The 68,845-nt window shown below is 44.5% G+C and overlaps 1 protein-coding gene across 5 annotated transcripts; it reads left to right on the top strand.

The window, feature by feature from the left end:
* The first annotated feature begins 37,093 nt into the window (after window positions 1-37,093).
* NOCT (nocturnin) lies at window positions 37,094-60,627 on the top strand. 5 transcript variants are annotated; one of them, XM_060148721.1, is made up of 4 exons: window positions 53,684-53,765; window positions 54,836-55,056; window positions 57,361-57,633; window positions 58,643-60,627. In XM_060148721.1, exons 3-4 carry the CDS (start codon window positions 57,369-57,371, stop codon window positions 59,464-59,466), a joined length of 1,089 nt encoding a protein of 362 aa, XP_060004704.1. In that variant the 5' UTR covers window positions 53,684-53,765; window positions 54,836-55,056; window positions 57,361-57,368; the 3' UTR covers window positions 59,467-60,627. The 5 variants fall into 5 exon arrangements, with proteins under 5 accessions (XP_060004702.1, XP_060004706.1, XP_060004705.1 ...); XM_060148719.1 differs by lacking the exons at window positions 53,684-53,765; window positions 54,836-55,056 and adding an exon at window positions 37,094-37,283; XM_060148723.1 differs by lacking the exons at window positions 53,684-53,765; window positions 54,836-55,056 and adding an exon at window positions 45,006-45,372.
* Window positions 60,628-68,845: the final 8,218 nt, after the last annotated feature.

Consider the following 68,845-nt stretch of genomic DNA (forward strand, 5'->3'; position numbering starts at 1 on the left):
GGAATGATCTCTTGCAAAGACTTTTCCATAAGCCTACTGGAAATTAATTGAATAATAACATTAGAATGATATTGAAGAAAATGAAATAAAGAAATTACATTTTTTTAAATAATTTCATTTCCTAGCTGCATCACCTAGTTTTTTAATAAGTATTTGTTAGAATGGCAAGAGAAGTGGAAGAATCCTCATCTTTTAAAACCAGTATACACTGCTTTTTCAAAAGCAAATATTAACAGTAACAAAGATGTGATGCTGAGCTATGCATTATTTGAGAAAACAGAATTTGCTGAAGAGAATTGTAGAAAAAAATAACTGAGGGATCATTACTACTATTATATCAAGGAGACTTGCAATCATTTTGAAATTTTTAATGAATATATTTCTTCCAGAACTTTTTAGATGGGGGATAATTTTGTCTAAAAAAGTAAGGATATTTGCTTACAATGCAAAATCAGGTTTCAGCAGAAAAATAAAGCCTATTTTAAAGCAACATCAGCAACAACGAAAGCAAAAATTCCAAATACTTCTTCGGCAATTCTAATAAAAGGATGTACTTATTTCTTACATTTTTTTCTGTTATTTTCTTTCTCTAAAAAGGAAGACAATTAAGGAGACTCAGACACCTGAAGGAACTATTAGTGGGTTACAAAGAAATTACAATTAGAAGCAACAGTAAGAAGAAGAAAAAAGATTTCTGTTTTCTTTTTTTTTTTTTTTTTGGCTGTGCTGCACGGCTTGTGGGATCTTACTTCCCCAACCAGGGATCGAACCCATGCCCCCTGCAGTGGAAGTGCAGAGTCCTAACCACTGGACCACCAGGGAATTCTTATTACCTGTTTTTAAGATAGGTGCTTTTGGGTTTTGAATTGGTTCTTTTTCCTGTTTATTTATTTATTTATTTGGCTGTGCCGGTCTTAGTTGTGGCACACGAGATCTTCGTTGCCGCATGTGGGATCTTTGTTGAGGCGCGTGGGATCTAGTTCCCTGACCAGGGATTGAACCGGGGCCCCCTGCATTGGTAGCACGGAGTCTTAGCCACTGGACCACCAGAGAAGTCCCTGAACTGGTTCTTTAAAAACTAGGAAAAGGACATGCTTGTTGAAAAAATAATTTTTCATACAAATGTACACGTAGTCAAATGTGAACATCTCATCACCCCCTCATTCATTTTCATTCCCACTTCTCAGGACTTACCCTGCTTAATAATATTTGTATGAGTCCTTCTAGATCTTTCTCTGAGCAGGTACACAGTTTTTCATATGAATATAAATATATACTTATTTTATACATTGTCCTACCGCTTTTTTTTTTTTTTAATATGCCAAGTTCAGACAGCCGGCAAGACCTAGAACTGAGACGTGACTTCCGGTCTGTCTGACCCTAGAACATACTTTGTTTCCAACACACAATCGCCAAGAACACAGCACTAATTTAGGAAGACTGGTCTGGTAGTATTGTATAGCTATACGTATAGCTAAAAGATATCAGTTGAATTCTAGATTGAGTCAAGATATTCTTGGTTAGTCTTAGAGATATCCAACAACCAGGAAATAAATGGTGGTACGTCAACTAAATCAAGTGTGAAAAATTACAAAAACTGTGCTGCAACGTGGAAACATGATTGTGGTGAAATCTTAAACAGAAAAAAAAAAATGGTATCTGCTGGTGATTTTTAGCAAAACCAGAGAATTTTGCATCAAACCTATATTGACATCTTTACTTCCTATAACAAAACCACCACCTAGTTTTAATGGGAGTTTCTCCCTTTACAAAAAACATTAAGTCCTATCTCCCTGGGCAGAGATAATAAAAGCCTTCTAGAAACTCTAAAGTCACTAGACAACTATTGATTATTATTTTCCTGCAGACGATGGGAAATCGTTATGGGTTGAATTGTGTTCTTCAAAAAGATACGGACACCTAACCTGGGAATGTGACCTTATTTGGAAACAGGGCCTTTGCTGATGCTAATGTTAAATTTAAATTTAACTTGCCGATGCAGTCAAGTTACACTGAGGTCATTAGGATGGGCCTTAATCCAATATGACTGGTGTCCTCATAGAAGAGGGAAATTGGGACACAGAGAGAACGTTGCGTCAAGACAGACACAGAGGGAAAACTGTGATGATGTGGCATTATTCTGCCACAAGCCAAGGAACATCAGAGGTTCCCAGAAGCTACAAGAGGCAGGAAGGATTCTCCTCTAGAGGCTTCAGAGGAAGCATGGCCCTGCCAACACCCTGATCTTAGACTTCTGCCCTCTAGAACAGTGAGGATAAATTTCTGTCATCTACCTGATTTGTGGTACTTTGTTACGGCAGTCCTAGGAAACTAATATAGAAATCAGTAAAGATCGTTTAAAGGGGGGAGAGGAAGACTGACATTTACTGACAACCTATGACATTGCTCCAGGTTCCGAGCTGGATGCTTTACATATTGTATTTAATTCCAACAACGGTGGGAAGAAGGCATCTGACAAATAAGTTGAGGCTCAGAAGCTAAGTCAGTCATATGCTGAAGTTCCCTCAGCTGGAAAGGGCTGAGGCTAAGGTTCTGCTTCTAAAGCCCACAGTGCTCCCAGTGCACCGTTGCCAAGGACACAGCATTGGCCCGAGAAGACTGATTCAGCAGAATTGCATACATGGGTGTTAAACCATCAGTTACCATGCAACCTTTATCCAGGTGAACCAAACCTTCATGGGCTCCCTGGAAGATATGTCAACATCTCTTTTTTTTTTTTTTTTTTTTTATTTATTTATTTTGGTTGCGCTGGGTCTTAGTTGCAGCTCGCGGGCTCCTTAGTTGCAGCATGCATGTGGGATCTAGTCCCCTGACCCAGGGATCAAACCCCATGTCCCCTTCATTGGAAGGCAGATTTTTTTTTTTTTTAAACGTGAAGTTTTTTTTTAAGATTTAATTTTATTTATGTTTGGCTGCGTTGGTTCTTCGTTGCTGGGCAGGGGTTTTCTCTAGTTGTGTCGAGAGGGGACTATTCTTCATTGCGGTGAGCAGCTTCTTACTGTGGTGGCTTCTCTTGTTGTGGAGCATGGGCTCTAGGCGCACAGGCTTCAGTAGTTGTGGCACACAGGCTCAGTAGTTGTGGCTCATGGGCTTAGTTGCTCCATGGCATGTTAGATCTTCCCACACCAGGGATCGAACCCGTGTCCCCTGTATTGGCAGGCGGATTCTTAACCACTGAGCCACCAGGGAAGTCCCCAATATCTCTTGACTGCCAAACATAGCTGCTAATTGCACTGAAGCTTCATACTTTGCCAACTAGTAGTCAAATCCTTTTTTTAACAAAAAGTTAACTATAATGCTGAGATTGTGAATAAACAATTCTATCCGTTTACCATTAGACCTTCATATTGAATGGGAGAAGTAAAACATGGTATAGTGTACCAGGGAAAATGATTCTTTCTCCAGCAAATACTGATCACAGACAATATCCTAGTATCAAACTTAATTTTTGGTTTGAAATGTTTTGCTTCAACCGTCATATTCTCCCAGGTCTTCAATGACTGCTAGCTGCTAAATGATAAAGCTGGTTGCCAGGACATGAAAGCCCAGTACATTGTTAGTTTATAAAGTCAGTATGGTGTGTAGTTAAGAATTCAGACTCTGAGGACCTCCCTTGTGGTCCATCGGTAAAGACTCCGCACTTCCAATGCAGGGGGCCCGGGTTTGATCCCTGGTCGGGGAACTAGATCCCACATGCCACAACTAAAGATCCCGCACGCCATAACTAAGAGCCGGCACAGGCAAGTAAATAAATAAATTTTTTTTTTTAAAAAAAAGAAGAATTCAGGCTCTGGAACCACTGGATTTCAGGCCCCCACTCACCCCTTCAGCTGGCATCCTTGTGCAGGGCACAACATGTACAACCGCGCACAGCAGCCCTGCAGGTAGGTTTTCACCTACCCTGACGACGGGTGGTAGTGTTCTCACATCATACTAACCACCCCAGACATACGAGTAAAAAGGAAGCAAAACAATCTGTGAGTTCCAAACCATTCCGTATATTTGATACTCATGATATTGCTAATGAAATCATGAATCTTCCCCCAAAAAGGAAAGTAGAAACTGTAAGTATTGCTTAATCACCATAGCTTTCCTCAAGTGCGACCACTTTGGGAGAAAAGAAAGGACCACAGGAGGGGAGTATTGGGATTTAGTCAACTTAGCCCCTCATACACTCATCAGATTCCCCTCAGGGGGCAGTAGTCAGAACATGACACCCTGGATGTGGTTCCTCATGTGTGTCTCTGGGAGGAATAATTAGCAGCTGGTAGAGAAGAAGGCAATCTCTGGTGCCCCGTTAATTACAGAACTCCTGGCAATGCAGGAGAATGCCTCCTGCACAAAAAGGTCACAATCTGGTGTCACTAGTCAGATCTGTGCAAGACCTTTTTGCTGTTCATGGTTACTTCCCTGATAATCACTCCCTGAGGGTCGCTCTGGCTACAACCTAGAATATTTGAGCTCAGTAATTTGCAAGATTTACGGAAAACAATTTTTCAGAAACGAGCTCTCCATTTTCATTGGGCAAATTCCTCTTTCTCTGATAAGTACTGGGGCATATGGAGCAGGTAAATGTTTTAATGGACAGCATAAAAGTAACATTTTTTTCTTCTGAAGTTGATGCTTTGCACTTAGGGCTCCATTCCCATTTTTTAGCAGAGCAAGTGTTCAGCGCAAATTAAAGGGAGAGGGGAAAACTCCACTCTTTCAACCCTGCTCTCTCCACAGCTTAGCAATGAGTGCACCATTTCACAAGCTCATAACACCCCCCCTGCTCCCATCCTCAGGGAGAAAGCTGTTATTGAATTTCTCTACCCCAGCTGTTAGCCTCCTAACCTGTCTCTTGTGCTATATACACTGAACTCATTTTTTTCCTAAGATTTAACACAATACGATGAAAATGGCCAAAGGCGGTCTTTCTCGTCTCTGGGAAGAAAGATTAATGGTAGAAACAATCACCTAATGAAAAGTTGAGGAAAAAAATAAAGTGCAGGTAAATACCCATGTGAATGTGCAAAGCATCTGCTGGTTCTTTATTCTCATAACAATTGCCACCGTTACTAACTTTTTTTTCTTTTATGACATGAAAGAGCAATAAAGGGGTCTTGGAATCGGCCATCGAACCATTTGAAGTTAGAATCACAGCAACACAATTCATTTGTTTGTTTAGCCACCTCCATTTATTAAACACCCACCATGTTGCACACACCTAGTTTTTATCTCCAGGTGTGATCGACTACATTACTCTTCCACATGCATTAGGTGGCCTTCCTCTAATCTCCTTTAATACCTTCTCTATATCTCTAGCAATGCACTTATCACTTTATGCTGCAATTACCTGATAATATTTGTCCTCTGAGCTGACAGTGGACTGGGGTTAGCTGGTGGGGGTGCTGACACCTCCTATTCTTCCTTTGAAACTCAGCACCTAGACCAGGCAGTAAGTAATGAATGACAACATGTGTTCAATGAAATAATGAAATCTTACATGATGGCAAAATCAACTCTATTCTCCTAGGGCCTATTCTGAGAGTCAAAGGGAAAGGCTGGACATTTATGAGGAATTATGAAGTGAATGGAACAAGCCCTTTCTCTAAAAGTGCAATATCAGACGGCTCTTGAAAAGCTACTATTAGATTTTTTTTTAAGCACCAGAAGGAATTGTAGAGATCACTAGGCAGATTCCACTCCTCTCTCTGCCCTCCTCCACATGTAGAAAAATGGAGGTTATGAAACCTGCTTGAACTCAGGCAACTTGTTGGTGACTGAGGCATAAATAGAGTCCAGGGTATTGGATGCCCCCAGTCCATATGCCCTGAAAGTCAAAGCCGACCAACTGTGCAAGACAGACCCTTCCAGCACTAACTCCTGCTTTCACAAATGCCTTTTTTTTTTTTTGCAGTACGCGGGCCTCTCACTGTTGTGGCCACTCCGGACGCGCAGGCTCAGTAGCTGTGGCTCACGGGCCATGGCTCACGGGCCCAGCCGCTCCACGGCACGTGGGTTCTTCCTGGACCAGGGCACGAACTCGCGTCCCCTGCATCAGCAGGCGGACTCTCAACCGCTGCGCCACCAGGGAAGCCCGCAACTCTGCATTTTAAAATGCAAATCAGAGAAGAAACATCCTGTGAGTCTCCTCCTCCCCCTCCCACAGTTTGTAATTTATTTGACTCGTTCTCAGGATCTTTGCACTGCCCATCCCACCACTGCCAAGGCAAACGTCGCATCCCCAAGGAAGCCTTTCCTTACGATTCTCTCCCCCCCAGGCCAGATCAGATTCCCCTTTATATACCAGCGGGGTGCCCTGTATTTCCCCTTCATGGGACCCGTCACGGTCTGAAGTTACAGATCTGTGTGATTGCTTGATTAACATCTGTGAGACCGGTTCCTCCATTAAATGCAGAGGTCATACATGACATCTCTAGAGGGAAGAGGCATTCTAAAACACACCCTAACCCATCTTTTCTCCATCATACCAGCGCAGAAGGAGCATCAGTGTGATAGTCTCAAAACTATTTCTTGGGATCTACCCCACTTCCTGGTGTGGGTTCTTCAAACTCAATTCGAGGCCACTCCCCACCCCCTCACCCTCCGGGATGTGAGCCCCGTGTGCTCACACGTGAGACCTCTCAGCTCTCCTTGGACACCTCAACTGTCCTTAGACTTTCAGCAATGTGCTGCCGGGGCCTCTACGGATGGGCCTCAAAATGGCCTTTGTGTTATTGTGCGTGATACATGGGTCCCCATCACAGAGATTTTAAGCAAACCATTCTCTCCAGTTTTCCTCCCAGGCCCTGCTCCCTTAGGACTCAAGACTGGAGTCCTTCGGGGTTGGCGAAAAAAAAGAGAATCACCCCTCCCCTCTGAAACGGAAGAAAAAGCTCCGTGTGCTTTGACTCCTGTCTTGCAAAGCATTTGTCAGAGCCTCCTTGGTGGTTCATATAAATAAACCCCAATACGGCTACCACATGGGCCCTCCAGGGACCACAGGCCTGTGTGCATTTAAGTTGAACAGAACTAAGTCGAAAGCTTGGATCCCTGCTAAATTCAGAGAAAGCAGCAGGACATCAGTGCTGCGGGCGGACAGGAGCAGCCGGAGGAGGCTTTATCCCGGCTCAGAGCCGCCAAGGTGAAGCTCCGTTCAACACACATTCTCACTCGTTCAACCGCCGTACCGCGGCCGAGGGTTTCCGCGAAGAACCCCCGCACGGGCACTGACAATTCCAGCCAAAGACACTTCATGACTTGTGAATCTTGGCAGTCACGGAGTCATGAGGAATATGGCCACGTGACTTCGGGAGCAGAGGCAGGGGTAGGGGGAAGCCATCAGCTGAGGACTCCGGTGGGAGTTATGTGACTCTTGGCTCCGACACTTGCCACATCTGTGATCTTGGGCAAGCTTCTGAGCCTCTGTGAACCACGGCTCCCTCATCAGACACTGGGATAATCTCTATCTCTCAGGAATGTTATGAAAATTAAACAAAACCAGGTTGGTAAATCACCCAATGCCGTGCTTGGGACATAGCAGATGCTCAAAACGTATTCGTTCCCTTGCCTGTGACTTTTCTTTTTTTTTTTTATTTATGTATTTATTTTTGGCCACGCGGGGTCTTAGTTGTGGCACACGGGATCTTTTAGTTGCGGCGTGTGGGATCTTTAGTTGCGGCATGTGGGATCTAGCACCCCAACCAGGGATCGAACCCGGGCCCCCTGCATTGGGAACGTGGAGTCTTAACCACCAGACCACCAGGGAAGTCCCTCCTGTGACTTTTAATGTGTTCTGATTTTTACAATCATTCCTTCTCCAGTGGTTTTGGTTTTAAATTTTTCCATAAAAATACATATTTCATTAAGTACTAGTTAAAAATCCAGCTGTGCTCCTAGAGTTAATATTGCATCATTAAATCCAAGAAATTACACTCATTATTAATCAGCTATTTCCTGGATTTATTCCTTCTGACCGAAACCGCCCGCCCTGGCCAAGCACCACAGTAACCACTCGCAGTAGTTATCGTACAACAGGAGGTCCTGGTAAAGAATGTGGAACTAATAAGCTATCACCAACCGGAAGAATTCGGGAAAGGTCAAAAGGAGAGAGGAGATACCAGTCCATACGTCCTACCAGCCTCCCAGAATCCCCCTCGCTGGAATCCCTCTTTGCTGAGTGATGCGCGCACCACCAGGCAGGACCCTGAGTCAGAGTGATTGGCCAGAGACAACCCGGAAACTAATCCCATCACCATGAAGCCCGAGACTGCAAGCCAGGTGGCAGAGCAGTCCTCCTGGGTTCCCTCACCCTCCGGCTCTCCACCCGGGCGCCCCTTCCCAAAAATGTCTCTTGTTTTGTCAGTATGTGTGTCTCCGTGGACAATTCATTTCCGAGTGTTAGACAAGAGCCCACTTTCGGGCCCTGGAAGGGGTCCCCCTTCCTGCAACAGGGGGACACTATTTTCCTCTACTTAGTTTTTTCCTTTTTTTTTTTTTTCCTTTTTTGGCCACACCACATGGCATGTGGGATCTTAGTTCCCCGATCAGGGATGGAACCTGCGTCCCCTGCAGTGGAAGCGTGGAGTCTCAACCCCTGGACCGCCAGGGAAGTCCTATTTTCCCCTACTTTGAAAATGGCTTCCAATTCAACAAGCCTATCTTAGGTGAAAAGATGGGAAACTAGTATTTATTTACTATCTATTATGTGCCAAGGTGGCAATAAAGCTTCGCAGCTAATTGCTTGGGCTTCGGAACCACTTGCCTCGGTTTAAATCCAGACTCCACACCACAAGTAGCAGTGTAATCTTTGGGTGGGTAACATAAATTATGGGTGCCTGAGTTTTTTATTTATTTATTTATTTATTTATTTATTTATTTATTTATGGCTGTGTTGGGTCTTCGTTGCTGCACGCGGGCTTTCTCTAGTTGCAGCGAGCAGGGGCTACTCTTCGTTGCGGTGCAAGGCTTCTCATGGCGGTGGCCACCAGGGAAGCCCGGTGTCTGAGTTTTTAATCCACAAAGGGGTGGCGACTGCACCCACCTCACAGGGTGGTTGTAACAATTACATGAGTTACTTGCAACAAAGTGCAGCACATAATAAATGCTCAATAAATATTAGCCGTTATTACTTCCCCACATCATATACAGTATTGTGTATGAAGCACATAATTCATTGTCACAGCAGCCCTTCAAGGTCTATGTCTGACTAGCACACAGCACCCTAGTCCTCCTGCCGAAGGTTTTCTTAGCCCGAAGCTCTGACCTTTTCTCTACAGCCTGACACTTTCCAGGAGACTGCAACTGGTTCTCTCAAAGGCTTAAAACAATAAACAAGACATTAATTATGAGATGGATATCACCTATGTCCTAAAAGCACAGTTGATATAAAACCTGTTCCCCTATATTTGTCTAACTCTAGGTTAAACAAGTGAGTTTCAGGGCTACTTTTGTTCCAGATTAAATTATGGCCACATTCCTGGTGACTGAACCGTGCAACCACTTGGCAGCCAGAAGACAGAATTTCGGACCAAAAGCTACATAGCTGTTTCAATAAACAAAAGGGGAGGGCTACCCTGATGGCGCAGTGGTAAAGAATCTGCCTGCCAATGCAGGGGACATGGGTTCGAGCCCTGGTCCAGGAAGACCCCACAGGCCACCGAGCAACGAAGCCCGTGCACCACGACTACTGAGCCTGCGCTCTAGAGCCCGCGAGCCACAACTACTGAGCCCACACACCACAACTGCTGAAGTCCACGCGCCTAGAGCCCGTGCGCCGCAACGAGAAGCCACCACAATGAGAAGCCCACGCACCGCAACGAAGAGTAAGCAGCCCTGCTCGCCGCAACTAGAGAAAGCCAGCGCGCAGCAACGAAGACCCAACACAGCCAAAAAATTAATTACTTACTTTCTTTTAATGGGGGGAAAGGAACTTCTGTTTACTGAGTGCCAGTACATCGTGCCAAGCATTTTACATTTGCTATTTAATTCTCTCGGCAAAGCAGGTACCATCTCCCCCATTTTCTAGATGAGGAAATTAAAGCTTGGTCAGGTTAGGTAACTTCTCCAAACGTCAGACAGCCAGCACGTGACAGAGGCAGCATGACACAGATAGACACCTGGCTCCAACACCTTAGAAAGTCATCATCTCAATAAACACCTGGCATCTCTTCATGGCATCCTCTCAAACCCCTTGTTTAAATACTAGTTAAAGTTTATCAGGTGTTTACTGTGTACCAGGCTCTGTTCTAAGCACTTACGGGCAGTAATTGCTTCTCACACTCCAAGGAGGGTGGTACTATTAGGGGTTTTTTTGTTTTTATTTTTGTTTTTGTTTTTTCAGCCACGCCACCGCACAGCAGGCGGGATTTTAGTTCCCCGACCAGGGATTGAACCTGTGCTCCCTGCAGTGGAATCGTGGAGTCTTAACCACTGGACTGCCAAGGAAGTCCCGATACTATTTTTATCCCAGTTTACAGAGGAGGAAACGGGTCTTGAGGAGTTACTAGTCTGTTTCATGTCACACATCCTGGAGGTGGAGCCAGATAATTTCAGAGGATGTGATCTTAAACACTAGGCTAGGCTTTTTCCCATTAAAAGAGGTAGGAGCATGGAAAGTAAACCCAGTATTCTTTCTATGGCAACGTGCTAACCTAGGAAGAGCACCGGATCGGAGACACTTGATCTGGGTTCTAATCCTGACTCTTGCACTGTGCAATGTTAAGCAAATTAACCACTCTAGGACTTAGTTTCCTTATCTGTAAACAAGAAAGGTTGAACTTGAGCTTATTCCGGTGCTATGCTCGACAGCATATCAGTGTAAGTGACATGAGCAGATCAGCAGAGGAATTTCATTTGGCTGTAGAAACTCTTCCTCATCAGAGACCACTTCAGACTCTAAGGCACTTTATTAACATTCACCTGAGCTAGAAACCTGCTTTTTTGCCACCCTAGAGAATATAGTTAATATATCAATTTAGGATTAACATGCCATTCATGTGAAAGTGACAGTTCAGCATATATAACATGTAGATTTTTACTGTCTGGGATAGATGGATGGTTGGTTGGATAGATAGATAGATAGGGCACTGGAGCCAGGTAGACCTGTGTTGTTATGCTGCCTCTGACATTTACCGGTTGTCTGACCTTTGAAGGAGTCATGTAACCTGTCCAAGCTTTAATTTCCTCAACCAGAAAATGGGGGAAATGTTACCTACCTCGCCGAGAGAATTAGATAACAAATGTAAAATGCTTAGCACAACATACCGGCACTCAATAAATGTGAGTTCCTTTTCCCCTTTTGCTTATGAAAACTGATGAGATAATTTTTAAAAAAACAAACAACCCAATCAAAAAATGGGCAGAAGACCTAAACAGACATTCCACCAAAGAAGACATACAGATGGCCAAGAGGCACATGAAAAGCTGCTCAACATGACTAATTATTAGAGAAATGCAAATCAAAACTACAATGAGGTATCACCTCACACCAGTCAGAATGGGCATCATCAGAAAATCTACAAACAACAAATGCTGGAGAGGGTGTGGAGAAAAGGGAACCCTCTTGCACTGTTGGTGGGAATGTAAATTGATACAGCCACTATGGAGAACAGTATGGAGGTTCCTTAAAAAATAGAATTACCATATGACCCAACAATCCCACTACTGGGCATGTACTCAGAGAAAACTATAATTCAAAAAGAGTCATGTACCACAATGTTGTTTGCAGCACTATTTACAATAGCCAGGTCATGGAAACAACCTAAATGCCCATCGACAGATGAATGGATAAAGAAGATGTGGTACATATATACAATGGAATACTACTCGGCCATAAAAAGGAACAAAATTGGGTCATTTGTAGAGACATGGATGGATCTAGAGACTGTCATAAAGAGTGAAGTAAGTCAGAAAGAGAAAAACAAATATTGTATATTAACACATATATATGGAACCTAGAAAAATGGTACAGATGAAGCAGTTTTCAGGGCAGAAATAGAGACACAGAGGTAGAGAACAAACGTATGGACACCAAGGGGGGGAAGTAGGGCGGGGGCATGAATTGGGAGATTGGGATTGACATGTACACACTAATATGTATAAAATGGATAACTAATAAGAAAAAATTATGTGTTTAATTAAACTGATAAAAAAACCTGATGAGATAGAGATAGATATACATATACACACAATCCTTAACTTTAAAAATTCAAAGACTGATAGGAAAAGAAAAACAAAAGACAGAGTCTACAAAGAAACAATCCAAGAGCAAACTGAAAAGATGAATTTTGGGGGGCAACCATCTAAACTCAGATGTAGCCTCCAGTGGAGGCAGGGAACGGGAGAAGATGGGAAAGTCACAGCAAGGCTGTAAAATGCTGCTGGTCCCCGTAGAGTTGTTTTATAAACTCTTCCCCACTCCCTTCCTCCCAAGCTTTAGGGATCATAACAGTGAGCTCCAAACCCTGATATTTCTCCTCTAGGCTCCTCCCATGAGAATTCATGTTGTAATTCACTAATGTCCCTGTTGCCAATTTTAACCACTGAAAATCACGGAAATCGGCTAAGGAAATGTTTGTGCTGCTTCCCATACGGACTGACAAACAGCAGGCCCCTTTGACATATCTGGAGGTGTCATTGGAAACGCTTTCTAGTGAACTGACACAGTTCCTGGGGCACAGGAAAAGAACAAGGCTTCCCCACAGCTAAAGGCAAAGGCCAGGAAATGGAGCCAGAGAACTGCGCAAGCAGATTGCGTCTTTTTAATTGAACGTTTTTTGTGAGAGCATTGTAAATTTACAGGCAGTTGTAGGAAATAATACAGAGAGGGACCTCCCTGGTGGTCCAGTGGTGAAGACTCCGAGCTCCCAATGCAGGGGGCCTGGGTTCGATCCCTAGTCAAGGAACTAGATCCCGCAGGCCGCAACTAAGAGCCTGCATGCCACAACTAAAAGATCTCACATGCCTCAAGTAAAGATTTCACGTGCGGCAACTAAGACCTGGCACAGCCAAATAAATAAATTAATACATAAATACTAAAAACTAAAGAAGGAAGGGAGGGAGGAAGGAAGGAAGGAAGGAAGAGGGAAAGAAATAATAGAGAGCTCCTGTGTAGCCTTTACCCAGTTTCCCCCGGTGATAACAATTTGGAAAACTATACTACAGCATCACAACCAGGATATTGGCAACGATACAGTCATCAACACCAGAACAGCTCCACTGCCACAAGGATCCCTCCTGGTGGCTTTTTATAGCCACATCTACTTCCCTCCCTCCTTTGGTAACCATTCATCTATTCTCCTTTTCTATAAGATTGTCATTACAGAATGTTATATAAATGGAATTATACAGTATGTAACCTTTTGGGATCTAATTATCTAGCGATTCATCCAGTTGTTGTATCAATACCTCTCTCTTTTTATTGCTAAGTAGTACTCCATGGTATGGAGTACATAATCATTTACCTGTCAAAGGACATCTGGGTTGTTTCCAGATTTTGACTATTACTAAAGTAGCTGCTATAAACATTCATGTACAGGTTTTTGTACATGTCTTCATTTCTCTGGGATAAATGCCCAGAAGTGCAAATGCTGGGTTGTATGGTAGTTGCATGTTTAGTCTGGTAAGAAACTGTTTTCCAGAAAGGCTGTAACATTTTAAATTCCCACCAGCAATGTATAAGAGATCCAGTTTCTCCCCATCCTTGCCAACATTTAGTGTTGCCACTATTTTTTTTTTTTTTTAGCAACTCTGACAGGCATGTAATGATATCTCCTTGTGATTTTTTTTTTCCTTGTGATTTTTTTTAAAGCTACTATTTCTTTTTTTTTTAAGGAACATTTATTTATTTATTTATTTATTTATTGGCTGTGTTGGGTCTTCGTTGCTGAAAAGAACAAAATATGCCTTTCCATTTATTTAGGTCTGCTTTGATTTCTTTCATCAGTTTTGTGTAGTTTTCAGCATACAAGTCCTATACGTGTTTTGTTAGATATACAATTAGGTATTTCTCTTTTTTTGAGCAACTGTAAAGGGTACTGTATTTTTAATTTCAGTGTCTACATGTTCCTCGCTGGTATACAGAAATACAATTGAGTTTTGTATTTTTATCTTGTATCCTGTGACCTTGCTAAACTCACTTATCAGGTCTAGGAGTTTTTTTGTAGACTTCTTGGGATTTTCTAACTAGAAAATCACATTATCTGCCAATAGGGACACTCTTATTTCTTCCTTCGAATCTGTATTCCATTTATTTCCCTTTCTTGCCCTACTGCCCTGGCTGTAACTTCTAGAATTATAATTGAATTAGAGTGATGAAAGTGGCTATCTTTGCCTTGTACCTAATCTTAGGGGGTGTTATGGGCTGAAAATTCATATCTTGACATCCTACCCCCAGTACCTCAGAATATGACTATATTTGGAGATAAAGTCTTTAAAGAGGTTAATAAGTTAAAGTGAGGTCATCAGGGTGGGCCCTAATCCAATATGGCTGGCGTCTTTATAAAAAGAGATTAGGACACAGATTTATAGAAAAAAGACCATGTGCAGACACCAGAACAAGACAGCCATCTGCAAGCCAAGGAGAGAGGCTCCGAAGAAGTCACCCTGCTGACACCATGATTTTGCACTTCCAGCCTCCAGAATTGGAAGAAAATAAACTTTTGTTTAAGTTACCCAGTCTGTGATACTTTATTATGGCAGTCCTAGCAAACTAAAAGCTCGTAGTTTTTCACCATTAAATATAACATTGTCTATAGGTTTTTTTGTAGATGCTCTTTATTAAGCTGAGAAAGTTTTCCTCTGTTCCTATTTTTCTGAGAATTTTTATCATGAACAGGTGTTAACTTTTGCAATGCTCTTTTCTGCACCAGCTAATACGATCATGTGATTCTTCTTCTTTAGCCTTTGAACATGGTAAATAATTTGATTGATTTTCAAATATTGAACCAGCCTTGCATCTCTGGGATAAATTCCACCTAGTCATGGTGTATAAGTCTTGGTATATATTTCTGAATTCTATTTGCCAATATTTTGTGAAGGAATTTTTCATCAATATTCATGAGGGATATAGTCTGTAGTTTTCTTTTTTGTACTGCCTTTGTATGGTTCTGGTGTAAGGTAATACTAACTTCCTGAAAAGAATTGTGAAATGTTTCCTTCTCTTCTATTTTGTGAAAGAAATTGCATGGAAATGGTATTAACTATTCTTCAAATGTTTGATAGAATTCACCAGTGAAACTATCTGGACGTGAGGTTTTCTTTCTTGGGAATTCTTAAATTATAAATTCAACTTCCTTAATAGTTATAGGGGCAGTCATATTATCTATTTCGTATTGGGTAAGTTATGATTGCGTTTTTTGAGGAATGGTCCATTTCATCTAAGTTATCAATTTTATTTGGGTAGAACTATACCTATTTTTCTCTTTTTATCCTATTTATTTATGTATTCTTAAAATTTATTTATTTATTTATTTTTGGCTGCGTTGGGTCTTCGTTGCTGCGCGCGGGCTTTCTCTAGTTGCAGTGAGCAGGGGCTACTCTTCGTTGCGGTGCGCGGGCTTCTCATTGCGGTGGCTTCTCTTGTTGCAGAGCACGGGCTCTAGTTGCACGGGCTTCAGTAGTTTTGGCACATGGGCTTCAGTAGTTGTGGCTCACGGCCGCCTCTAGAGCAGTCTCAGTAGTTGTGGCGCACGGACTTAGTTGCTCCACGGCATGTGAGATCTTCCTGGACCAGGTCTTGAACCCGTGTCCATTGCATTGGCAGGCAGATTCTTAACCACTGCACCACAAGGGAAGTCCCAATCCTATTTATTTTTAAATTTGCTGCTCTATTTCACTTTTGTTCTAAAGTAGAAAATACCTTTATTGTTTTTCTTAGAGTAAAAAGAAAAAAATTCTCATAGAAAAAAGAAGTCACATAATAGAGAATAGTACCCAAAAGGAAGTAAATCTAACCAAATACTGCTAACACTCTTCTGAAGATCCTTTCAGACATCTATCTAGAATTGGCTATCCACACGCACGTGCGCACATACACACACACACACACACAAACATGCTTTTTTTAAACATGCAGTTTTATATAAATGAAATTATACTATGCATGCCATCAGTACCACCACCTCTTTTTTTTTTTTTTTTTTTTTTTTTTAGTAATCACCTCTTTCATTCAACAATATGTGATATAAATCTTTCTGTGTTGCACTTCCCTGGTGGTCCAATAGTTCAGACACTGTGCTTCCACTACAGGGGGCGAGGATTCAATCCCTGGTCAGGGAACTGAGATCCCACATGCTGTGCAATACTGCCAAAAAAAAAAATCTTTCTGTATCAGTGTAGATCTGTGCTGTCATTTATAATTGACCATATAATTGAACACAAGGCATTCCATTGTGTGAATGTATCATAATATTCTCAACCCAATCTGATACTGACAAATGATTAGGTTGTCTCTAGTGTTTCATTCGAATAAATAATACTGTGCTGAACATACTTATGCATAAAACTTAGCACATATGTGTGACTGACTCCTTAGAATTATTTCTGAAGAGAATTGCTGGTACGTTCATTTAAAATTGTGATACAGGGACTTCCCTTGTGGGCCAGTGGTTAAGACTCTGCGCTTCCACTGCAGGGGGCACAGGTTCGATCCCTGTTCAGGAAACTAAGATGCCGCACCCCACGTGCCACACACAGCCAAAAAAATAATAATAATACAGGAGCCAGACTACCTGAATTTGAATCCTAACCCTGCCATTTACCACCTAGGTATCTTGAACAAGCTAAGTTACATAGCTTCTACACCTGAATTTCCTTATACATGAAAAAATCAATAAAATTCTGATACATACGGTCAAACCACATCCTAAAAAAATACATTACCCCACCATCACTTTGCAAACACTGAGTATTATCTTTTTTTCCCCCTCTTTATCAATAAGATATGTGAGAAATAATCAGGGTATTTTTTTCGTAGTAGTTGGTATTGTTTGCTTTTCTCTAACTACTGGTGGAGTTGATACGTTTTATTTTGTTTTGTCATTTGTATTTCTTCTTTAGGAGCTGCCCAGAAGATGTAGGTTTTAAATAAATGGTTTTATTAGATACTCTGGAGGTTTAAGTGAAGTACCTGGAAAATAAGATCTAACTTCAATGCCTGTCCCAAATGCAAAAGCAGTGGAAATAGTTTCATGTTTTCTAATTTGGGATAATGGATATAGATGTATGTGTCTACATATATAGACACATACGTACAGATATAAGAATTTTTACTTCATTAGTTTATTTTGATTGATTGATTGATTGATTTGGCTGCGTCGGGTCTTAGTTGCAGCATGCGGGATCTTCATTGTGGCATGTGGGATCCTTTCTTGTGGCACACGGGCTTCTCTCTAGTTGTGGTGTGCGGGCTCAGTAGTTGCGGCACGTGGGCTTAGTTGCCGCGAGGCATATGGGGTCTTAATTCCCCAACCAGGGACTGAACCCTCGTCCCCTGCATTGGAAGTTGGATTCTTAACCACTGCGCCATCAGGGAAGTCCCCACTTCATCAGTTTATAACAAAAGGATTGACTCTCAATCTATTTTCCTTAAAAGGAAAAAAAAAAAGAGAGAATAAAGATTACATGACTAAAAAAAAAAAATAAAGAAAACATGGCTAACATCCCACTTCTGTTTTCTATACTCTAAAAAACATGGGTTCCTTAAAAGATTAAATCCATCCTTGTTTATTTTGAGATTTATAAAATAGAAAGTCATATCATGAATAAATTGGATAGAGAGTCAGTCAAGGGCACATTAGAGAAACATGAATAAATCATATCCTCATCCTAAAGACTTTGCTTACACCGCTGCAAATTTACTTCAGAAAAGAAAGTTACTTTAAGTTCATTTATGTATCAAACTATGTTTGAGAAAATAAAATAATCTATCAAGTTTTCTGGAATGACTGTGTTTTTTAATTCCCTTTATACTTTTCTAGTTCAAAAGCCTTAGAGAGCATCTTCCTACCACTTGCTGATTTTTTTCTTTTTTTTTTTTTTTTTTTGGTAATTTCATCCAGTATTTTGCTATTTCATTATTCGCTGTCACTTTCATTATCATGAAGTAACATTTCTTCAGTTCCTATTGGAGACTATATGACTTGGTGACACAAGTCCTGTGGCCGGATGATTGAGTCATCACCTAAGAAGCTAGGACTTTCCTTTAGCCCAGGGAACCTCAAAGTCTGGGAAAGGAGCTCAGAGAAAAACTCATCCCACCTTTGAGGCCCCCAAACCTAAGTTCTCCTGGGGTGCCTCAACTCTCTTCACACATACACAGGGCTTTTCCATAGTGCTGGGATGCAGAAAGAAAAGACGCCCATGGTTATGAGGAGTGGAATTGAAAGGGCACAGTTTCCCACTCCTGCTGTTTTGATGGAACCCATCTGTCTACAGCAAGAAGGTCATGGGGAGATAATAGAACCTCCTTCTCCACCCAGCAGCTATTTTATGTTTTATATTTTATGTTTTTAAATGTATTTTATATTTAAGAACATAAGTCAGATGTTGTTTTTGTTGCTTACCCTCCAATAGCTTTCCATTGTTCTTAGAATAAAATTGTAAACACAGAGCTACAGTAGAAACACAACATTGTAAAGCAACTATACTCCAATAAAAATTAATTAAAAAAAAACACAGAGAATTGCTCACCACCCAGTTCCACAAGGATTAAGTCCTAACCCACTGCAGTCACTGACCAACAGCCCACAAAGAGGAAATTCATGATAACATGATGAGTTACCCTGTACTTTGGACAAGCAGCCCCTTTAGATAGTTAGAGATATACCTTAGGAACAATTTTTTTAAATTATTTATTTATTTATTTATTTATTTATTGGCTGCATTGGGTCTTCAATGCTGCACGCAGGTTTTCTCTAGTTGGGGCATACAAATTTTGTCTCCATACAAATTTTAAGATTTTTTTGTTCTAGTTCTGTAAAAAAATGCCACTGGTAATTTGATAGGGATTGCACTGAATCTGTAAATTGCTTTCAGTAGTACAGTCATTTTCACAAATTGATTCTTCCAATTCAAGAACATGGTATATCTCTTCATCTGTGTGTGTCATCTTTGATTTCTTTCATCAGTGTCTTATAGTTTTCTCGGTACAGGTCTTTTACCTCCTTAGGTAGGTTTATTCCTAGGTATTTTATTCTTTTTGTTGCAATGGTAAATGGGATTGTTTCCTTAATTTCTCCTTCTGATCTTTTGTCATTAGTGTATAGGAATGCAAGAGATTTCTGTGCATTAATTTTGTATCCTGCAACTTTACCAAATTCATTGATTAGCTCGAATAGTTTTGGTGGCATCTTTAGGATTCTCTATGTATAGTATCGTGTCATCTGCAAATAATGACAGTTTTGCTTCTTCTTTTCCAATTTGTATTCCTTTTCTTTCTTTTTCTTCTCTGATTGCCGTGGCTAGGACTTCCAAAACTATGTTGAATAATAGTGGTGAGAGTGGACATCCTTGTCTGTTCCTGATCTTAGAGGAAATGCTTTCAGTTTTTCACCATTGAGAATGATGTTTGCTGTGGGTTTGTCGTATATGGCCTTTATTATGTTGAGGTAGGTTCCCTCTATGCCCACTTTCTGGAGAGTTTTTATCATAAACGGGCGTTGAATTTTGTCAAAAGCTTTTTCTGCATCTACTGAGATGATCATATGGTTTTTCTTCTTCAATTTGTTAATATGGTGTATCACATTGATTGATTTGCATATATTGAAGAATCCTTGCATCCCTGGGATAAACCCCAGTTGATCATGGTATATGATCCCTTTAATGTGTTGTTGGATTCTGTTTGCTAGTATTTTGTTGAGGATTTTTGCATCTGTATTCATCAGTGACATTGGTCTGTAATTTTCTTTCTTTATAGTATCTTTGTCTGGTTTTGGTATCAGGGTGATGGTGGCCTCATACAATGAGTTTGGGAGTGTTCCTTCCTCTGCAATTTTTTGGAAGAGTTTGAGAAGGATGGGTGTTAGCTCTTCTCTAAATGTTTGATAGAATTCACCTGTGAAGCCATCTGGTCCTGGACTCTTGTTTGCTGGAAGATTTTTAATCACAGTTTCAATTTCATTACTTGTGATTGGTCTGTTCATATTTTCTATTTCTTCCTGGTTCAGTCTTGGAAGGTTATACCTCTCTAAGAATTTGTCCATTTCTTCCAGGTTGTCCATTTTATTAGCATAGAGTTGCTTGTAGTAGTCTCTTAGGATGCTTTGTATTTCTGTGGTGTCTGTTGTAACTTCTCATTTTTCATTTCTAATTTTATTGATTTGAGTCCTCTCCCTCTTTTTCTTGATGAGTCTGGCTAAAGGTTTATCAGTTTTGTTTATCTTCTTAAAAAACCAGCTTTTAGTTTTATTGATCTTTGCTATTATTTTCTTAGTTTCTATTTCATTTATTTCTGCTCTGATCTTTATGATTTCTTTCCTTCTACTAACTTTGGGTTTTGTTTGTTCTTCTTTCTCTAGTTCCTTTAGGTGTAAGGTTAGATTGTTTATTTGAAACTCACAACTCTTTAAAATTTATTTTTGGCCGTGCCACATGGTTTGTGGGGTCTCAGTTCCCCAACCAGAGAGTGGAGCCGGGCCCTCAGTAGTCAAAGTGCGGAGTCCTAACCAGTGGACCACCAAGGAATTCCCAAAACTCACAACTCTTATGTTGTGCATTTTTCTTTAAGTAAACAACAACAACAAAAACAAATCTCTTGGGCGTCCCTGGTGGCGCAGCGGTTGAGGATCCGCCTGCCAATGCGGGGGACACCGGTTCGTGCCCTGGTCTGGGAAGATCCCACATGCCGTCCAGGAAGCTCCCACATGCCGCAGAGCGGCTGGGCCCGTGAGCCATGGCCGCTGAGCCTGCGCGTCCGGAGCCTGTGCTGCGCAACGGGAGAGGCCACAACAGTGAGAGGCCCGCGTACCGCAAAAAAAAACAAAAACAAAAACAGAAAAACCAATCTCTTTATATGACAGCTGTGATCTGACTCCTGTCACATTGGCTCCTTTTGTACCTGAACATCATCAAATGATTTTCCCACCTCAAGGCAATTACCCTGGCAGTTCCCTGCCCCCGCCCTTCCCACGGTGGGGTGCTCATCCTCATCCTTCAGTCTCAATTCAGATATTTCTACTCTCTATCACATCGTTTTATTTACTTCCTTCATAGCATTGATCACACTGTGTAACTACCCTATTTATTTTGCTGGCCTATTATCTGTCTTCTCTCTCAGCTAGAATGTAAGTTCCATAACGGTACCCTTGTCTGTCTCATTCGCTGTTGTATGCCTGTAAGTGGATAGGGTAGGGGGTCCTGGGAGAAAGAGCACAAGGTATGGTTTTCTTGACATAAGAGAAGCCATTTGTGGCCTAAGTCATTTTGCGATCTAAGCCTGGTGCGATGCTTGCCCTGGAACAGGTCTCAGTAATCAAAGATCTTTTAATAATGATCTTAAGGGAACAAAAGAACAAACTGTTATCAGGCAAGAGAAGTAAGGATAGCAAAGATACCAAATCAGTTGTAAAGACTCCCAGTTGTGTTTCAGTTGTAAAGATTAGCCTGAAGCACTTTCTTGAGCTGTTGTGCAGAATTCAACCCCCCCCCCTTCAAGCACTCAACCACCCGATCAACTAGAACTTAAGGGATGGTGATGGTGACCTTTTCTGACCCTTCTGACTTCAGTCAACTAAAGCTTGTACTCTGTTGACCTTTGCCCCAATTCTATGCTGAATTCTCCTCTGCTCAAGCCCCTTCATGTATATGCATGTATCCTTAGCTTAAAAATTCTCCAGTTTTGCTGTTCGGGGAAACTGCTTTGGGAGAGATCCACGGTGTTCTCCTTATTTGCTACAAATAATAAACCTTTCCTTCTCCTAATCTTTGGCTTGGTTGTATCTTTTGAATCAACACCCACGAAGAGGCAAACCCAGTTTTTTGGGTAACATGCCCAGCACCTACATCTATGCCTGGATTATGGAGGTGCTCGATATAAACGTTCATGGAATGGACAAGATTCCTCTAAAGAGGTAGTGGCCATGAAACTGAGCTCCCCAATATCCACCATCTTGTGGGAAAAAGAGCATCTTGCAATCCAAGAATTTATGGTTTAATGTTCACTCCTAAAGAGAAAGGCAAATACTCAATACTCAATGTGCTAAGAATTACACAGTTAAGGTATCTCTGTCCCACCCCCAGAATCAAAAAAAAAAAAAAAAAAAACTAGGATGATTTACCATTTGAAAACAGAACACATAATGGCTTGTACCCACATCTTTCAGGTGCTACGGAAAAGACCAGGTGTTTGCTAAATCTCCACCTGGAGTGTATCCTCGGGAATCCAGGATATAACTGGAATGCAGAGATGCTGAGAAATTTAAACTTCGTTTGAGCTGTACCCAGGGAGCTGTGGTTAAACCCAGTCTAGAAATAATGAGTATTAGGAGGAATTCACCTATGTTTCTCAAACACTGCATACTCTAGGGGAAAGAATGTTTATAACTAACCATCGTAATAAACATGACTGTTCCCCCAAAGCAGGAAAGCAATCCTTTTATAGCTAGAAGCCTAGGGCTCGTCCCCTCTCAGGCACCTCCTCTCCCTTCTGTTGGGCCAGCCCAGGCGATGCAGCTCTAGTTCCTCCCAGGGCCCTTAGGTAGGCTCCTTCCAAGGAAACTATTAGTAAGAGTTAGCTGGAAGGAATGTTACCCGAAAACTGGTTGTGCCTCTTGGTGGGTGTCGAGCCAATATAGAAAACCAAGCCACACATCGGGAGAAGGAAGCATTTATTATTATTTACAGCAAATAAGGAGAACACCGGGGGGGGGGGGGGATCTTCCCCAAAGCAGCATCACCCTGGACAGCAAAATTGAGGAAGTTTTTTTTTTTTGCGGTATGCGGGCCTCTCTGTTGTGGCCTCTCCCGTTGAAGCCCCAAACCCAGGAAGTTTTAAGCTAAGGGTCCACGCATATTCATGAGTTTGAGCAGAGGAGAATGCAGCATAGAATTGGGGCAAAGGTCAACAGAGTCCAAGGTTGAGTTGATTGAAGTCAGGAGGGTCAACATCCTCCTTCCACCCTCCGCCTGGGTGGGGACCTTAGTTCCTGCTGAACTCAGAGATCTATTATTATGTATAATCCCTCGAGGAGGAACTAGGACTCTGCTTTATCACTGCTCTAGTGTTTGGCTGCCTTTTCTCTGTTCCTTCATTCCTTTGTTCCCTTGAGATCACTGATTCCTGAGACCTTTTCAAGGGCAAGCATCGTGGCCGGGCTTAGATCACAAAATGGTTTAGGGCAAAAATGGATTCTCCTCTGTCAAGAAAGTCATGCCTGGTTCTCTTTCTCTGGGGACCCACCCCCCCCAAACCTATGTGCTTACAGGAGGGGCTGAAAGTGAGGCTGGTCTTCCGTTGTTTGAATGATTTAATGTCTTAAAGTGAGACTGTATTCATGTATTACTTATGATAAAAAGAGAAAACAATATTACTTTTAAAACAACACTTATCTTCTGTCAGGGAGGAGGAAATTTTCCTTTACGCTTTTAGGTTTTTCTGGCTGGTCTAAAAATTAACTTGGAATGACACACATTAACAGTAGAAAAATCAAACAAAAATTTTAATAACATGGGAGAGACCCAGGAAAACTGAGTCACTCGCCAAGATGGCTGAAGCCCTCACCTTAAATACCATTCTCAGTAAAGATCACAGAGGAGGGCTTCCATGGTGGTGCAGTGGTTGAAAGTCCGCCTGCCGATCCCACATGCCGCGGAGCGGCTGGGCCCGTGAGCCATGGTCACTGAGCCTGCGCGTCCGGAGCCTGTGCTCCGCAACGGGAGAGGCCCGCGTACCGCAAAAAAAAAAAAAAAAAAAAAAAGGCCACAGAGGACATTGAGGATGGGGAGAGTCAGTTACACGGGTTACAGGCAAAGGCACAGTAAACAAGGGTGAGGTTGTTATGCAGATTTAAGTCATTGCCTTCTCCATTCATGAGAGTTTCTAGAGATTTGGTCAACCTCCTCTCCCAGGTATAGTGAGGGAACCGCCCTTACAATTGGAGATTTCCCTTACAAATGTAAATCTTTCTTACAAAAGGGTAACTCCTACTTGATTTTCAGAGTTTTTCCCGGATTGGCTATTTCTTAGAAATCAACCAGCTTAAAACATTCCAAAGAGACACATTTTGGGGCAGCAAATTCTGTTCTGCTCCAGTCCCCCCTTTGAAACTTCCCAGGGAAGTTTCACCATCCAGAAGCTAGGTTGATACATGACTCCATGTCCTGTTTGAAGAAGTTAGTCCTGAGAATAGGTCAGTTCAGTGAAATGGCTGTGTCTCATTTCAGGAGGTGGTGATAGGGCTGGGCTCTCAAAGTTAGTACTGTACTCTACGTGAAATCAGGTATTTAATAAGAGGCATTTCTACTGCGACAGAAGAAAAACAAAGCCTAGTAGTTGGAACAAATTATAAACCCACTGTCTGAGTCCTGGGAGTTGCCAGTTGAAGAGACATTCATTCATTGATTCATTGATTCATTTATTTTTGGCTGCGTTGGGTCTTCGTTCCTGTGCGCGGGCTTTCTCTAGTTGCAGCGAGCGGGGGCTACTCTTCATTGCGGTGCGTGGGCTTCTCATCGCGGTGGCTTCTCTTGTTGCGGAGCACGTGCTCTAGGCACGCAGGCTTCAGTAGTTGTGGCATGCAGACTCACTAGTTGTGGCACGTGGGCTCTAGAGCGCAGGGTCAGTAGTTGTGGTGCACAGGCTTAGTTGCTCCGCACCATACGGAGGGATATACATAACAATATCTTTGAGCTCCTTACAGAACTAAAATCCCCAACAAGTGGAAGATGTTAGCATTCTTCATTCCAGATTAAAGGAACCGGAGAAGCTCTTCAAGAAACCACCTCAGGTCAGATTAAAGGAGTGCAGGCCCTGCACATACCCTAATCCTTATCGGCAACCCTGCCCTTGAACCATTGCTATAAAACTGCTCAACAAATCCTTGCAGGTGGAACAGTTACTGAGGGGCATGAGCTTCTTGTGTTCCCCCTTTGCCTGGCAAAGCAATAAAGCTATTCTTTTCCACTTCACCCCAAACTGTGTCTCTGAGATTCAATTCGGCACCTGTGCACAGAGGCCGAGCTTTCAGCACCAACTGCAAGTGGGCAAGGGCTCTGATTCACAGTCCTTCACGGATCCAGGCTAACCGAGTCTCCGCCATCATTAGTACATTGCTTTCCAAGTCACTCTGGCCATCACCGTAAAGGCCAGTTCAGCTCCTGAGAGGAGGGAAGACGGAACATGAAGGAAGGCACATGGGATACTTTTTGGACAAGGCTTGGAAGCAGCACACATCCTTCTGGTTCATACTCCATTGGAAAACTTAGTCACTTGGCTCTATCTACCTCCTGGGGAGACTGAGAAATGCTATGCAGCTGGGAACCCAAATGGTAGTGAAACAGGAGGGAAGGGGGCAGGGCACAACCTTTAAAAGAATGACATAGCCTTAGAACACGACATAAATGGTTAGAATCAATTAGGCCCAAGATGGCGGATAAGACTTCCACTAGACCTTGAGCCTCAGTATACGCTCATGGTAGCACATCAACACGCTAAATGACATACCCACAGGTGCCATGACAGTTCCAAGGCCGACCATAAAAGGTCAACAAGTGGGCAGTAGCCCAATTCCTGGAAATCCCCACCCTGTCCCCAAAATAGCTGGAATATTCCTCCCACCCATTAGCCTATGCAATTACCCATCCCTATAAAAACCGACAACCCCATATCCTGGTGCCTCTCTTGCCTTCTGAGATGGCCCACACTCTGTGAAGTGTGTTTCTCTCTAAATAAATCCACTTCTTACCTATCACTTTGTCTCTCACTGAATTCTTTCTGCAATGAGACATCAAGAAAGTGAGTTTCATTAAGTCCTGAGACCAGGTGTGTGATCTCAGTTAAAAGAACCTGGGTTCCACATCTTCTTTATTCGTTCATCTGTCGATGGACACTTAGGTTGCTTCCATGTCCTGGCTATTGTAAATAGTGCTGCAATGAACATTGTGGTACATGACTCTTTTTGAATTTTGGTTTTCTCAGGGTATGTGCCCAGTAGTGGGATTGCTGGGTCTATTTTTAGTTTTTTAAGGAACCTCCATACTGTTCTCCATAGTGGCTGTATCAATTTACATTCCCACCAACAGTGCAGGAGGGTTCCCTTTTCACCACACCCTTTCCAGCATTTATTTTTTCTAGAGTTTTTGATAATGGCCATTCTGACTGGCTTGAGGTGACACCTCATTGTAGTTTTGACTTGCATTTCTCTAATAATTAGTGATGTTGAGCATCTTTTCATGTGCTTCTTGGCCATCTGTATGTCTTCCTTGGTGAAATGTCTGTTTAGGTCTTCCACCCATTTTTTAATTGGATTGTTTGTTTTTTTGATGTAGACATAGGGAATGGACTGGAGGACATGGGGTGGGAGGGGGAAGCTGGGGTGAAGTGAGAGTAGCATCAACATATATACACTACTGAATGTAAAATAGATAGCTAGTGGGAAGCAGCCGCATAGCACAGGGAGATCAGCTCGGTGCCTTGTGACCACCTAGAGGGGTGGGATAGGGAGGGTAGGAGGGAGGCTCAAGAGGGAGGGGATATGGGGACCTGTGTACACATATGGCTGATTCACTTTGGTGTACAACAGAAATTAACACAGTATTGTGAAGCAATTACACTCCAATAAAGATCTATTAAAAAAAAAAAAAAAGGACCTGGGTTCAAGTCCCAATGTGAGTTGCCGGGTTTCGGCACCACGCCTCGCCGAAACTCAGGGTTCTGTTGCTTAAGAAGAAGGGGAGAATGCGTAGCCATTCTGAGACAGGCGTTGTTAAAACCATTCCATAGTTGAGGAAACTGAAGCTCAGACTGGTTAAATAACTGCCCGATGTCATGCAGCTTCTACACGTTAGAGCTGGAACTCCACCCCTGCTCTATCTCATTCCAGAGCCCGTGTACTGTCCAGCGCCCATACTAACCCGGCTCACTCAGCACGCGAGTTTGACCCTCAGCAACGTGCCAGGAGATTCTCTGAAGCCACACAATAAATTCAGCACATCTTTTATGTGTACACATTTCACTCCGTGATTTAGGAATAAAACAAATTTACTTAAGACAAACGTTACGGTGTAGAGGGCCAAACTGCACTGATTTCTATGATAAAACAGGAGACGTGAAAGAAATTTTACATGTTAGTCCCTGTAGATGAAGCAAAGCTTGGGAAGCCCTTCATGGCCCTGCACTATCCCCATCACACTCTTCTGCTCCTTGTTATGTGGTGACTGTACTCACTGCTGTTTTCTAGTCTTATCACCAATCGCAGGGTTTAACTCTCCTTGGAACTTATAGCCTTCTAGACCCCAGCAGTACTCATTTTTTTTTTCATGAATTTTTATTGGAGTATAGTTACTTTACAATGTTCTGTTAGCTTCTACTGCACAGCAAAATGAATCAGCCATACGTAAGTACTCACTTCTTTAAATTTATTTATTTATGGCTGCGTTGGGTCTTCATTGATGTGCGTGGGCTTTCTCTAGTTGCAGCGAGCGGGGGCTACTCTTCGTTGTGGTGCGCGGGCTTCTCATTGCGGTGGCTTCTCTTGTTGTGTAGCACGGGCTCTAGGCACGCGGGCTTCAGTAGTTGCAGCATGCGAGCTCGGTAGTTGCGACACGTGGACTCAGCAGTTGTGGCACATGGGCTTAGTTGCTCCGCGGCATGTGGGATCTTCATGTGGGATTGAACGCACGTCCCCTGCATTGGCAGGCAGATTCTCAACCACTGCGCCACCGGGGAAGCCCCAGTACTCACTTCTTATAGTATAGTGTCACTATCACAGGCTACCAATTGATTTAAAAACAACAGCAACAAAAAAAAACTTTGATTTTTAATAGAAATGTTCTGATACTTTTAAAAGTTTGAAAATGGCTGGTGATCCCATTTTGGATACAGTCCCTATGTAATAATATTGTATTTGCTGCTACAAACTATAATCTCCCAGTCAGTTCACACAGGTTTAAGGATATCTGCTGATTTGCAAGAAAGGGTCTCAATCCTGATATAAATAATTCTATGTGGCCCTGAGGGCACACAGTCTTAACTCCTGATGATGTTTATAGCCTAGCAGTTCCTTTGATGCTAAGCTTCCAGACAGTTTCCTGAAGATAGATCTTTCTTTTCATTGTGGAGCTCCATGTGGCTGGTATCCTATTATGGAGTCTGCCGGAAGGCTGTTATAAAGCTTTGGTAGAATTACCAGTTTTGGTGTGTTCTCCCTACAGCTATTATACCAGTTAATGAAAAGTTTAAGGATACAATTTGCTTATATGGACGCCAAGCGGGGAAAGCAGGGGGCGGGGAGGATGAATTGGGAAAATGGGATCGACAGGTGTACACTAATATGTATAAAATAGATAACTAACAAGAACCTGCTGCATAAAAAATCGAATCAAATCAAATTCCAAAAAAAATAAAACAACTTAGAAAAAAAGGAATACAATTTGGAGGACTATCAAATTGGTTCCAGACATCTGAGGGGTGGGTATGCAAATGAGTAGAAGGTTTAGATACACACAAAAAAGATGGTTCCTTTTTTTTAAGGTATAGATGCAGAAGGCCTTATCAAACTATACCACAGTTTGATCATGAGATAAATTGGTTATTATTTACATGGACAAGTAGTTCAGAGATTGACTCTCTAATGTAAACAAAAAATCAAGTTTTTTAGTTTGCCCAAGTGCTAACACACAGCTTTGTTAGGTGACTGGGTGGGGAAAAAGGAGAGGGAGAATCTGAAATATTAGATGGGGAATTTAATTTTCTAATAGTTTGGTCTCTAATAAACAGATGATATTTAAGCCAAACAAAGAAGTAAGATTGGGGCCATCACATTTTCTAAGGACAGAATACTTAGACATTGGGGAAAAAATGTCTACGAACATCCTAAAAGTCAAAGAACTTGTATCCTCGGGCACGTGGGACTCAGATTCCATGATGACCCTGTTACTAACACAGTTCAGGCTAACTCAGCCAACCAGGATTTAGCAGAGGACAGGAAAATCATGAATTGCTTAGTACAGGTGAAGAAAAGCAGATCTCAAAAAGGGGTTAAGAAAGGATCGGTTATAATTTACACGTCTGATGACTGTAAATAGTGGATTTCATTGAATTTAAGAGCCCATCTCCATTTCCAAGGTGTTAACATGCATGTAGGTGAGGGCTGGACTGAGGAAACACATTTTCTTAACTGGGAAAGAAGCCAGAAAGAATTGTATGCAAAAACATAATGACAATTGTTTCAGGTTGGCAAAAATGTTGCTGGGCCAAGTTTCAGAATTGGGTACATGCTCAGCCCAAACTGGAGGCCAGGTTCCTTAGGAGCTCTGAGTGGGATAATTGCTATTAGGCAAGAGTCCATTAAGAAGAGGATCTGCATCGTATCTCTGTTCCAATTAAACTCCAAATTTCATTTAAAAAAAGAAAAAGAAAAAGAGGAGGATCTGTATCAGTACCTGGGCCCTGTGAAGTCTATACTATAATTGGAATAGGTTGTACTGGAATATTCACACCTACCTCTAAGCCCAGGGCATTAGTGCTACAGAGATATCCAAGGGAAAACTTTTTAACTGCTTTCTTATTCCAAAAAAATATCTTCAAGGAAGTGTGGAATCCACGTGGTCATTAAACCAATTAGTATGTTGTAGGTTTTTTTGTTTGTTTGTTTTGTTTTGTTTTTGGCTGTGTTGGGTCTTCGTTGCTGCACATGGGCTTTCTTTAGTTGTGGTGAGCGGGGCTACTTTTCTTTGCAGTGCGTGGGCTTCTCATCGTTGTGGCTTCTCTTGCTGTGGAGCACGGGCTCTAGGCACGTGGGCTTCAGTATTTGTGGCTCGCAGGCTTCAGTAGTTGTGGCACACGGGCTTAGTTGCTCCGGGCATGCGGGCATCTTCCCGGATCAGGGATCGAACCCATGTCCCCTGCAATGGCAGGCGGATTCTTAACCACTGCACCACCAGGGAAGTCCCTGTTGTAGGTTTTTAAATTTTTATCTTATTTTATTTTTTATTGTTAAGGGTTTCACAGATGGACACCGGAGATTTACATCAATTTTGGTCGCCATGGTAGGCTTTGGATTCTGTTAGCTGGAGACCGATAATTCTAGTCAAAAGGATTCTATTCTGGGACTTCCCTGGTGGCGCAGTGGTTGAGAGTCTGCCTGCCGATGCAGGGGACGTGGGTTCGTGCCCCGGTCCGGGAGGATCCCACATGCCGCGGAGCGGCTGGGCCCGTGAGCCATGGCCGCTGAGCCTGAGCGTCCGGAGCCTGTGCTCCTCAACGGGAGAGGCCACAACAGTGAGAGGCCTGCGTACAGCAAAAAAAAAAAAAAAAAAAAAAGTATCTATTCTATCATGTTTATATTGATAATTACAGTATAATATTTTCTCTGCTTATTTATTTACATTCTGAATGACAGGCTTTGGACTAGTGGCTTTTCTTTTTAATTGAATGAAACATTCTTTAAATTCTATAGTGCTTTAAAATGTTCAAAAGTTTCACACACATGGTTTCATATAATCCCATAATAATGGACTATTTGTTTTAACATTTTACATTTTCAATCCTGTCAGTTACCTGTATGACCAAGACAGACTATATTTTGCTACTTCACTATCAATAAAGAGGAGCTCTGCTTAACAACAGAGCCATGCAACCTGAAGCCTGGAGGATAGAATGTTCTTGATTATACAGCCTGCATTGTTGTGAGGGTAAAGGAATAGATACCTGTGACAGCAAGCCCAAGATGGCATCCCAACTCTCTCTGCCCTGCTATACAACATAGAATCTCTGGTCCAGGGCTTCCCTGGTGGTGCAGTGGTTAAGAATCCAGCTGCCAATTCAGGGGACACGGGTTCGAGCCTTGGTCCGGGAAGATCCTACATGCCACGGAGCAACTAAGCCCGTGCGCCGCAACTACTGAGCCTGTGCTCTAGAGCCTGCGACCCACGAATATTGAGCCCATGTGCTGCAACTACTGAAGCCTGCGTGCCTAGCCCGAGCTCTGCAACAAGAGAAGCCACCGCAATGAGAAGCCCGCGCACCGCAACTAAGAGTAGCCCCCGCTCGCCGCAACTAGAGAAAGCCCGCGCGCAACAAGGCAGACCCAATGCAGCCCAAAATAAATAATAAATAAATTTATTAAAAAAAAACAAAACACTTCCTCAGTTTTGCTGTTCAAGGTGACGCTGCTTTGGGAAAGATCCCCGGTGTTCTCCTTACTTGCTGTAAGTGATAATAAATGCTTCCTTCTCCCAACATGCGGCTTGGTTGTGTCCACTGTCTCGACACCCACCGAGAGGAGAAACCAGTTTTGGGGTAACAGGACCATAGGTGGCAGTGCAATTATAAGAGTTTGGTAAGGCCGTGGGGAGTTCCCCAGCCAAATTCACCCCTCACTCCCTGTCTCGCAGGAACGCGCCTGTCTCAGTGTTCCCAGCATGCTCAGCTGTGGGCTGGGCCCACTTTATAAGAAGCAAGGCCCCGGCTCCACAGCGGTGATGGGTGTCAGAGCAAAGTCACTGAGGGCATGGACCAATCATACCTTTGCAGTCCCAGTGAGAGGTCTGAGAGCCACATTCTCCTGTTCAGGATACCTGATGATCCTCTGAAAAGACGCCTGGAACAGTGTTACCTTCTGAGAAAAGGGATATAATAAGTGAAAAAACTCCAACAGAGTTTAACATACATTTTTGAATGAATTTCTTTAATAAATATAAAGATACGCTCAAAGCAATTGGGATTTTTCTGCCTTTTTAAATATGTTAAAGATGATATCACTTCAGTTAGAAGTGAAGAATCATTTATAGTGATAGGATTAGAGACCTCATTACTTTGTTTTGACTATTCATTGACTGATGTACTTCTGGTCTTTGACAACGCGATGGACTGCAATGTGTCGCCTCACCCAATTCCTATTTTGAATCCTAACCCCCAATGTGACTATATTTGGAGATAAGGTTTTCAAGAAGGTAACTAAGGTTAAATGAGGTCATAAGGGTAGGGCCCTAATCCAATAGGATAGGTGGTCTTATAAGAAGAGGAAGAGAGAGAGATTTCCCTTCCCCTCATGCTCGTATATGTGTATATCTACGTATGTGTGTATACATATATGTGTACACATGTGTATATAGCTTCACTTCAGACAGCTGAAGTTAGATGTTAACAAAGGAACTAGTGATGGGCTTCCCTGGTGGCGCGGGGGTTGAGAGTCCGCCTGCCGATGCAGGGGACACGGGTTCGTGCCCCGGTCCGGGAGGATCCCACATGCCGCGGAGCGGCTGGGCCCGTGAGCCATGGCCGCTGAGCCTGCGCGCCCGGAGCCTGTGCTCTGCAACGGGAGAGGCCACGGCAGTGAGAGGCCCGCGTACCACAAAAAAACCAAAAATACAAACAAACAAACAAAAACAAAGGAACTAGTGAAACGGCTAGGCAAACAGCAGTGCTAAGCAGAAAGTCTCAACAGGAGAAAAACTACAACTTCTATGTTTCTTAGCTCCTTCTCTTCTATTTCTATTTTGAGGTTGCTCCAGTCTTCAGAGAAAAAAGACTCACCTGGTTCTTTACGCCATTGTTCTTTCATCGGGCTCCTGCCTTCCGGCCTCGCTGACCTCTGCCACTTGCTTTCCACCACCACGACCGACCTACAACCGTTCACGTAAAGAGTGGCCTTCCCGTTGTCAAATCCAAAGGATCCACTCGCTGCCTTGACCTCTTGGGAGCATTCGTCACTGTTCTACCCTTGTAGAAACTTTCGGCTCCCTTACTTCGAAGATACCAGCCTCCCCCTGTTCTCCTTCTCTGATGAGGTTTCAAGTCTTTTCCCCTTCCAGCCGTCCTTAAAGCTATGTGTTTCACAGGAATTTCATCCTTTAACACTTCGCTTCTCTCACTCAGAGACTTTTTGTGAGTGATCTCATTATCCATGGCTTTAACTACTGGACCCTCAAGCATGTCTGGGCCTGACTCTGTTATGAGCACCCAGTCCTTAGTTTTCTTTGCCCACAAAGTGACTCCACCTGGGTGTTCCACGGGCACGTCTCAATGATATGTTCCCATCTTAACTCTCAGGGAGTGTCCTCCCTAAGAGAGGCATCTCCACCTGTTTTCCTTATTTGGTACCGTCATCTACCAGTCACCCAGGTCGTCCCTAGACTCTGTCCTCTCCTCCCTCACCCCCTGGATTTAATTTGTCACTCAACCCCGTAGTTTCTGTCTCCTTCATAGTTCTTAAACCCATCTCTTTTGCATCACTGCCCCCAATTTATTTGTTTGGGAGGTAGTATTGAGGGAGCAACAGGAATGTGCATCAGAATCACCTGTGTGGTTTTTCTTTTTTTTTTTTTGCGGTACGCGGGCCTCTCCCGTTGCGGAGCACAGGCTCCGGATGCGCAGGCTCAGCGGCCATGGCTCACTGGCCCAGCCGCTCCGCGGCGTGTGGGATCTTCCCGGACCGAGGCACAAACCCGCGTCCCCTGCATCGGCAGGCGGACTCTCAACCACTGCGCCACCAGGGAAGCCCTGGTTTTCTTTTTAAATAAATGTGCCTGTCCTGCCCCTCCTCCAGAGATTCTGAACCAGCACGTCCTCTTCCTCACCATGCTGTTCTTATTCTCCCCTGGTCTCCCATCCATCCTCCACACCGCTGACAGATGATCTCTCCAAAAGGCAACTGTCAAAGTGCAACCTGTCTCTTCAGAGGTTCCGCAGAACCTTCAGGATAAAGTCCAAACTCCTCGGAAAACCCTTGACACTTTGGTTCTTGCCCACAGCTTCCACCTCATCTCCTGCCACTCCCTTACAGGCACCCTGCACTCAAGCCTTATCGAAGTGTGCTACTTGCGGTCCTGGAACATTCCTCCTTTCCTTCCCTTGCTGTCCTCAGTGGATCTCCTCCGTCAGCCCTTTCCACCTGGAAGTCATCTTGTTCAAAAACAAGACCTCTCCTGACTTCTCCCGGCAGTTAGATACTTCCTCTTCCACAGGAGCTTGTTCATATAATGATTCTATATTTATTATTGGATGATTGTATTTGTGTTTATACAATGTCTCACCCACTAAACTATGAGCACACTTTGTTCAGTTCATTATCGTATGCCCTAATATAGAGACCCACACATAATGTGTACTCAACAAATGCTTACTGAATGAGCTTTTGAAGTGAATAAAGTTTTAATTTACACTTTTCTGATTGATTAAGGTATACAGTATTTTTTTTTCTTTTTCTTCTTTTTCTTTTCTTTTTTGGCCTCGCCAAGAGGCATGCTGGATCTTAGTTCCCTGACCAGGGATTGAACCCATGCCCCCTGCAATGGAAGCACGGAGTCTTAACCACTGGACTGCCAGGGAATTCCCATACAGTATTTAACATATAACAAAAATGATACTACTGACCCACTTTCAGGACAGCATGCTCTTTGAATCCCTTTAATATTTATTTATTTGCTGCACCGTACTGTATGTGGGATCTTAGTTCCCCCACCAGGGGTCGAACCTGTGCCCCCTGCAGTGGAAGCACAGAGTCTTAACCACTGGACAGCCAGGGAAGTCCCTGAGTCCCTTTTAATAATGACAGTTTATATTTGAAAGTACTTTTGATTTTTCAAAGCACTTTTTTTTAAAATAATCTCACCACATTTTTTTTTTGGCTGCATTGGGTCTTTGTTCTGGTGCGCAGGCTTCTCATTGCGGTGGCTTCTCTTGTTGTGGAGCACAGGCTCTAGGCGCGCGGGCTTCATTAGTTGTGGCACATGGGCTCAGTAGTTGCGGTGCGCAGGCTCTAGGGCACAGGCTCACTGGTTGTGGCACACGGGCTTAGTTGCTCTGCGGCATGTGGGATCTTCCCCAACCAGGGATCGAACCTGTGTCCCCTACATTGTCAGGCCGAGTCTTAACCACTGTGCCACCAGGCAAGTCCCTCAAAGCACTTTTCTTCCAACCCTTTATTATGAATATTTCCAAACACATGGGAAAGAAAAAGAATTGTAAGCGAACTCCCATAGACCCTAGACTCTAATTCAACATTTTGCTATATTTGCAAAACGCTTTTTTTTTTTTTTTTTTTTTGCGGTACGCGGGCCTCTCACGGTTGTGGCCTCTCCCGCTGCGGAGCACAGGCTCCGGACGCGCAGGCTCAGCGGCCATGGCTCCCGGGCCCAGCCGCTCCGCGGCATGTGGGATCTTCCCGGACCGGGGCACGAACCCGCGTCCCCTGCATCGGCGGGTGGACTCTCAACCACTGCGCCACCAGGGAAGCCCCTGCAAAACGCTTTTTATAGGCTAGTTTTATCAGCACTTTTTATTTCACCTAGTGACCAAGGTATGATTCTGTCTGTTTTTATAGACAAGGAAAGTAAGACTAAGAGATTTAATGATGTGCCACGAAGCATAACTCCCAGGAGTTATGATCAACCTGTACCAGCTGATGGCAACCACACCTTCCGGGTGTCAGATGTATAGCCCAGGCCTGAACATACATTGAATATCCTCGGTAATGAAAAGCTTCCAATTCCTCAAGACAGGAGAATCACCAGAACCATGGGAAATCCGGCAAGAAAACATTTCTAGGTCATAAATCATTCAGAGAGGAATCCAGTCTTGGGCCTCCCTCCCCCTCACCCCACTTCCCTTCCTGGTTAGTCATCATTTCCTGCCCAAATCTAGCTGAGATATGTCTTCCATTCATTCTTTTCCAGTACTAGATGCAAGTCTAGAATAACTTTTTTATCAGCTGGCCTACTTCTCTCTCTTGCCTTTTCACATGCCCGAGATACATGACCTCAAGGAAACCACAGCCCTAAATCATATCCTCGCGCAGCTCACAAAACAGCTCACCGTTTCCTACCAAATTACGTCTAATATAACGTCTGCCTGCCGCAGTATAACCTATCCAAGCATCTGTCTTCTTACTCCTTAGCTTCCACCCTACATAACTAAGAGTTGTTCTTATAAACACACCCAGGGCTTTCTTTATTCCCCTTTTTCATGTGTAAATCACCATCACTCTCCCCCTGCTCCAAATTCTACAAGTGTAAAACCGAGACCTCCAAGTCTTTGCCCAACACAAATGCCAAGTCTTCTAATAAACCTTCTAGAAACCGCAGGCCTGTTATGACCTCTATCGCCAAACTTGCGAAAACTTGTGGCACTGAACTTAATCTACCTTGTAAAGCTTTAGGTCTGATTTCTCTTGCCACCTTCGGCCCCCTTTGCCTGAGGATAACATTCTTGAGGAAAGGGACGTCGTCTTCCTCAGCATCGCCATAGCACACAGTGGGGGCTTTATCGCGCTTAATTTCGTTTAACGCAACACGTCCCGCCGACGGCGTCGGGGGCGGACACCCTTTGCCGGATTCACACGTCCACTCACACGCACACACGGATGCTGTCTTCCACTCGGACACCCACGTGTCTCCGGGCCACAGCCCTGGAGCGGTCTTGGGTTTCCCAGCCTGTGGGCGTTTCCACTGCAGCCAGCGGAAGGGGAGGCTCATTCCTTTAAAACCGCCTCAAGGGATCCTTGTTACTTTGGACCTCCCATAGCCCCCACCCTATAAATAGCTTAAGATCCGCTTCCTCCCAAATCAGTATCACTCCGGTTCGAGGAGTCCCTACCTGGTCGCGCCTGGCTCCGATCCTATGGATCCCCCCTCCCTGTCGCGCTTGGTAGCGCCCGCTTTGTCAGCGCTCTGCGCTCGCCGGTTACCCCCCAGCTCTCGCCGGCTGGCTGCAGCCAGCGCCTTCGCGTCGCAGCAGCCGCAGCACCAGCCACTCAGTCTCGGGCTCGCCTGCCCAGCACCTTCCCCCGGGCCGCGGCGGGAAGAGAAGGAGCCCGGGAGCCTCCCCTCGGACGCCCCCGAGAGTCTGCTCGGCTCGCCCGCGTCGGCGAGGCCCGCGGGTGGGTCGGGCGCGCGAGGGGCCGCGGCGGCGGCAGCGGCGGCGGCGGCGCCCGGCATGTATCAGAGCCCGCGGCGGCTCTGCTCCGCCCTGCTGCAGAGGGACGCGCCCGGCCTGCGCCGCCCGCCCGGCCCGCCGCCGCGCCGCCGCTCGCCGGCGCCCGCCGCCGCCCCCCGCCTCGCTTCCCCCCGGCTCCTGGCGGTGGCCTCGGCGGCCCGCGGCGTCGCGAGGTCTTGCTCCCGAACAGGTGAGTGCGCGGCGGTTCCGGGCGGAGAACGCGGCGGCGGCCAACGCGCGGCCGCCACCTGGAGACGGCGTGGAATGAATGGGAAGCCGGGGGCCGCCGGGCGGTGGGGTCGGACCGGGAAGCGGGCTCCCCTCTCCCTGAGCCGCGGTCTCCGCTCCGCTTTGCGGCTCTGCCCTCGCCTTCCCTTGCCTGGGGCTTGCACCGCGTCCGGTAAGAACCGGAACCCCGCGGGAGCTTCTAGTTTGATCCTTACCGTTCGATGCCGTGGTTTTTGTATTTCTCGCTCTTGACCTGTAAGTTTTCCCCTTCCGAGGCCGCAGATTATTTGTGTTTTGTTTCTAATCGCACTAATGATGGAACATTTTATGCAAACAAACAAACAAAAAATCTAAAGTTACACTTATCTGATCACGTGACCTGCATGTCTTTTAGGTTTCTGAATTTTGAAAAATGTCATGTGAACAGTGTGTTATAACACGCACTGACTCTTTGGACATAACATTTGAAATCTTTCGGGAGCCTTCCCGTCTTAATATTTGCGTCATTCTGCGTCCTGTATACCTGGCTTAAGATCTTGCAAAGGTGATGCCGTCTTGGCCAAGAGCCAATTTTATACGTCACGTGCCCTGGATTTCCCCTTTTTGGCCACAGAGGTTTCTGCCTGAGGACCCATTACCGCGGCTACAGTCTACATACAAAGTAGTCATACTTTTCAAAATGAGGAATAAAGCTTCTCTTTCAAAACTGGCAATCTTATCACACTAAAAAAGTGTATTTTGGTTGTGCTCAAGTTTATTGCTGTTTAAGACGTATGAGCATCTTAGATTGTAAATAACTACATTTTGCTCCAAAGGTCTGGATTAACGGTTTGGGGTTTTTTTGGGGGGGGGTTTTTGGCCCCGCTGCGTGGCTTGCGGGATTCCCAGACCAGGGATTGAACCCAGGGCCAGGGCAGTAAAAGCCCTGAGCCCTAACCACTGGGCCGCCAGGGAATTCCCAAGTTTGGGATTTACTTAAGGACAGATTGAGCAGTAAAAAGAATATGTTCAGTGTGGCTTTCTTTACTTAAAGTGATCACCCAAAATGTGACTAGGGACTTACCTGGCGGTCAAGTGGTTTAAGACTCGCAGGGGACGCAGGTTCGATCCCTGGCGGGGGAACTAAGATACCACATACCCTGCGGTGCGGCCAAAAATAAATGAATAAATAAAATAAAGTAAAATAAATTTAGGATGTTAAAGTGGTTACCGGAGACTCTAAATTCTTCAGTGTTCTTAAAAAGGGTGAATTTGGCAGTCACCGAGATCTTTCCAGTTCTATAGGAGTTTGGCACAATGAAATAACTGTTAGAATGGTTACCACCTAATATCTGATAGTGTTTTTTTTATAAAGTATTTTTTAAATAAATAAATTTGTTTATTTATTTTTGGCTGCGTTGGGTCTTCGTTGCGGTGCGCGGGCTTCTCATTGCGGTGGCGGAGCACGGGTTCTAGGCGCGTGGGCTTCAGTAGTTGTGGCACGTGGGCTCAGTAGTTGTGGCGCACGGGCTTAGTTGCTCTGCGGCATGTGGGATCTTCCCGGTCCAGGGCTCGAACCCGTGTCCCCTGCATTGGCAGGTGGATGCTTAACCACTGCTCCACCAGGGAAGGTCAGTGGTTTTTCTTTCTGGAAGTTTTCAAGAGGAACATTGTTAGGTTTGAGGTAGGAGAAGGGGTGAAAGAAAACCAATTGGGGTCTTCCTAGCCGTCTCTCCTATCTTAACCTTTCACCTTAAGTTTCCTCCAGGCCCCTCGGGGCAGTTAGTCAGTAGGCTCATCTTGGGAGTACAGATAGCTTGCGTAACACACATACAGAGAGCTGTGCTGTTGGCTGAGGAAGAAAGGCCAGAACATTTGGAATCTTAGGCTTTGGACCCAGAAAGGTGTTTAATGAACTTTCTGGAAGTCCCCTGAAGTTTTAGAAGGAAATTGAAAGATTTTATGGTAGTTACACTATTGTAAACTATTATAGACAGTTACTACTACAAGATCTAGGCAATTTTCCGGCTTCTGCGCAGTTTTCGCTTCAGCTGCTTGTTGGAAGACACTCATGAATGCATTCATCAGCTCATCGCTTGATCACTCAAAAACTTACAGTCTGTCTCACTCTGTAGATGCTTTATTATAGGAGGTAAAAGAACGTGAGACTTAGCCAGCCTCTAAGGAGTTTAGTGTGCCCAGTAAGAGAGGTGAGTTTTGCACAAAGACGTGACTGTTTAATGAAATCAAACACCTTTTATTCTTAGTCTGTTACAATTAAAGGTTTGCAAATGGCACAAGGATGCCAGAGTGCAAAGTCTCTTTTAGCAGTGGTGATCTTTTTCGGCTTCAAAACGTGGTTGGCATTTGAGCTGGGCCTTGAAGTGCAGTTTAGGATGGAAAGAGATTAGAACACTTTGCTTGGGAAAAGCCAGGAGCAAAGTGGAAGGCATGAGGCATGGATGTGTCAGGGTGAGAGAAGAGATACCTTGCAAAATGTTTCCCAAAGAGCCTCAGAACCAGCAGTAGGTGCTTTTTCAATAAATGCAGATTCATAGATCCTACTGTAGACTTACTAAACAGAATTGTTACCGGTGGGCCCCAGATTCCACATTACTTAACAAAATAGCAACAGTAATAACCAGATTATTCTTACAGGCCCCAAGGTTTAGACATCTGGCTAGAGAAACCTTCAGGGAACTGAAGCTACTCTTCCCTTCAGCACGTTTTTGCGGCGGGGAATGGGTAGTAAAGCCCCACGCTTGACCCCATTTGATAATCGGTTCCTTCCTAACTTAACGCCCCTTGGCAATCAGAGGTCGCTGGAAAGATGAGTGCAGCCTCTTTGCCGTCATCAAATGCTGGGTTATTAGAATTGAAAGGGGGACCTAGCAGTGTTTGGCTACCTTTTCTCATGGAAGGACAGCAGCCCCCATAAAGAAGCACCAGTTGCCACAGTTACTGTGTTGGATGACTGTACTGGTCCGGTGTCATCTGTGGGTTTATAAATGCCTTCCTCAGCTAATGAAGAGTTGGCTGAATTACTGTTCTCCATCACTGGAACATGTTGCTTTTTTTCTTGGTACAATTTTAAAAGCAAATACCGGCACATTGGAGGAGGCGGCTTTATTTAGTATGTCCCTTCACGGTGTGAGTAAGCTGCTTATGAGAGAGAAGAAATGCAAAAGCTTGTAATTATCAAGCTTCTACAAAAATAAATTGCTTTCTTTGTAGGAGAACCAAGGTATTGTTTTCCTGTAGCATTTAATGGTAAGAGCTTAAATACAGTGAGTTATTGGGGGCTTTTGAATTAGTAACCGTGGCTCCAGGCTCACAGTCAACACACTTGTGTGAACATTTGCAAATCATTTAACTTCGCCTGCTGGACTTTACCTAGGGGAAAAAAATTAATAAGGTAAATTGGTATCAGTTGATCCGCAAGTATTACTGAACATAGTACACTTAAAAGGCCAAATATTTTATTGCTTCTCATGACTAATTGCAGCAGAGATTGAGAAGAAAGACGTGAGTGTGGCTAGATTTGTTGGATAAAAACTTTGCTTTGAATGCAAGAAAGGAGGGTGAGAGAAGACCATGTGCCGGAAGAAGGTGGCAGGTATGGGAACAGCGATGAACACCCTGGGAAAAGGGGTACTTGAGAATCATCTGGGCCTTTCACCTGTCTACTTGAATCAGTTTTTCCTGAGAATCCTGGCTGTGTTGTGTTTAACAAATGCCCCAGGTGATTCTCTGGAAAGCCTAGGGAGTCTTTTATAAGCTCCACTCCTAGAGGTACTTGTTCCTCCTGGAAAGTTTGGGAAACCCGGAGAGAATTCTGGACGAGTGTTAAGAGTTGTGAGCTTGGGGCCTAAGACAATTCAGGAGACGCCTGAGCAAGAATGTTTACCTGAGCAAAAGCGAGCTTCAAGGAAAGGAAAGAACTTTCCTCTGGTGTCTCTGTGAAAGTTCAGTGAGACAGAACTTGACACTGACATTGTAACGGGAGTGTACGATTTATAGAGTAGGTAGGTGGATAACTATATACTCTGTAGGTTCCTGTGATGGGATGTTTGCTAAAAGAGGTGAGGCAGGTATGTTCAGGTTCTTGGAAGGAGGAGGGAGACTCAGCATATATATTTATATATTTATTGTTAGGAGTCCCTCTAATCGGGATTCGTAGGACCTTGATAACCACATGAATGGTTGTCACACTTGATGAATACTTAGCGATTCAAGGTTGATGTGCATTTCTCTTTTAGGTGGTTCACGCTGAATTTTATTTGGAAAATTTTCATGATCGTTTTTTTCTTTTTTGAATTTTGTTTTTTTATACAGCAGGTTCTTCTTGGTTATACATGTTAGTGTATACATGTCAATCCCAATCTCCCAGTTCATCCCACCACCACCAGCACCACCCCGCCACTTTCCCCCTTGGTGCCCATATGTTTGTGCTCTACATCTGTGTCTCTATTTCTGCCCCGCAAACCGGTTCATCTGTACCATTGTTCTAGGTTCCACATATATGCGTCAATGTACGATATTTGTTTTTCTCTTTCTGACTTACTTCACTCTGTATGACAGTCTCTAGATCCATCCACGTCTCTAAAAATGACCAATTTCGTTTCTTTTTATGGCTGAGTAATGTTCCATTGTATATATGTACCACATCTTCTTTATCCATTTGTCTGTCTATAGGCATTTAGGTTGCTTCCATGACCTGGCTATTGTAAATAGCGCAGCAATGAACATTGGGGTGCATGTGTCGTTTTGAATTATGGTTTTCTCCGGGTATATGCCCAGTAGTGGGATTGCTGGCTCATATGGTAGCTCTATTTGTAGTTTTTTAAGGAACTTCCATACTGTTCTCCATAGTGGCTGTATCAGTTTGCATTCCCACCAGCAGTGCAAGAGGGTCCCCTTTTCTCCACACACTCTCCAGCGTTTATTGTTTGTAGATTTTTCTGATGATGCCCATTCTGACTGGTGTGAGGTGATACCTCGTTGTAGTTTTGATTTGCATTTCTCTAATAATTAGTCATGTTGAGCAGCTTTTCATCATGATAGTTTTTTTAAATAATATTTTAAATTACACAAGTGACACATGCCCATTAATAAAAATATTTTCCCTCAGAGCTTAAATGTCTTTGTCAGTACTGGTTATCTCCAGAAGTTTAGGCTTGCTTGTCCTTGGTGTTCGAAAGTTCTGTCAGGATAAATGTCTCAGGTCAGGTGAGCCCGTTCAGTCTAAGGCCATCCCGTGCTTTAGCACAGGAAGATTTTCTGTTATTTCTTGGGTTATTCTATCATATTCATCACTGTATCATGTTACTGAAAAGTTCAACAATGATTCAACAATGGACAGATTGTTGTCCATATGGATCCCCACCCTCTGTGGCTCCTCTCATTTTCTCAAGTCTTTTATCTCTATTTCATGAGATTTTCTGAACGTGTCTATTTTGCAGTCGTTTACAATTTCTGGGCATTTTCTAGTTCTCCACTCCTTCTTCTCACAGAAGCCTCGTCTTACATTGTGTCCTGTGTAGTTGTAACTATATGTAGCTATGTGTATTTTAGGATTTATAGACCAAATATCTGTTACAACCGTTCATCTCTGCTGCTGTAGTGTGGAAGCAGCCACAGACAATACATAAACCTTATTTATGGACATTGAAGTGTGAATTTCATATGATTTTCACATCCTGAAATATTATTAGTTTTTTTTTCCAACCATTTAAAAATGTCGAAGATCACAGGTAGCACAAATACAGGGCACTGGCCAGATGTGGCTCACGGGCTGTGGTGTGTGGACCTCTGATCTAGAGGGAAAAATACCAGCAGAATAGTCCTCTTGGCTCCATACTCCATGTTTCCATTCGTAGCTGTAAACCTGGCCCACTTCTCGAGTATCCCGGGAACGTCAGTGATGGGCATCAGGTAGTAACACAGACCTGATGTCTTAGTGGAGAGCTGCTGTCCCACCAGATTCTTTTCATTTCTGCCTTTTCAGTTTCACTTCAGAGCATTCTGCTAGAAAAGCTGGGCTTGTGGAAGTGCTTGGCCAGGCCACTAACAATCTGAGCACCAGTTTTTTTTTTTTTTTTTGAGCACCAGTTTTAACAGGTTAACCTCAGCTCATCGTGGAGGGGTTTCTCTTTCCCTTAGCCGTATTTTCTAGATGAATCGGGCGTGGCTGAAGGTACAGCTTAGCCTTGTCTGGAAGACACGTGGGCGTTCCTGTCTTTGACTGCTGCCCAGCAGAGGTCGTTGGGGTTGTCACACTGTGTCTAGGATCTTGTATTTTTAGACGCGCTAGGTTGAGAGCCGTCACCTTCACTCGATGTCTCTAGCCACGCCGTGCGGGTCATTACACCGCTGTGTACACGTCGTGCTGCGCCCGTGACAGTGGTGACGTCCTCGTGACGTTCTCGCAGAGGAGGTGGAATTCGACCTCTTGACCCCGGGCGCACCGTCTGGACTCTGGACCAGCGCTATCAGGGATGCTGCGGAGCAGCGGTCCAGGGTGCAGGCAGCCTTCCCCAGGGCCTGACCCTTTGCCAGTTGTGCAATCCTGAGGAAATCCTAAGGTAATCGCTTAACCTCCGTCTCTGTGTTTATGAAAGTGGCCAAACACAATACCTACTTTGCTGGATTGTTGGAAAGAGTAATGAAGATACATGCAAGGAGCATGGCGCATGCTGGGCTCTCAAATGTTAAAAGCGGCTTCTCTTTAAACCCAGGAAGTGCGCTCCACTAACACTAACAAAATAGCTAACAGTTAGCTCCCATTTCGAATGTGCTGGGTGTAGCTAGTTCAATTCAGCGGCCAGTAACTCAGTGAAGAAAGTGAGCCACAGAGGTAAATACCTTGGTCAGGATCTGATTAGTAAAGGAGGAACCGGGATTTGAAACGAGGCAGCCTAACCCGAGTCCATGTGTTCAAGACCATCTTGCCTCACTGAGAAAAGTGAAAGCTTTTGCCGTGAGGCTTTCCCATGCGTAGAATCCGGTCTCTAGGACCCAGGGAGTGTAATGTACTACAAGTCACAGAACTTGAAGGTGGTCGTGTGCATTTACCAGGCGGACCTGCCGGGGACGTGTTGCACTGTTTTGAGTTTCGGTGTTCTGGCTGATACGGGTACAGAAACACAAAGAGAGGGCCCTGACTACAGTCTCACAAAATTCCAAAAATACAGAGTACATTTAATAGTGGCTCTGGACAAGTCACTTCTGAGCCTCATCTATAAAATAGCCAAGGGGTTCTTAAGGGTAACAGGTGTCTCAGCAAGTAAAAGTGCCCAGTGCACCATAAAGTGCTCTACCAACGGAAGGCGGTTCTTCTGCCAGTGTTTGACAGGGGTCCTTAATTAACACTTTGCCGCCCCTTGCCATCCTTTCTTTTATCAACGTTCTTACAGCGCTAGGCCGGGTACCGGGTACCAGGGGAAGTGGTAATCAAGGCAGATGTAGTCCCTATTCCACCTATCAGGAGGAATGAGTGAAGGACAGGGATTGTAGTTCAGATGTTAAGGGTCATTTAAGTAAGAGAAGAAGGAGCCACTGGGGCTCGCTCCATGAAGCTGTGAGGTGGGGGGCTGTGAATCTTTGACTTCTTCAGTAAATACGAACTATACCACATATCCAACACCCAGGCTGTTTTAGGTCGATGGTTATCTTGTGACTGTCCTGAAGGTGGCCGCGTGTGTTCAGGAAGCTGCTCTAAGGAGCCCAGTGAAAGCTAGCTGCCGAGTTAGCCCGTCTAAACTTCCCGAGGTGGTTCAGCACGCGGCCAGTAGGTGGCAGCACAGGCTCGCTGTTCAGTGATGCCTTCCCGTGACGTCTGTGCTTTACACTTCTGGGTACTTGACGCTTGGAGGTTTCCGCGGGCCCAAGGCTGGTCAGCTCCAGCAGCTTCTCAGGCGTTGGACCCAGAGAATCCTGGCCTTCCTTCCGTTTTTGCTTTTTAACCAGTATTTTTGCCAAGCTATCGTTTCAGGAGACTGAGCTCAGGCTGTTGTGAGAAATTATTAACAGACTGAATGGTTTGGGCAGACTCTAGAAGAAGCAGTTGCTGGGTAAGTAGAGAAATGTTACGTGGAGAGAGGTCTTTCTGCCGAGATTTCTGAGTGCTGTTAGGACTGCTTGGGGTGGTCAGCCCAGTCAGTTTAGGTCTCAGCTGTTTGGGTGCTCATCCAGCCTTCTAGTTATTGATTGAAGGTGTTTTCATGAAACCCCTGATCGATTGCCTCTGATGGCTGGCACTCTTAGGAACTTACACGGTGGTCTGCCTGTTGCTTTAGAGTTGCTTTAGTAATCAGTAGCTTAAAGAGTAAATGTATTCTGTATTTTAGTAGTTAGCCCGCTTTTGCTTTATTAGGAAAATAAAGGGATGACAAAATGGGGGGAAGTTTACATACCACTGCTGTATTTCTGGAACCTAAATAATGTGAATTCTCTGGCAGACCTTTAAAGGCTGTTACAAAGGTAAGAAGAGTTATTCCTATCAAGTGAAATAGCGACGTATTTGTTCATCGCCATCATATCATCACGGAATGCAGGCATCCAGTTCCCGGTGTATATGGAAATATGCTTATAGGATTGGGAAACGGCAAGAGATGGGAGTGGTGCAGCTAAATGAGAAATAGAGGCATGAGAGATAAAGCTGTTATCACCTGCCTTTGGCCTGTATAAATTACATCATGTGCATTACATGGAAGTGATGGCTGATAATATTTCTCTAGTAAAGTGGCTGGAAAAAATGAATTTGGGGCCAAAACCAAATATAATCTGGGGTCAAATAAATAACACATGTAAAATTCGACCCAGAAGCTAGTATGAGTGCCAAGTAAAAGTTGAGTAGAGGTTTTGTCAAGATTTCATGCCTTCCAGTATCTCAGCAACCACCTGGATGAATTGTTTGATTTCATGCCTTCCAGTATCTCAGCAACCACCTGGATGAATTGTTTGTGCTGCCTTGCCTCAGGAAAGTGGCTTTCCATGTTGCTGTTCTGAACCTGTGACAATCGTTTTAAAGCCCTGAATGGCAACCCCTATTAAGGTATAAAACTTCAGCAGAAAGGCAGGCAATTTTGGAATTGTATTTATGTGTGAAAAGATTTTTTAAACGGTTGATACTCTAAAAGAAAAAATGACTTTTTTTAAAACAGGTGAGAGAATTGTTACTAAGTTATCCCTCCTCGTAAAAGGGGCATAATCGGAGTGGCTACCTCCTAGGAATGTAGTGAGAATTACTTAATTTGCGAGTGGTGCATAGTGAGCTTCCAGCAGTCATTAGCAGTCAGGGGCGTCATCCTCAGGGTGGGGGAGGGGCAGAGGGTGTCGCGCCCTCTTCAGCGTTCCTTTGTTCTCAAATTTAGATAACTTGCCTTCCCACCTAGCAGTTCTTGGGTGGCTCTGAGCCTTGCTACGACGGTGTTATAAGTACACAAATAGCATGTGAAGTCTCCTTGGTGTCTACTTTGAGTTATTAATTCCCTAGCACTTCCTTTGTATTGATGTCTCTGTGTTACCAGAAAGTTTTAGGAAATAAAGCCTTGAAAAATAACTGAGTAAGCTCGTATGTTCTTAGGATAAAAGCCGAAAAGAATAACTGAAGACGGGAGGAAATGAATTGGGTCTTCCCCAGATCCCTTCTGATTTGGTTCAGTAACCTGACTTTATGAGAAGAATATTTTTGAGTTATGGAAAATCTAGCTTAGAAATATAAAGACAGAGGTCAGGGAAGCTTGTCCGTGATTTGGAGATAGTACTAGTCTCTGGAGTGCCGTGGAGACAGCCTAGCAGCAGTGACCTCTCTCACCTTTTGTGATCAGATGCTCTGTCAGTTTGAGAAAAATTCAGATACGTGCTCTGTGTGAATTACAGACATGTCTACTTTCTGTTATTTCATTTCACCTTTTTTAGTTCTCATTTTCTCTCCGGGGATTGCTTTGCTTGTATCCCCTGGAACGGGATGTGTACACTCAGGTGATGGTTGGTCTAGAAGAGACAGTCTCACCTTTTGTTTTCTGGACCCCTTCGCAATCTTAAAAAATACGGAGGGTCCCACAGAATTTTGTCTATGTGGGTTAATATATAACATAATTAATATGACCTATGTTTATATATCATGTTAGAAAGTAAGACGAGAATTTTTAAATGTTTATCAAGTCATTTAATAGTAAAATCAGTGTTAACGTAAGTAACACTTTTTACTTCTCCTTTTATTTATTTATAAGTAACACTTTTTAACTGTTTTCCAAGACAAAAAGAAAGTTAGTGAAAGAGTGGCATTGTTTGACATTTTTGGAAATCTCTTTAAAGCCTGGCTTAATAGGAGACAGCCATATTCTCATATCTGCTTCTCCATTCAGTCTGTTGTGATATGGTTTGGTTAAACTATATGAAGAAAATTGAGTCTCTCACAGATGATATAATTGGAAAAAAGTATTTGAATAGCCTTATAAGATAATCGTGGGTAGTCTTTTTTTGTAGTAGTCTCTATGTTAATACGTGGTTATTTGTGACGTGGAATCCGATACCATATATATCAGTGAACTTTTGCTATTGGTTATTTGGGAAATGTTTCACTGCGTTATGCAGATCTTCCAAGCGTTACACAGTATAGAAATAACTGTAGCTTCTCTCGCCACCTATCTTGTCAGAAACTTTTTTTAAGTACTGGGGACTTGTCAGGCTCCTGATGGCAGGTATGTTTTCCAGAAGTTTTCCTCGTGGGCAAAAACTCTGTGTGTTGTTTTCCTTCAAGTGACAGGCTGACTTCTTCTTACATTTTTGTGGGTACGTGTCTGCCTCGTGTCCTTATGTGATGAACTATAGTTTGTCGGCTCTTCGAGGTGAAATGGTGTTCCATGAAGACAGGACCGAGTTCATTTTGCAGCTCAGACGCTCACCCGAGCGCTTTTCCTTAAGGCAGAGTATTTTGCGCGCAGCGTGTTTCTGTGGACGCTCCATTTTGTCACCTATTAAAGATACGTCATCGAGGCTGCACATTTCACAGAGATACTTACTACTGCCTCACTAAGCGACATTTTAAAGTAAAACAGGCACTTTTAAACTAAAACCCTGAGTGATGGGGATGCGTGCCGTGGCCACTAGTGGAGCCCGGGGCCGCTGGGTGCCGGGACGTGCCGACAGGACAGCGGTTTCACCACGGCTGTGCGGAGAACAAGCACCAAGACAGAGAAGACGGCACGTGGGGGCTCGGCGTCATGAACCCCTTGGCCGTGCGTGGCTCCAAGAGTCTCAGGCATCCCCAGTGGCCCATGAACCATGCCCGCAGCTGCTGCTGGAGCAGCGCCCCATCGGCGGGTCGGAAACCAAACGAAGTCGGGTCACGACCAGCATTTTTTAAAAAAGAAATGGAATGCACCAGAAAATGGCCCAGATGTCATGCAGAAATAAGCTGTTCTGTGAACCTCCTCTTAGATATCTATGTATGCCGTGAGCGCGCACTGAGTTGTGAGTGTAGAATGTGTCCGTTTCGATTTTTATACTTATTGGCTAGATATAGCTGATGTTATACATGTAAATATATAAATATTCATGTGTATTTATTATATATGTTTACGTAGCATCATGTAAAAATGACAGTTTTAACTGAAAGCGTTCATTGCTACAGAAGTACCTTATCTGCTGGGGCGTGACAAGGCATCAGGACCTCCTAGGGTCCCACAAAAAAATCAAACAAAATTCCTTAAGAAGTAATGTTCTATCTTACCAAAATGTTTTAGATTTATGTTTCTATCCTCACAATAACCCCGGACATGTAAAGATATAAAATAGACATTTGTAGCGTGGGAAAAAAGCAGGGGGATGGTTAACGTTAATTAAATAAATGATTAGCTCATGGCAGACAGCAAGTGGAAAAACACAGCCGTCCACATCGCTCATTATCTCTGTATCTACACATCTATATATGTATAGTAAGTGAAACATGAATTCAGGCTGATATCTCTGACTCCAGCTCAATACCATGGGATTTCTTTTTTTTTTTTAATTTATTTATTTTTGGCTGCATTCATAGCTGCACATGGGTTTTTCTCTAGTTGTGGCGAGCGGGGGCTACTCTTCGTTGCTTCGTTTTAGTGCGCGGGCTTCTCATCGCAGCGGCTTCCCTTGTTGCGGAGCACGGCTCTAGGCGCGTGGGCTTCAGTAGTTGTGGCACACAGGCTTCGTTGCTCCGCAGCATGTGGGATCTTCCACACGCTAAGGACCAGGGCTCGAACCCGTGTCCCCTGCATTGGCAGGCGGATTCTTAATCACTGTGCCACCAGGGAAGTCCCTGCATAGATATTCCTGAATGAACTCAAGTTCACTTAGGTAAATACCTAGGGGCATGAATTCTACGTGTATTTTTAAAACTGCCAAATTGTCTTCCAGAGCAGCTCTACGTGGGAAGCAGTACGTGGGAGTTTGTGAAGGCTTGCTCCTTCTTACTTAAATATTTGATAGACTCACCAGCGAAGCCATCAGGGCCTGGGCCTTGCTTTTGGGCAGGTTTTGACTTAATTTAGTACCTTTGCCGCCCTGGTTGAATACTTCCATGGAGCTGAGGGGGAGGGGTGGCACCAGCCGCGGCGGGACCGGGCACAGGCTAGCACTGTCCTTAACTGAAGTTCAATCGCTTTCGTGAATAAAAGCTTCTCAGTTCGTTGTATGCCTTTGGTCTCCGTCCAGAGCACTGAAATTCAGGCTGGTTTTTTTTTTTTTTTTTTTTTTTTTTTTTTTTTTTTTGCGGTACGCGGGCCTCTCACTGCTGTGGCCTCTCCCGTTGCGGAGCACAGGCTCCGGACGCGCAGGCTCAGGGGCCATGGCTCACAGGCCCAGCCGCTCCGCGGCATGTGGGATCTTCCCGGACCGGGGCACGAACCCGTGTCCCCTGCATCGGCAGGCGGACTCTCAACCACTGCGCCACCAGGGAAGCCCCAGGCTCGTTTTGACACTCTCGTCCGGGTTGATAATCGTTCTGGGGGAGGACTTGTCGCCTTCCTCGTGTCGTCATGCCTGAAGTCTCCTGCCTCGTGGGTTTCTCCCTCTGCTGTGTCACCCCCGTTAGCAAACAAACGTGATACAGCAGCTTCCCCAAATTCTCGAGACTCCATCTCCAGCCACCATTCCATTTCTCTCCTTTTTTGGGGGGAGGGGGGCAAGATTCTCTCAAAATACATCTCCTCTCTCTGTCCTGTTCTCCCAACACCTCCACCCAAAATCAAAAATCGCTGTCGTTAAATTCACCAACGTTTCCCATGTCGCTGAATCCAGCTCTGAGCTGTGCTCAGTCTTCATTTTCCTTGAACCGTCAGTAGCCTTTGACACAGGACACAGCTCCCTCGTGGACGAAACTTTCTCTACTTTGCTCTCCCGGTTGTCCTGCCCCTGGCCTTTGCCTTCTTTGCAGATTTTCACCACACCCTCCCCAGTGTGATCCAGAGCTGAGTCCTCGTCTGTGCCCGACGTCTTGCACGTGTTCATTTCCAGTTTGCACCTCTCTCCTGAGCATTAGTCATGTCTCACGGCAGATCCCACCCCGTCTTCGTAACTTGTATTGGCAGCTTCACCCTTCTGGTTGCTCTGTCAGCCGCCTTGGAAACTTTTTTTTTTTTTTTTTTCCGGTACGCGGGCCTCTCACCGCTGTGGCCTCTCCCATTGTGGAGCACAGGCTCCGGACGCGCGGCACGTGGGATCTTCCCGGACCGGGACACGAACCCGCGTCCCCTGCATCGGCAGGCGGACTCTCAACCACTGCGCCACCAGGGAAGCCCCCTTCCTCGGGGCTTTTGCATTCACCATTCCCTCTGCCCAGAATGTTCTTGGATTTCTCTAAGACTGGTTTCCTTATGACAGATCTGTAACCTTTAGTGAGACTTCCTTGAGCGTCCTGTATAAATTAGCAACTTCCAGTCCCTAGCATTCCTTGTCTCCCTTTTCACCTTTTTATTTTGCTCCAAAGCACTTTTCAGCATATGACAAAACGTCTTTCACCTTGTTTGTCTCTCCCCCGTACAAAATAAGCCCCATGGCCAACAAGGAGAGAGATTTTGGTCTGTTCGGTGATGTATCGCCTGTGGACCAGAGTGGTGTCTGAGAGAGCAAGGCAGGGGCTCATGGTGGCCACCTACCAAGGAAGTGGTGGAGTCAGGAATGAGAGCTGGATATCTTGAGTCCTTTTCTGAAGTCCTTTTCTGATAACTCTTCTCCATCCTGATGGGTTTAGCCCTTACTATACCCCAGCCCATTCCACACAGTATGCATTCACTTTTCCTCTTGTTAATTTATCTCTATATTAATCTCTAACCAGACACTTCTTGAGAGAAAAGATCAGCTCATGTTTTTTAGGTATGGAGCGTGCTTCCCAAAGTTCAGAGAGCAGAGAAATAAGAATGTAAAATCAGCATACTGCAGACAGACGGTTCCTGAGGACTGCAGGGTTAGGTTAGGTTGTGGAGATTAGTTTTGCCAGTGCCCACTGGCCGAGAGAGTGACCTGCAGGGCTGGACAGAATGCGGAGTGCCCAGCGGGAGCAGAGCCTTGCTGTCTAGGAGGAGGGTGGAGTCATCTTCCAGAACCATATGTCTCTGTCCTGACGCCTTGCTCTCTATGCGAGAAGCCGATTGGTTGACCAGCTTCCCAGGTACTTTGGTATCAGAAGGCATGTCCTAGGCTGGCTTTGTTATTAAACAGGGTATTCAGGCTTGCATCTGTCCATCAAGGGGACCGTCTTAGGGTTTCCTGTAAGACCTAAGGAGGAGAGACAGGACTATAGTAAATATGCCCTGAAATTCCCCTCTGCCCAGTCTCTTAGTTGAAATGTTGCCCGATTCTCTTTCTGGGGTAAAGGAATCTCGTGAAACAAGAGCAAAGGGTCCATGTCAGTAAAATTTTTGAAAAGACAACCTTTAGTGCATTCCAGAGTACTTTTATTACACCCAACAGAAATTGTCCATTTGGGGACTCAAATCTGAGGGGAATAAAAGTCATTTTGAATAACATACGCAAGTTTTCTTAATAGAGATGTGTGTGCCCTCTAGTAGAAATACTGTTTTGAAATTGCTGCCTGTTCTAACCTAGATGCGTTTTCCAAATAATCTTAAAGAAATTATGGTCACTTAACAAGCCTTGTCAGCAGCTCTGGAGAGTGGCACAGCTGAATGGTGGTAGAGCTGGGACTGGAACTGATGCTTTGTTACCCACGATGCATCCTTCCTCTTTTTTGCTGCAAAACTTTGTCCTTTGATGGTAAATTTAATTTTCGAAAACCACCAAAAGTCACAAATAAGGTGAATGACAAGATTTAATAATCCACTATTGGTCCAAAATGAGCCGGCTTTAACAAGAATGTTTTCCTTGAATGTTGTAGCTAATAGCCTATACATACATTTCTAAGACCAAACCAAAAAAGGACAACAGGGAATGATGAAATTAGAATATCCAATCTGCTTCATCTCACATCTACACAACAGTCTCAGAATAAGAATTCTGATACTACCATTACTAATTATGATCACTGAAGACCATTTTTTTAAAGTTTTTTATTTTGATAAAGTCCAGATTATCAGTGTTTTGTGTTGTGGATTGTGTTTTTTGGAGTTTTTCTGTTTTGTTTTGTTTTGTTTTGCCGCACCGTGCACGGCTCACGGGAATCTTTAGTTCCCTGACCAGGGATCGAACCCATGCTCCCTGCAGTGGAAGGGTAGAGTCCTAACCACTGGACCGCCAGGGAATTCCCTAAGAACAGTTAAACAATGTTTAATTGAATATGCTTGCTCTCTGGTCCCTGCTCCCCCCCACCCCCATGCTTTTTCTGGGTGTACTAAACCTTCATTGGTTCATTATCAGATCACAGAGCCATCGTATATTGTACTCTGTCTTTTAACCTCATTTAGACTTGATTTTCTAAGTAGCTATATGTTTAATATAGTACCACCAGTTCTTAAGTCAGTGTCTCTGGTCATTTTGGTCTAAATCTTGTTCTCTAGTTCCAGGGGTGGCAAAGACCTTTCTGAAAAGGGCAGGATAGTAAACATTTAGGCTTTGAGGGCCAAAAACAATCCTGTCACATTGTGTGTGTGTGTGTGTGTGTGTGTGACACATCTCTTTAAAACCATTCTTTGCTTGAGGACTGTACTAAAATACATCTAGCTGCAGTTTGCCGTCCCCTACTCTAGTAGTTTCTGGAAGAAGTGCTCCTGGCATCAGTGTTCCAGTTTTGCTGGATATAAAATCCTTGGCTCGGGTACTGATGAGCCATCTATATAAAGTTTGACGTATATTTGAAATACGTAACTTCATTTTCTTCTGGTATAAAAACACTGCAGTTGAAGTCCGGTGATGCTCTAATTGTCCTTGTAAGTTACTTGCTGCTTTTGCCTAGAGCCCAAGGGATTTTTTCTTTTTCTTTTTCTCTGCAGCCCAGTTGGTGTTGGTCATTCTGGGTTGATATTCTCAGGTATGTGTGTCCATGATACATGTTTTTTTAACCTCATAATTTTTTCCTCTTACACCATTCACTTTATTTTTTTCCAGCTTTATTGAAGTATAATTAACAAATAAAAATTGTATGTTTTTAAGGTAAACCACACGATATTTTGATATTTGTAAACGTTGTGAAATAATTACCTCAGTCGAGCTAATTAACATATCTCACTCACATAGTTACCCTGTGTGTTTGAGGGAGTGGGGACGTGAGATCCCTTTAGATCTCCTCTCTTAGAGGATTTCAAGCATGGAATACACTATTGTTAACTGCAGTCACCATGCTGTACGTTAAACCTCCAGAACTGAATTCATCCTGCATGATTGAAACTTTGTGCTCCTAAAAGTTTTCTCGATTTTTAGTTTTTAGTATTTGTTTCATTTCCTGATATGTTGCATCTTCGCTTAACATTAGTACATAATGTTTGCCACTGCCTCTTAAATGATTTCTCTCCTCATTTCTTTTTGGTATGTTTTTTGTTACTAATTCCTTGTGTTGCCTCACTTCTGAGTTTTCTAATTTAGGCTATTCTGTCATTGTCTTATCTTTTTTTTTTTTTTTTTTTTTTTTTTTTTTTTTTTTGCGGTACGCGGGCCTCTCACTGTTGTGGCCTCTCCCGCCGCGGAGCACAGGCTCCGGACGCGCAGGCTCAGCGGCCATGGCTCACGGGCCCAGCCGCTCCGCGGCATGTGGGATCCTCCCGGACCGGGGCACGAACCCGTGTCCCCTGCATCGGCAGGCGGACCCTCAACCACTGCGCCACCAGGGAAGCCCCATTGTCTTATCTTTTAGCTCATTTTGCAGTAGGATATAATTTTGATTGGCTTCCTCGCCGTCTGTTTCCGGCACACGTTTATTGTCTGAACAGACGCCCACCTGTTCCTTATTCACTTCACGTGAAGGTTTTTCTAAGTTTTTAGAAGGAAGTGTGGCTCGGGACAGTCTTTCTGGCTTCACGTAACTCCTCAAACCTTCGACTCCCTACGACACGGCTACCCTCTTTTTCACATGCCTTTTCACATGGTACTTGCTTTTTATCACAGCAACTACCCCAGAACTCAGCTTGGCAAGGATATGATGGTATTAAAAGGATGTAGAGCAGTCCTGTTGAAAGTGAGCTGCATCAAGCTGGTCCTTTGCCTAGAGCCTGACAAATGTCACATACTGGAGCCCCTGTGCATTTGCTGTGACGCCCTGTGACAGTTTGGTCGACCGTTAGGGTGATGCTGATGCTGCCGATCTGGAAACCACACTTGAGAAACCAGTAGGACTTTTTTTTTTTTTTAATTTATTTTATTTTTTGGCTGTGTTGGGTCTTCCTTGATGCGCGCGGGCTCTCTCTAGTTGCAGCGAGCGGGGGCTACTCTTCATCGTGGTGCATGGGCTTCTCATTGCGGTGGCTTCTCTTGCTGCAGAGCACGGGCTCTAGGCGTGTGGGCTTCAGTAGTTGCAGCACGCGGGCTCAGTAGTTGTGGCTCACAGGTTCAGCAGTTGTGGCGCACGGGCTCTAGAGCACAGGCTCAGTAGTTGTGGTGCACAGGCTTAGTTGCTCCGCAGCATGTGGGATCTTCCCAGACCAGGGCTCGAACCCATGTCCCCTGCATTGGCAGGCGGATTGTTAACCACTGTGCCACCAGGGAAGTCCCCCAGTTGGACTTTTTACTGCCTTTTATTTATTTGTTTATTTATTTATTTGTGTGTGTGTGTGTTAGTTTCTGCTTTATAACAAAGTGAATCAGCTATACATATACATATATCTCCATATCCCCTCCCTCCCTCCCTATCCCACCCCTCTAGGTGGTCACAAAGCACCGAGCTGATCTCCCTGTGCTATGCGGCTGCTTCCCACTAGCTATCTATTTTACATTTGGTAGTGTATATGTGTCCATGCTACTCTCTCACTTTGTCCCAGCTTCCCCTTCCCCTTCCCCGTGTCCTCAAGTCCATTCCCTACGTCTGCATCTTTATTCCTGTCCTGCCCCTAGGTTCTTCAGGACCTTTTTTTTTTTTTAAGATTCCATATATATGTGTTAGCATACGGTATTTGTTTTTCTCTTTCTGACTTACTTCACTCTCTATGACAGACTCTAGGTCCATCCACCTCACTACAAATAACTCAATTTCGTATCCTTTTACGGCTGAGTAATATTTTTACTGCCTTAAAAAAAAAAAACCCAAAAAACCAGAAGTACAGAAGAAAGATTTTCAGAGTTGTACTGCCAGCCAAGAAGAAAATTCCTCTGGACCCATGTACTCAAGATAGGCAAACAGATTTATTAAAAGGAATTTAATATACTGAAATCAAACAGTTTCGGGACAGGTGTGTGCGTGTGTTCACGCGTGTGCGTTTGTGAGAACAGGCTTGCTGGCAGTCGCACGTGCACAGAAACGTATGTTGGGAAAACTGGTGTGTTTCTTTGCCTCCATCTAGCTTTCTTGTTGGGGCACTACTTTTGAGTTGATGAAAAGGAACAGTAGAAAGCATGCTTGCATGCTTGTTAACCCTTGGTGGTGAACACTTGAGTCTGCTTTTGTGACCTGCTGTAGCAGGTTCCATCCACCGCTAGTTTCAGAGGGAGTCAGCTTGCCAAATAATACGTTTTACGAAGCAAACTTTGTGTCCTGCAAGAGGAGGCCAGGACTTGGACGGGGTAGGGAAATCCAGGTTCCTCCATACCAGGAACCGCGCACGGAATCGAGGAGGTGGTTCCAGGTAGAAGGTGCCCCTAATGCGCACTATAATGAGAGGCAACACGGCTGACCTTGAAAGGAGCAGGCGGCTACTTACCAGGGAGGCGCGGGCACAGCTCTCCTCACGCGGACTCGTTGAAGGTTGTGCTCTAGTCTCCTTAGTGAGTTCATGTCCAGTTGGATAACAGTAGGGAGCCTCGGAGGCGCACCGACAGTACCTCCTGCACCGCTCCCCCCCTTTCTCCTCCCAGGATCCCAGAAAAGGTGGGCAACTGCCTCTGCTCCCAGCCCCGTTTCTGACTTGCTAAAAGTCTGGCGGTCGATATTAGATGACAGACCATACTGCTCCGTGATGTCCGGAGTCCCACAGAGAGCCAGATCCCTGGTGTACAGTTAACATGGACGAGAAGCGGGATATGGACTTAATCCAGCCGTTTCTCGCCACAGCAGAGGCATCTGTATAGGTGACATGGCTAGGGCAACAGCCTGCTGTAACCGAATCTGTTCGCCAGGATTAACTGGGCTTTCTGATGTCTGGCTCTGTACACACTGGCCTTCACGTTCTCGCTTAAAATGCACAGAAAAAGGACTATGGATTTTGTTTAGCCATGCTTTCATAAGACTGTGTCTGTAAATTATAAAGACAGATCCTAGGTTAGAATAAGCCATAAAGATCGAGGTATCTCAACAGCGGTATTTCAAGTACCCGCCCTAAGAGAAAGCTAGAACCCGGAAACTCCTCTAATCCACCCTGTAGAACGCGAACGTGGCAACATCGCCCTAAAGTGAGCTCGCGAGCCCGCGGCTTCCGTGGACAGTAAGTGCCTTGTCTTCCGGCGAGGAGCCGGGCGAGTGACTGTGCTTTCCTTCCCCGCAGCGTGTCCCATGGGAAGCGGCACGAGCCGGCTCTACAGCGCTCTCACCAAGACCCTGGACGGCAGCTCCGCCTCCCAGCACCCAGAGTATCTGGTGGCCCCCGACCCGGAACACCTGGAGCCCATTGACCCTAAAGAGCTCCTTGAGGAGTGCAGGGCCGTCCTGCACACGCGGCCTCCCCGCTTCCAGCGGGGTTTCGTGGATCTGAGGGCCGATGGCCCCAGTAGTAGCCACACACCCATCCGGGTCATGCAGTGGAACATCCTTGCCCAAGGTACGTGTGCGCGCAGGGAGAGGGGCGGGGCGCTGGGGCCGCCTGGGGAGCTCCCGCACGGGGAGGCCAGGAAGGGGTGACGTCTGGCTTTCACTGGCCACTCCGTCAGCTGAAGACGTACTCCTTCCCCTCCACGTGTGCAGACTTTCCGTGCTCGGGGAAGTGTCTGCTTCGCGGCACGTGCTTCCTGTCGCCTGTTAGCCCATAAGCTTTCATCAGTTGTCCACAGCACTAAGATAGCACCTGGAAGGGGGAAACTGAGTCTACCAAACGGGTGACCCTGAACCTTCTGCAGGGAATGGGGGCTGTGGTGGGGTGGCGCTGAGTCGGGGTACTCCTGAGGCCAGCTTCTTATCCAGACGCCTCTTCATATAATTTGAGGCCAGGGATGTTGCTTCAGTTCTCTGTGCTTTAAGATACTACTCTGTACGGTAGCAAGGACTCCTTTCCTGCGTCCGCTCAGTTAAAAAACAGGTGTGTCAGTCAACCTTATTGCCGATCACGTGGCAGTTGAAATTTTAAGAAGAAACCAGGGTCACCATTTTTTCTGGAAAAGAAGGGCATGCTCCCTGACTTTCCACTCTTTGATTCATTTGTTTTTTCCAGGTGTAGGAAAAAGCTGCCCATTATTCTAAGTGGTGTCTATAAAGGCCTAGTATGGCTTATTATAAGTCAGTGTTGAAAGCACTCTCTAGAGTTAAATGTATTTACTTCGTCTGGCATAGTTTAGATCTCTTGGACGCCAGAGAACACTGTCTAAAGCTAAAACTTAAGGAGATCTCATGTCCTAGAACATAGTGACAAGAGATAGTTTTAATACGAAAGGATCGGTTAGTTGCTTGCTTCATCTGCATGGTAAGAGGTCGGGGCAGTAAGAGAAGAACCACCCAGGGCATCTGAAGCAGGGGAAGCGCTCTGAAGGTCTTGGGTAGCGTCAAGCCTGAGAAGACTCGCAGGTACCTGGTAGCGGTTCTTAGTCGCTGACCACTGACCGGCTCTTTTCTTTCAGCTCTTGGAGAAGGCAAAGACAACTTTGTACAGTGCCCTCTTGAAGCACTCAAGTGGGAAGAGAGGAAATGTCTCATCCTGGAAGAAATCCTAGCCTACCAGCCCGATATACTGTGCCTCCAAGAGGTGGACCACTACTTTGACACCTTCCACCCCCTCCTCAGTAGACTGGGCTATCAGGGCACGTTCTTCCCCAAGCCCTGGTCACCTTGTCTGGATGTGGAACACAACAACGGACCAGATGGCTGTGCCTTGTTTTTCCTCCAGAACCGATTCAAGCTAGTCAACAGTGCCAACATCAGGCTGACGGCCATGACGTTGAAAACCAACCAGGTGGCCATTGCCCAGACCCTAGAGTGCAAGGAGTCCAGCCGACAGTTCTGCATCGCCGTCACCCACCTGAAGGCTCGCACTGGCTGGGAGCGATTTCGATCGGCTCAAGGCTGTGACCTTCTCCAGAACCTGCAGAGCATCACCCAGGGAGCCAAGATTCCCCTCATCGTTTGCGGGGACTTCAACGCAGAGCCGACAGAGGAGGTCTACAGACACTTCGCCTCCTCCAGCCTCAACCTGAACAGCGCCTACAAGCTGCTGAGCGCGGACGGGCAGTCGGAACCTCCGTACACGACCTGGAAGATCCGGACCTCGGGCGAGTGCCGCCACACTCTGGACTACATCTGGTATTCCAAGCACGCGCTCAGCGTGAGGTCGGCCCTGGATCTGCTCACGGAGGAGCAGATTGGACCCAACCGCCTGCCGTCCTTCAATTACCCTTCAGACCACCTGTCCCTAGTGTGCGACTTCAGCTTTAACGAGGAACGTTGACGGACATTTATACGTGCTTGTCTGTGTCTCCTTCATCCCAAGTCTTAACCAGGGACGTTTCAGGAAGCTGAAATGAGATGAGAGGTTGACTGAGGAAGGCCCCCCAGTTCCTCTCACTTCGGTTTCCATGTCTCCAGCATGCCCTTGGGAAGGAACCCCATTTGCTCACAAACCTTTTCCATTAAAACCTACAGCGAAAAAGGTGTTTGCACTCCAGGTTTGGTTTGTATTGTTTTCTTTCCCTTAGCGTTAATTACATTTTGATCCTTTAAGGGCATTATATTTGGCTTTGTTCGGAAGCTCTTTCAGTTTCAGGATCCTGTATTGAAATAGACTTGCTCGAGTCCCCTGTAATTAACAAGTGTGCAGGAACAGTTTCTCTAGACAAGGTTTCCAGTTATTTATTTGTGGTTTTTTAAAAATATCAACAAGTCATGCATGGCAATATTTATTTTTTTTTATATTTTCGTGTAAAATTAAGTAAATAAATTATAGCATTATGAACATTTAAAAACCATGCAAAACATAAGTTATAGAGTAATTTATAGTAATCTTCTTAAAACGTTAAAGATGTTCTTACTTGGGGTCTAATAAAATCGTAGTGTACAAAGGAACCGTTTAGGCTGGAGGGGTTTTTGCTTGCTATTTAAGTGGAAATATCAGTTCTCCTTGATACATTCTTCACAAATCCTTGCTGTGTCTCCGTGTCCCCCATTATTATGTTTCTTGAAGAAATTCCATTTCTGGTTTTCCATCGGAATGCTGTCGGTGTACATTTGCGGTCACTCAGAAGTGTCATTATATGTATTGAATATGCTTTGCACAGTAGGTCGTTTAGGAGCTGTTATGTGGCAGTGGCTAAGTCAGTGGGACCTTCTTTTCAGAGATGGGAAACTATTTCTAGCCTGTTAATGAGGCTGTCGTTGAGATTTACTAAGATAGCCAGGTGACTGGTTTAAAACAACTAGAAAGCGGGATATAGAGTTAGAAAGATAACCCGGAATTCTCTTCCCTCAGAAATAAAAGTGGTAAAGATAACAGGTGAAACCCCTTCCTAACAAAAATCCCCCAAAAATAGCCCACTGGTAATAAATGGATAGATGTTTTAACCCATGAGTTGTAAATATTTAAGATCAATCAATAAATGGTCTTTTAAAGCCAGTGTTTTCATATCTTGTCTTTTCGATGCAAAGAGAATCTGAGAATAGACTGGATCTTTTAATCCTCTTAATGCGGTGCCCACACCGTCCTTTCCACTCACACCTCCATTTCTAAACTGGACAAAGGTGGATCTGTAGTTGCACGTTGAAGGCATCTGTGCTATGCTTATGAGGTATCGCTCGGTGACAGGGTTGGAGTCCCCAGAGTAGTTCCTCCAGACATTTCTGCATTGGAACCACTTCGGAGACAAGTGAGGTTTTCAGTATATTGCATACACGAAACCTTGGGGCTACCTGGAAGGAATGGCAGTTGGGAAGAACATCTGTACCAACTGTCATCTGGTTCAGGTCTTAGCGTGACTAGTTCACATGTTGTTGAGAAGCAGAATACTGATCGTACAGCAGGCATTGAATATTGTTTACCTACCGCAAAACACACCTACCTGAAGAGAAATTATAATACCCACATCATAAGCAAATCTGGATAAGAATGAAAGCCAAAAGAGTGTTTGAATTTCAAATGTTGTCCACCAGTATACAAGCTAACAGGCTGTGGTTTGGGGGTGGAACTGGGGGTGGGTGGGAATGCCACTGAGCAGAAGGGCTTCAGGAATACCAACAAGTCATCCTTCAGTATTAGCAGGGCCGCAGGCCTGAGCACTTACCAGTGTGCTTTTGTTGTTTGTATTTGTCTTCATTTAAAATGTAATCACGTGAGCATTTTATGTAAACAGGTTTTTAGTAGTATATAAATCTTGATAGGTGGCACTTTTATATTTTATTTTTACTTCCCCTCTAGTCTTTCTTTGCAGGTAGCTCTGCCTTGTGGACCATCAGGGTAACCTGAAGGCATAACAGTAAATAATAAATCTCTATTCTAAATTTTTTTATGTATGTTCCATTACTGAGTTTCTCTTACTCCATCCCTATGTACCTTTTGATCCAGCTTTTCCTTTTATATCGCATAATATTTTGATTGTGGTTGTAATTAGAGTCTTAGAAATTGTGCAGATTCTTGATGACAGAGTGAGAGTGGATTTTTTTTTTCTTCCTCCATGCCGTATTTCAGTAGACTCCATTCTACGAGGTAGTAGGAATGGCCGCCTCATTTACTTAAGTAAAGCATAATGGCGTATATCTGTATAACATTTGAGTCCCTTATCTTTGGTTCTGAGAGCTTTACATATGATCTTAAAACTACTCTTAATTTAAAATGGGGCTTAAAAGGTCCAAATAATTTGACCAAAGTCTCAGGATTCACCCTCAGGTCTGTCATGACCCCAAAGGGCTCACTTCCTTCCCCACCACCATGTGCCCTTGCCCTTGAGTGAGTACAGATGGGGAGAAAAGTAATATTCTGGGGGTGGAAGAGATTTGTTGAATGCAAAATGGTCAAACACATAAGTCATACTTTTTTTTTTTTAATATTTATTTATTTATTTATATCTATTTTTTGGCTGTGTTGGGTCTTCGTTTCTGTGCATGGGCTTTCTCTAGTTGCGGCGAGCGGGGGCCACTCTTCATCACGGTGCGCAGGCCTCTCACTGTTGCGGCCTCTCTTGTTGCGGAGCGCAGGCTCAGTAGTTGTGGCACACGGGCCTAGTTGCTCCATGGCATGTGGGATCCTCCCAGACCGGGGCACGAACCCGTGTCCCCTGCATCGGCAGGCAGACTCTCAACCACTGCGCCACCAGGGAAGCCCCCATAAGTCATCCTTTTATAGTACACATACAGTATAGAGTTAGAAGCAAGATACAGAGGCTGAATAGTGGCTGTAGAGCGGATTTCAGTTACTCTGATACAATAGTAAAGCAGTACTGCCAAAATTAGAACATCTGATACCGTTTGCATAGTTTGATGGTGGCTTTTTTTTTTTTAAGGAAGCAGTAAGAGCTGTAGTAGTGTTTCAAACTAAAGGAGGAAATTGATGCAAATATTCTGTATTTGAATCATTCTTTTTTTCTTTTTTTTTTTTTTTTTTTTTTTTTTTTTGCGGTACGCGGGCCTCTCACTGTTGTGGCCTCTCCCGTTGTGGAGCAACAGGCTCCGGACGCGCAGGCTCAGCGGCCATGGCTCACGGGCCCAGCCTCTCCGCGGCATGCGGGATCTTCCTGGACCGGGGCACGAACCCATGTCCTCTGCATCGGCAGGCGGACTCTCAACCACTGCGCCACCAGGGAAGCCCGAATCATTCTTTTAAAACATGCAAAATTTTATAATGAAGGGAATGTTGCATCTAATTACACGATGTGTCTTAGACTTGAGAGATTTCCAAGATTTAAATTCTATACAGAGAGAAAAACACATGCTCATAATCATAATTGATTTCAATTTTAAAAAAGGAAAGGCATCCAAAAAAATGAACGTGTTTGCATAAGGAGCTCTGATGAACTTTCTAAAATGACAGGTAGAAAAATACGGCACAGGCAGGCCTTTATCTAGAGTGGATGGATACCGGAATGGCAGCGGTCTGGAGCTGGGCTTACAAAAGCAAATCGTGTACAAGGGCATGGGCTGTTAAGTAAAAAGACTTAGCTGTGACCACTGTGGTTCTATCTCTAGGGCCTCAGTTTTCTCATCCAGGGAGTATAGCATCACACCTGCCCTGTCAACCTCATAGATTTGTGAGGTGTTTGTAAAACGATACTGTAAATTGTAATATAATATATATGTAAGTCGTTGAGTAAACAATGCTTAAGATTCAGAGCAAGAAAAGGAAGGGCACTGTTCTGGATGTCCTAACAAGCCACTCTTCAGATCATTCCAAGGGGAATAATCCTTCAGTTTTAAAGGGCAGAACTAGTAGTGTTAATAGAAAATTAAGGGACTTCCCTGGTGGCACAGCGGTTAAGAGTCCGCCTGCCAACGCAGTTGACACAGGTTCGATCCCTGGTCCAGGAAGATCCCACATGCGGCGGAGCAACGAAGCCCATGCGCCGCAACTACTGAGCCTGTGATGTAGAGCCCGCGAGCCACAACTACTGAGCCCGCACGCCTAGAGCCCGAACTCCGCAACAAGAGAAGCCACCGCAATGAGAAGCCCACGCACCACAATGAAGAGTAGCCCCCGCTCGCCGCGACTAGAGAAAGCCCGCGCGCAACAACAAAGACCGAACGCAGCCAAAAATAAATAAGAATTAAAAAATAAAATTAATCCCCAAATAGGTGAGGGGCTGATAGAATGGCAGGATTTTTTTTCCCTAACTCTTCCTCCAGGAAGTTGTGAGGCTGTGGGTTGGTGATTCGGTTCTTTAATTTCAGGAGAGGATTTCAACCCTACTTTGATTTGTAAAATAGAAATATCTGCCTGCCTTTGGGGCCCTAGCTCCCCAGATTTCTGTGGAAAGCTCACTTCTAAGAAAACATTTATTAGGCATGTAGACAGACCCATTCCTCTTGACAGAATGTTAGGGAAAGCTTTGCTTCTTCTAAGCAGCTGGTAAACTGAGACATGAATCTCGGTATGTTGAATTCTTTTTTGCTTTGGCTGCCGAGACATTCAAAACAAAACCTTATAGCTGCCTTTTAATTGCTGTGTAACATTCTATAGCATGTATTCTATTCTCTTTTGCCATCCTGCCTTTTTTTCCCTTGCATCATTGTCTCGTACCTGCTTGTTTTTGTTAACTTTCATTTATTCTTACAATACGTAAACTATCTGAAATTCTTTTGAGTATGAGTTAAATTGCCACACTGAACAGATTCAGGCTTCTAGATGTAGACCACTTGCGTATGTACTGAAATATGATTACAGAGTTCTGAATCATAGGGAGGAAACACCAGTCAGGAGATACGATGGGAAGCTGGACATGGGATACCGCGACATCTGCCTTCCATTGGTAAACCTGAAGGGAACACCCAGCAAAATTCTGCAACATTTCACAGTTTACTTTGTGAGAAAGTAAGATCATTGCATGGTGGGATAGACTTATTCAGGCACTAACCTTGTTCTACCCCAAGCCCTGCCTTTTGTTGTTGTTTATTTTTGGCTGCAATTGGGTCTTCGTTGCTGTGCGCGGGCTTTCTCTGGTTGCAGCAAGCAGGGGCTACTCTTCGTTGCGGTGCGCGGGCTTCTCATTGCGGTGGCTTCTCTTGTTGCGGAGCACGGGCTCTAGGCGCTTGGGCTTCAGTAGTTGTGGCACGTGGGCTCAGTAGTTGCGGCTCGCGGGCTCTAGAGCGCAGGCTCAGTAGTTGTGGTGCACGGGCTTCGTTGCTTCGCGGCATGTGGGATCTTCCCGGACGAGGGCTCGAACCCGTGTCCCCTGCGTTGGCAGGCGGATTCTTAACCACTGTGCCACCAGGGAAGCCCCCCTGCCCTTTTTTGGATGGGAGGGAAAGGAGGTTGAGGCCAGAGGAGAAGTTCTGAATCTAGGTCTGCCACTGACAAGCTGAACTGAAACTGACGAGTTAAGTTTTTCTGAACCTTAGTTTATTTATAATACAGGGGATAGACCAGGAAATCTCTTAAAACTGGTTTGCACTTCAAAACAATTTGAGTTACTGCTGCCACTGGTCAAAAATGTTTTTGAAACTTTGGGGAACAGCTTCCCTATCCAGTTTTATGAAGGTTTCAAGAAAAAAAAAAAAAGTGTGAACTTCAGAGCCACATTTCGTTTTGAAACAGGTATGACAGTACCTAGCTTAATTCGTGTCAGTTTCTTAACCTCAAGTGACTTGGCTATTTCTAAAACTAAAATCTTCCTCGGCAGGAAACCTGTCTCTATTAAACATGTTTTAAAATTTTAGGTTCTGCTCCAAGAAGCAATTCAAAAATATTTTTTGAACGATGGTAGCATTGGTGGCATTAATATATAGCTTCCCGAAATTTTAAGGGACAAGGCACATTAACACAGTGTACTGTTTCATAAGACTTTAAAAGATTCATCCTAATTAAAGAGATATTAAATATGAGAAAAAGGCTTTAGAATCAATGAAATATACAGTATGTAGGTTTTTCTTTTTTGTGGTACGCGGGCCTCTCACTGTTGTGGCCTCTCCCGTTGCGGAGCACAAGCTCCGGACACGCAGGCTCAGCGGCCATGGCTCACGGGCCCAGCCGCTCCGCGGCATGTGGGATCTTCCCGGACCGGGGCACGAACCCATGTCCCCTGCATCGGCAGGCGGACTCTCAACCACTGCGCCACCAGGGAAGCCCAGTATGTAGGTTTTTTAAAAGCCATGTGTAATAGTTAATAGGTGTAGCTCAAACTACCTTTTTTCTATTGAACATTTTAGAAAAGCTTAGATTAAGACAGATCTCTAAGTGTAAAACTTTCCTTACTGCATCTGGATGGCAGTGGTTCCCAAACCTGGCTGCGTGGTGAAATCACACTGAGATATTTTTTAAAATACTGATGCCCGGCTCCCATTCCCACACGTTGTAATTTTCTTTTTAATTAATTAATTATTTTTGGCTGCGTTGGGTCTTGGTTGCTGTGCGCGGGCTTTTCTCTAGTTACAGCGAATGGGGGCTACTCTTCGTTGCAGTGCGCGGGCTTCTCATTGCGGTGGCTTCTCTTGTTGCGGAGCACGGGCTCTAGGCGCGCAGGCTTCAGTAGTTATAGCACGCAGGCTCCGTAGTTGTGGCGCACAGGCTTAGCTGCTCCGTGGCATGTGGGATCTTCCCGAACCAGGGCTCGAACCCGTGTCCCCGGCATTGGCAGGCGGATTCTTAACCACTGTGCCACCAGGGAAGCCCCACACGTTGTAATTTAACTGGTATGGGATGTGAGCTGCGCAACAGGATTTTAAAATCTTCCCAGGTGATCTAATGTGCAGCGAAGTTACCACAGTATTCCAGTGATTTCATGTCCTACAATCCAAATAATTTGCAGATTCTGTAAAACAGTTTAGTATCCACCTTTTACGACAGTATCACGTCATTAAAATCTTTTAGACAAAATTTTCTAAAAGTTAAGCATACAATGGGATGGGAGGAAACGATATTCTGGGAGAAGACAACTCTGCCCTTAGTTTACAGTCTATTTATAGTTTGGTTTTGACATGGAGTATTTTGCATTAAATACTCATGTTTTGTTTGTACGTTCTCACTTGGGAAGTTGTAATATATCATTTATAAGTCCTGAACCCCCAGCATAACTGCTGAGGTGCAGTGTTAAAAAAGATAGTTACGGATGCGTAAAAAGTGAAGTAGATTCGTGTCCAGTCAGATGCAGCATACCTCAGAGACACTGGGGGTTCAGCTCCAGACCACCAGAATGAGTATCGCAATAAAGCAAGACATGAATTTTTGGTGTCCCAGTGCATACAAAAGTGACGATACTACAGTCTACTAAGTGTGCGATAACATTATGTCCCCCAAAAAGCAGTGTATATACCTTAATTGAAAAATACTTTATTGCTAAAAAAAATCTAGCCATCACCTGACCCTTCAGTAAGCCATCATCTTTTTTGAGGGTTTGAAATACCGTGAGCGTTGCCAAAGACACAGACACGAAGTGAGCAAATGCTGTTGGAATAAGGGTGCCGATAGACTGGCTCGACAGCAGTGTTGCCGCAGACCTTCCATTTGTATAAAACGAAGCATCTGCAGAGTGCAGCACAGTAAAAGGAAGTATGCCCATGAGTCTCCCTGCTGCACTTGTTTTTCAGAGGTTTCTGGTGTGATGCAGGAGGCGAGTCAGTGCACTTGCAAACGGGGAAGCGTATCTTATTCTCATAAGGACTGGCGGCACTGTGCACCGAGTCCGCACAGAGTAGGTTACAACTGTGGAGGACAACGATATAACCGAGGGACTAAAGGACAGATGAACCACAACCACAAAGGACCTGCACTGTGAACTTGCAGTGTTGGCTGTGGAACTAAAAGTAGGGTTCCTCTTGCCTCCCAAAAATATGCTCTGTGATGCCCTCCCATAAGATAGACCAGGGGGCTGAAAGGATCACGGGATGCTTTGTGCGTAAAAGCCCGAATTTTGTTTTTGTTATCGTTAAACATGACTTGTTCGGATACAGCGATCAGAGACGCACTCTCTGAAGCATGCCAGATGTCAGAGGCGAGTGGCTGGTAACGAACCAGGCGCCGTTGTCCCTTACATCCTGGTTTCACGGCCAACCCCTTACTGGAGCTGCCCCTCTCTTGTCGCTGTATCGATGTTGGTGGCTTCTTACTTGCTTGGCCCTTCCTGGCACACGTGATACTGTTGCCCACCGTTATCTTGACCTCAGCTGTCCTGTTAACCATGAATAGCCCCTGGTCTCCATTGCTGGGTTACTCTTCCTCTCCCCTAGCCCGTGTTGTCTTCATATACTTGATGCTTTTCAGTGTTTTACTCAGAATTCACTCAGAGTTAAGACCACTCCCCACCCTGAATGGTTTCCAAGCCTATTTATTTCAGAAATATTTTGATGTCTGTCACCTCCAACTCAAACCTAGGTGAAGGAAGGAAAAGCGGTCCAGAGAGAAGCCATCAGTGGCATGGCCCAACGAGGTCTGGGTGCCTAAAATATTTGGGAAAAATACATGTCAACATGTCCGTGGCCTGGAGATGCCCAAAACGGGCATGGCCAGAGAGTAAGGCTTGGGAACGTAGGCAGGTGCTAGGTCAAAGGACTTTAGTAATAAAGAGTTTTATGCTTTGGATATTTATCTTTTTAGCAAGAGATGCCGTTGAAGAATTTAAAGCAGTCGCAAGGAAGTGACGGAAGTACACATTTTAGAAAGCTCTCATCTGGTAGCACGGGAGACGGACTACAGAGAGGCTTGAGAAGACAAAGCAGTAAGGTAGGGAGGATGGGAAAGGAAGCTGTTTAGAAGGTACCATCAACAGGACTTGGTAAGAGACTGGATATAGGAAGCAAAGGGTCTAGAACGGCCTTCACGCGGTGTCATTTGTTAAGCTAAGAGGAATAGATTTTCGAGAGAGGAGAGTTCCATTGGACACTCAGGAGGAAACAGCCGGCAGGTAATTAAACCCATCTTTCAGTCTAGCCTAGAACAATAGATTTGGTAGTAAAAACCACATGCGTGGATGAGGTTATCTAACAGTTACGTTGAAGCAAAATCGTAATAGTAAATGTAACTACGAGGAAAAGAGCCCCATGGTTAAGTACTACCTTTGAATGGGAAAGCTGAAGGAAAACGAAGTGGACTAAGAAAGTAGAGTTGGTCAGGCAGGAAGTAAACCAGAAAGAGGGTGTCACGGGAAATCAAAGGGGAATTTTAAGACGTAGGCTGATCACATGAAAAAAGGAAGCAT

The sequence above is a fragment of the Lagenorhynchus albirostris genome, chromosome 4 (genome assembly GCF_949774975.1).
Source record: "Lagenorhynchus albirostris chromosome 4, mLagAlb1.1, whole genome shotgun sequence".
Lineage (NCBI taxonomy): Eukaryota > Metazoa > Chordata > Mammalia > Artiodactyla > Delphinidae > Lagenorhynchus > Lagenorhynchus albirostris.

Coding starts and splice junctions, on each gene's coding strand:
- NOCT (XM_060148719.1), top strand. CDS start 37,094: ATGTATCAGAGCCCGCGGCGGCTCTGCTCCGCCCTGCTGCAGAGGGAC. Junction 37,284..57,360: donor GAGGTCTTGCTCCCGAACAG/GTGAGTGCGCGG, acceptor CCTTCCCCGCAG/CGTGTCCCATGGGAAGCGGC. Junction 57,634..58,642: donor GTGGAACATCCTTGCCCAAG/GTACGTGTGCGC, acceptor CTTTTCTTTCAG/CTCTTGGAGAAGGCAAAGAC.